Source organism: Ictidomys tridecemlineatus, chromosome 1 (genome assembly GCF_052094955.1).
Source record: "Ictidomys tridecemlineatus isolate mIctTri1 chromosome 1, mIctTri1.hap1, whole genome shotgun sequence".
Lineage (NCBI taxonomy): Eukaryota > Metazoa > Chordata > Mammalia > Rodentia > Sciuridae > Ictidomys > Ictidomys tridecemlineatus.
The window spans coordinates 192,716,166-192,788,254 of record NC_135477.1 but is presented as its reverse complement, the minus strand read 5'-3'; positions in this window follow the sequence as shown (position 1 = coordinate 192,788,254).

The window sequence follows — 72,089 nt, the reverse complement described above, 5'->3', positions numbered from 1 at the left end:
AATTCTGCATCAGTTAGTTAAGCTCTTAAATAAAGCATCTCTTTTTAGAGTACCAAAAAAAGACTAGGAAGACAAAATAAATATAAGGGTAAGATAACTAGATTTATGTGAGTAAACACAGTTTGAAGATGTGATTTTGGTACAAGGTCATAAATTCAATTAGAAATCCTTGAATAGTTTCTACAAAAGAGATAATTAGAAACACAATGAATCTGAATATTATGATAAAGAATTATTCTTGGATTTTGCAAGCACCACTCTTAATAGCCAATGAATGACACCATTCATTATCAGTGCTTTTAACTTGGCATAAAAGTGAAAAAAATAAAATAAAGATGATTCTGACTTATTTTATTAAAAATAGCTTTTATACTGATGAATCTGATGTGGAAAATCAACCATCTTTACTCATTATATCTTTTAATGAAGTAATCATATATTTTAAGAGATTATTCATTACAAACACATCAGTAAAGTGAGAAATCTTACCATGGCTTAGAAACCTACATGTGTATCCAACACATCAATTGGCATTGAGTATGAAATCACATTAGTTACACGTTCTCTTGGGTCAAAAAATTCTCAAGGGTTTTTATAAACCCAGTATAATAAAAGGAAAGTGTATGATTGAAGGGCATAGTATGTTCCTATATAAACATGCATTAATATGTATTCACTCACCTCTTCTTTAATCTAGCAATGACACCAGAAACAGATCTTTGATAACTACATTGAAACAAAATTATAGTCAACTTATAACTATGTGAAGGTAGATTTTTTTCATAATGCAATACTTAACTAAGTAATTCTGCTTTCTCCATGATACTATTCCACTACCAGCAACTATGACTAGAAGTAAAGGAGCCAAGTCTTAGAGCTAGACTTCTATTGGTCTGTGAGTAAGAGAAAGTTCTGGGGCTAGGGTTCCAGAGACACAATTGCTCTCATACACAAATATATGTTTGGCCAAATCCAGTTATGAGCAACCTGGCTCCTGTACTAAACCCTGTAGGAAACCTGTATCTGGCTGTTGGTTGGTTTCTGAGGTAAGCAGAGGAAGAAGGTGGCTAGTTCTGGTATCCACTGGGGTTTAACTGAAATAATTGAAAATCCTGTCAATCTGTTCACATAAGCAAGGACTGACTTTATGAAGCCTTTCATTTCGTTTCCCCATAATCTTATCTCAGAACATATTTCTTCAAAAAAATTTGGCTTTAAAGCATATATCTCTAGACAAGGAAGGAAAACTTGTTCACATAGACCGGGTTGTTGCAAATATATCAAGGATGAGATCCAACTACACACACACACACACACAAGCACACATGTACACACAGAGATTCTGATGAGATCACTTGTGATTCCTTCAGATCAGATCACAAAAAGAACCTTAGGAATGGACTCTTAATATTTTCTGTTTATATGATATTTATGTAAAACATATGCCAGTTAACCTGATTCATGTCTGCTGAAGACCCAAATTCATTCCTAAATATGTGATTTCTCAATTGCTAAATTGTACAACTAATAAAGGGAAAATAGAAATTTCTAGAGAAATTTGACATACTAAAAAGTGATAGCTAATTATAATGAAGACTGAAAACTAATCTTTCTACTATAAGATGTCAGGCTATATAATACTTTTATATTATTGAACTTCAGAAGAAATAATAAATGACAATAATACAAAACTGTTGTAGCCTAGGATATGATAACAACTGACCAGGCAATATGTATATAGATCAAGGACAAATACAAAGAGTTTAGTACAACACGTGGTATTTAATTACTCTAATAGTATACAAAAGGCAATTTCAGAAGCACCAACTTGGCAACCCTCAGAGGGTAGATAAAACTGTTTCATCATAGCATGTTAAGTGTACAAAGTTAAGACGGCATGCATTGTTCCTTGGGTAGTATAGATTCAAAAGTATCTGAAGGAAATTAGTGGAATTAATACTGAAAAATATTGGAATAATTTTCAAGTGTTTAAAGAGTAAAATGAAGTTCTTTAATTTTAACAGTCTACTGAGTATAATGATGATACATATTAACTCTTTGTCAGCCACAATTAAACAGACCATGTTTCTGAAATAAGAAAAAAAATCACTGCAATTTATTGATAAAGCCCTAGTTCTTTGTATCTTTGATATTTATTAGAGAAACAAGTTAATATTGGAGGCAGGTATGAGCATAGATATAAATTTTAGATACATCTCCCAGTATGCCAGATGACATGGGGAAGAACTTCAAACAACCAATTTTAAAAGTTTCAAAATGAAATGGAAGGTAGTTAAAATTAAACTTCTCTCCCAAGACCATACTTTATCATTTGGTGAGATGGTTTTATTGGGAAATATTTTAAATTTATTTGAAGTTAAAAGAAATACCAGTGTATACCATGTAAAAGGCAAGAATCAATAAAACTCAAGTCTAAAACTATTCCATAAAGAGTGAATAAAATGAAAAACATAGATTTAAGAGATGAAAGAAATTACTTTTGCAGAAGATCTGATTGAGGTATAACTCACAACGATGTTTCTACATATTAAAGTACTTTTAGTAAAACTAAGCCATATTAAAAAGAAATATTGTCAATGATAAAATTGTAAGATTTCTAATATATTTATTTAATTTTCTGATACTTATAAGAAATGGTCTCCTGTTAGGAACAATTACCAACAAACCAAAAGATAAAGATGTACATGGGGGAAACATCCCCTTTTGCTAGTTAAATTATTCTATATAAGACAATGGTCAAAAAGAATGAGTGGTCACATATGTGACTGGTCACATATCTGTTAAAGAAGATTAAATTGGGTCAGAGGTCTGTAGCACACTCCATGGGGGAAATAACCTTAAGTTTTTTGAAAAAAATCAGTTCTTAAAAGGCTTGGTAAAATTGAGACTATTCAGCAAGGTAACATGTTTTGAGGGGAATAAATAAATCTAATTGCTCTTAGTTTGGGTTGTAAAGTACATTTCTAACCATGGAGGAAGAAGGGAGGGTGACATTCATCTGTGGATTAGATTGCCGACATGAACCCATCTTTTTCCAGTAGAAGAATTTACTTGAGTTAGAAATGATTACAAATACGATTCTGGGGTTGGGTTGTATCTCACTGGTAGCGCGATTGTCTAACATGTGTGAGGCACCAGGTTTTATTCTCAGCACCATATACAAGTAAATAAAATAAAGGTCCATCAACACCTAAATTTTTTTTAAAAAAATATCTGATTCTGTTTTCAGAATACTTTTACAACATAGGTCTGTATGCTGAGACGGACTCAGGTTGGACTATATTGAACATGTAGGCATAGAAGTAGAAGCTTCCAATCCAACCAAATTTTAAATCAATGTATTAAAACAACTGTAAATTATACATCTGTTTCAACATTATTCTTGTTGCCTCAAATAAGAATCATCAATTTAAAAACTCGTTTGTGAAATTGCTTTTAGGATTTGAACCATATTCTATTGCAATTATTTCAGAATCAAGTTGCCAGATTTTTGTTCTTGGAAAATGAATTTGATTTTTTAAAAGTATACTAATTATATTTGGTGTTAAGTGTTGAGAATGAGAGTTATTAGACAATAAATATGGTCATTAGCTTTATGGGCCAATGTAGAAGGAAATCTATAAACAGATGAAATTAAATTTCTTGAGAGATTTATAAACTGCCCTTGAAGACTCAACCAAAGGAAAAACTTAAAATGCTTTTGAGCAGTAGCAAATACTTGAAAGTATTTTACTCATTTATTTATTCAGATGTATGTCGGCCTTGCATATTTATTAAACATGTGTTGTTACTTTACAGGAATCTGTAATAGGCTTACTCTCTCCTTCTCTTTGAGAATATTAAGATCTGGTACCATGTTGGTTAGACAAAAGTACTATATATTTTTTTTTTCCTCTCTTCCTTAAACAAAATGAATGTGTCTTTCTTACTCAGATGGTAATGTCCATTAGTTTGGTTGATAAAGTACAGGAGAGAATTGGCTTCAAAAAATTGTTTAACATGAAAAGTCAAGGAACAAGACTGTTAGCAGTGATTAGAAGTGATTGCATTGATTTATCCATGGGACACTACAGAGCGCTTGTATTAGAATAAAAGAATATACCTGCCACAAAATAAGAACAGTAAATATGAATAGTGAAAATCTTACTAATCATCCCAACCACATAAAATTTCCTTTTTGCCCGGATTAATTGGTTCCTTAAGTTGTGACCCAATTTTTCCTTTGGTTTTACCCTGTTTGTGTTTCTTTCTTTCTTTCTCTCTCCCTCTCCTCTGCAACCCCCACACCTCTCTCTTTCTCTCTTTATTCTTCACAAGTGGAAGACTTTCCACAGTTGGGCCATACATGGAGTTGGCTGTTAGAATGTACAACTTTGGACTTCATGGTTCCCAGCTGCTGCCCAAAGAATAAGTGGTGCCTGTGGCCATTTTTTTTTTCATTTCTAGAAAAGCCAGTCATCACTTTGAATAGAAAATAAGCCACCTTTCTGGAGGCACACGATCTACTCCCTACAAGTTTCAAAGTCACAGTCCTGTGTGCTCAAATGTAAGCTATCAATACTCTCATTTTAACCCCTGCACTTTTTGAACATAAAGAATTAGGACTCATTCAGGTTCAGACCTACCCAAGTTTCCAGAGTCAACTGATTACCACCTACGCTTCGGAAGAAGCTGAAGAACAATAGTAGGCAGATGGCAATGGATATTAGGGTTAACATGGGATTTTAAGACCTTAGGTTTGTAGTAGCACAGTTAACTTCTAATTCACAGGCACCTAGACAAAACAGCAATAAAAAAAAGGAATGCTGATTCAAGTTACTGCTATTCCAATATTGGTACATTAGTCAGAGCCACTCACACATTATAGTTTGGCATTGTTGTGTCATAGAAAAGAGCATTAATCCTTAGCTTTATTTACTTCACAACACGGAACTATGGAATGAGCACTTATCTCAGAATTAGGAGTCATTAGTGCTGAACCAGGATCTGCCACTAACTATAGAAACTTGGCCAAGGCCTTAACCTCTGGGTCTTAGGAAAGAGAGGGATGAAATTAACTCTGGTGATTCTTTCTGTTCTAAAATTCTGTGATTTTCTGATTCTAATGGCTTGCCTTTTTTTCATTTTATCATATTTCAAATTAGTTCTTCCAATACGCTTAAATTATTCTGAGTATGGAATGCCCTTGATATCAAGCAGGTGTAAACAACTTATGGAAGCTGAAGATATATCAAATATTGCAGACACTTCAGGGAAAAATAAAGAGCTGGGTTTAAATTAAGTGCAGTTCTGGATAAAACCAGCCATGCGTGTACTTTCAGATTTTTCTATGAATGTCAAGTTAAAGATGCCATCATAACTCTGATGTTCCTTGAAATCTGCCTTCACTATTCATGAAATTCTGAAATATGGTCCAGTTTAGTAAGTGGATAAGAAAATAAACATAATGGGAAATACAAAGCTTTTAAAATTGCTCTCCTTCTTTGGAATATGTAATGAGTTGAGATGTGACATAAAGACTTCTGAAGCATGAGGTATATTGTTATGAAAATGTGATTGTAATCCTTATGAAAAGATGTTTAACATGAAATACAGTGCCTTCTAATGTTGAACTTTAATAAATGTCATTTATGTGAGTGAATGACCCTGGTTAGAAGCCCAAATAGTTCTAGTTAGTGGGAGGCTAGATCAATGCTTACTGCAGTCAAGGACTTTACAGCACAAATGAAAACTTTAGAAGAGTCCAAAGGTTTTCTCAAACAAGGCAATTAAAAGTTAAAATTGATATAGGATTGACAGTCAATTCAATTTAAAAATACACATGGATCCTGCCTTTCTTAAGCAAATCAGAAGTGTAGAATTGGATGGATTCCCAGTTAGTTTCCAGTTTCTATTCCAAGCTGTTGCCTTTCCTTGTTAAAGGCTAACTTGCAGCAAAGTTGCTATTCATGCTAACAAAGCCAGTAAATATCTGCACAAGCTCCATTGGAATGAGGATAGAGTTTCCTTTGCTGCTCAACACCACCCAGTCCTACACATCGGTAATAATTTTATAACTTGTCCTCCAAAGACAAGACTGCAGTGGGGAGCTAATGTCAATCTATATATGTCTGTCCTCTCTGGTAGGAATTATGATTTGTCTTCTTATATTTTCAGTTAGTTGATACTGATAAAAAACTACAGATCATTCAGGGACTTGCATATTTGAAGTCTGAGACTTCATGTCCTGAATACAATTCGAGCCTATTATTTTTATGTTGAAATGAACCTTTTGGTTGTCCATTAGTCAATCAAGTTCCAAATTGTCTTTTCTTTAGCATGCCATTGTCACAAATATTGAATAAAAAATATCTAAGGGGAGAAAAAGAAAAAATTTAATTGATAAGTGTATTATTCCAATAATTAGTATTGTTAACTTGATATAGAAAAATATAATAAATAGTTAAAGGAGTCTCAATTATCTAAAAGGAATTTTTTGCCAGGCCTGATGGCACACACCTATCATGTCAGCTACTCTGGAGACTGAGTTAGGAGGGTCACAAGTTCAAAACCAGCCTCAGCAATCTTGGAAATTTAGTGAGACCCACAAAATAAAAAATAAAAAGGGCTCAGAGTGTAATTCAATGGTAATTTGCCCCAAGATTCAATCTCAGGTTCAATACTCAGGGGAAGGGGAAAATATACAAATAAATAAATGTTTTTTTAATTTTTTTATTTTCTGAGCCTTGCTTGTAAAAACTTTCTGATCTTAGCTCTACTAGACTTTCTATATGTGTTTCATATTCTGAGTTCTTATGTAAATATAAGATTACAAATATATAAAATTTAAGAGCAAGTATTTATAGACATTTTCAGTTCTTTTAAAAATATTTTTATTATAGATGGACACAATATCTTTATTTTATTTACTTATTTTTATGTGGCGCTGAAGGTCAAACCCAGTGCCTCACATATCTGAGGTAAGCACTCTACCACTGAGCTACAATCCTAGCCCAAGTTTCAGTTCTTTAACTTGACATTTCATGCAAGCATTCTTTTATAAATCCTTGTGGCGGTCAAGGGGGTAGGTTGAGAAGAAGGAAATGAATGAACATTTACCAAATATCTATGTGCAAGTATTATTATGTCATTGCATTTTGCAGTTCTTTGAGAAATGGGTTTGGTTTCCATTTTTCAGATCAGCATACTTAAGCTTGGAGAGGTTATGGACCCTTTCCAAACCACACAGTCAGTAAATAGATGTGAAGTAACTCTGATGCCAAGACATTATTGGGTGTATCATCTTTCCTCCTTATTGTCTGATGCCAAGACATTGTTGGGTGTATCATGTTTCCTCCTTAGTCCTTAGAGTTCTGATTTCTCTGACAATACTGAACAAATTTTGGGAGACTACAAAACACGAAAGACTGCTTGAATGTGTATCGTCATTGATTAACTAATGTTTCCATCAAAGCAGAGAAAAAAAATCATGAAAGTGGTAGTGAGGTATACATGACCTCTACATTGCACACATCTCCACAACTGCTGTCCAGGACCCCAGTGATATCATTACCCTACAGACTCCAAAGTGACTAAAGTCATGGGTGACATTATTCGATAGTGGCAAACATCTTCCCATTTTAATCTATAGGTTACCAAAGCAGAGGCAACAAGACTGTTTACTCTAGAGTTAATAACATTATACCAAGAAAAACAAAACCACTTCTGCTTAAGAAGAGTACCATTCTCTCCTCTCAGCATGGCTGACTCTCCACAGGCTCAGTGTTACTTATGGCTCAGTATAATGATAGCTTCTAAGATTTCCAGAACTCCCATCCACACTCTTTCAACACAATTCTGTGATGGCACAGGTTTGCATAACTTGCTTGATGCCTTCACCACACAGACACCAAATTGAAATGCAAACATCCACCCTTCCATCTTACTGATCCTCCCTGGCTTCCGGTTACATCCTCTAATTCTGGTTCAAAGTATCCAGGCTAATACAATAACACCTAGTGATCAGTGAGCAATGTAAACCATTAAGGATCCAGTGTGTATGTAGTCATGCTTCACTATGCCAAGCTTCGGTGCTCTTGTTTTAACTAATTTTTTATTTGCTCTAATCAACTATCCATGACAGCAGAATGTTCTTCAATTCTGCTGTCATGTATAGTTGATTAGATAAATGGAACATAATTTTTCACTTCTCTGATTGTACATGAAGTAGGGTCACACCATTAGTGCAATCATACCTGTACCTAGGGTATTGATGTCTGTCTCATTCCTACCTCATCTTTCCTACCCCCTTTCTCCCTTGGTTCTCTTTTTATTGCCTTCCATGGTCAAGAAATAGTTTGTCTATTTCATATTGCAAAAAACCATACAAATAATGAGTCATTTGGTCTTCAGTTGAGGAAGTAAAACCAGGCAAGTTATTTTAAGGAGGAAGAAGTTTAGGGAATCCATTGTTTAGAAAACTGCTGGAAAAGCTGCAGAATGAGGGTGCCAATTAAATCCTCAGGAATAATACTCAAAACAATATAGTACTGCTTGGAGAGTTTACAAACCTTACCAGAAAGATTGCTTCCCCTGAGGCCTGCAGCTAAGAACTAGATTTCAGGAACCAGAATTGAGAAATTACCACCAAAGGCTACAATTGCCACAACTGCTACTTGACACCTGAGAAGTTAAAGAAGCAACACTGGGACTGTCCTACAGAAAACACCACACCTGTAAAGTCTTTTGCCATGAAAGCAGATATCACCTCTAAACATGTTTCTTTTTAGTGATTACCTCATAGACATAGAGTAGCATTAGAGAACCTTAAGGTTATTATCTATTCAAAGACAAATGTTTTAAGTTCTATGTTTTTGGTTAATCTATAGTCAAATACTAACTATAAATAATTGTTATCAGATATTAGTAAAAAGATTTACAGAGTATTTGTTAAGATTTTTGCTTTATTATTTATGTCCAGGCTCCTAATGATTAATTTATATTATGCTAACTGATTATAAGCTACCAAGGAAACGTATTTATTCTTCAGAAAACAGGGACACTTGTGCATTATCAGTGTATTCTGGAATTGTTCTACTCTACTTATAGAATGAGACATTTTAAATGTGTGTAAGAGTCTTTGTTCATTTTATTCACAACTTTATTATTAAAAAGTATGAATGTGACACCAACAAAATTTAGTTCATAATTATATTTCTCACATGAAAAAGCAATTGACAAAAATGCTTTCAGAACATAATTTAAATTTGGAGCAAGAAAAGGAATCTTAATTAAAAGTGAGGAGTTGAATATATTATTTGAAGCACTACAGAAAATCAATTATGGTTTGAAAGAAGCAAGATGCTTTCAGCACTGAGTGGCACAATATCTGTGATCAGAGTTCAACACTGGCAGCTTTTTAAGGCCCCATCATCATTTCCATGCCTCAGAGTTCATTAAAGAATCAATGCTATGAGTCTTCTGGCAGATTGAAATGCATTAAAAATACACATACAATTTGGAAAATTTGTATTTAAGCCAATATATTGACTTAACATCATCTTGGAAAAAAGGCATCAGGTTCTCTGGTACAAACATAAAAGTATAATTTTAGTTATGCCATAACTTGAGTTTTATCCTCTTTATGAATATGGCTATATTCATAAAAACTTATCTTCCAGATTCATTGGTTATGAAAAATGTCGTTGTTAATTTAAAGTGTCATTAATGCACTTAATAACCTGTTAAATTTAAAGAGATTAAAAATTTATAAACTTTCATATATTGGGACTTATTCTAATTCAGTCCTGCTAACATTGAGAGGTACTGTGTACATATGACTGGGTGGGTGCTATGGAATGATTATCACACAGGTCCTGTTCTCTGGGGATTATCCTTATCACAAGTTCAACTGTAGGTAAGGAACATATTATATTTTCATTTTATGGATGATTAAATGGAATATATACAGCAAACTAAGGTAAAATAACTACCCTATATTGTAGTTAAGGGTAATAGCCAGCCTCAAAGCTTTGGGGGACGATTAATTATTAAGACAATCTGAGTTAATTTATCTTTGCTTAACAATAATGACTAGACTTTGGACTCCATGAAGATGTAGACCAATAAAGACAGAATGGTTAAACTTTTAATTGAGCAATATGATTCCAGTTTTGGAAACTACTCAGCTCTGCTCTTATATATTCATGCTCCATATTTCTTATTATTTGGAGAAGAATAAAAAGGAAAGAAATAAAATATCAAAGCAGATCCCCAAAGACTAAAGGTTTTCTTGGATTATCCTGTAATGGTAAATTTGTTGCAATTTTCTAGTTAGAGGAACACATTTTTTTTTTACTCTAAAACAAATTTGAGCCCCCAGAATCTTTGAAGAAAACTCTTATACTGGGAACAATAGATTCAGAACTTCTTAGAAGAAATCTGGAAGTTAATGGTACCTAAAGTAATTAGGAAATATTATGTTGGATTATTACCTTTGTGCAAAGACACCTAGAGCCATATCAAGAACATAGCATATACAAGCACTTTGTAGGTGATATTATATACACCTTACAGATTAGAGACTGAAGCTTAATTCAAGTTCACATATAGGTGGTAAATATTAGAACATAGACATTTTAATCCAGATTGGGTCAACCTACAAATACAAGTTTTTATTTTTATTTATTTATCACATGTCATTTTATCTTTCTATCTATTCCTCTTTATTGTATCCATCACAAAATATATGTTTAACATCCTTAATGTGTTTTTATTTTTCAAAATAATAAGAATGGTAAAAGTCATATTACCTGAGCCACAGCAGCCATGCTGACAGCCTCAGGTAAAAGGCCAGCCTTTTAAGTCAACTTTGGAAATCAAGTGGTATGGAAAAGATGGTAGGAGCTAGAAGGACATGCCAGTTGAGACCTGTTAAATTGATCCTTGCTGCTGATAGTAAGAGCATGAGAAAAATGGGAGTGGAGTGTCTATGTTCCAAGGATTGGATGGTAAGTAAGTCAAGAAAACTGGAGAAGGTAAAGAATATAAAGAATCTTGAACCTGGTTAGAAGAGTTTGAACTTAATTCTTTTTTTACATTTGGTTGCATATTATTGCCCTTTTAGAATGAGACTGGTCATACAATATCACAGAGCAAGGTGCTTGGATTTAAAATCAGATGTACCATTTTCTCATGAGGTAGACGATTTAGCCTCTCTGTGACTCAGTTTCATCATTTATCAAATGGGAATGAGATAGTACCTACCTCACAGGATGAGGATTTAAAGATTTAAGACCCACAAAAAAAGTGCCTCATAGAAAATAAATATTCGATAAATCTGGCTATTTTCATAAAAGTCCTTATATGGGATGGTAAGGAAACAATTCTGTATGAAAGGAATAAATATATAATAGCCGTTGGTGCCAGTATTTACAAATTCAATGAGTTAAGTCCACATACTTGGACAGGGGCCAGCCACATTGCCTTATTGCTGGTTAATCTTCTGCACTTTGTGTGTCAACTATGGTAGGTAGAGGCAAGTTTAGGATTCAGAATCACTCCTGGACAAATGAAAGTACATTATAAACGTATTGTCATGAAACCATCTCTGGAGTATGGCTTCTCAAACTTTTGAGATAGATAATTCTTTGTTGTAGGGCTGCCCTGCGTATTGTAGGACATTTATGTTGTGGGATATCCCTACCTTATACCCTTGGATTCTTATTACTCTCTGATTTGTGACAACAACAACAACAGAAAAATGTTTTCAGATATTTCCAAATGTCCCTTGAAAGAAAGAAAATCTCCAGCTGAAAACCAACGCAGTAGAGAAGTGTGTCAAAGAAACAATTTTAAGAAGGAAGGTTAAGTAGTTAAAGCTTGGGCAGGAAATGTCAAGCACTGAAAAAACAAAAAACCTTAACAATGGAACTCTAACCACCCAGTTACAGCGATGGGAGTGCCCTAGAAAGAGCATGCTCACAGTGAGAGCATGAGAAAAATGGGAGCGGGGTGTCTATGTTCCAGGGATTGGATGGTAAGTAAGTCAAGAAAACTGGAGAAGGCAAAGAATATAGAGGATCTTGAACCTAGTAGTTAAAGTCTTGGGACATCAATGAAGCCGTTGGTGTCCCATGATCAACACCAGCTCCATAGTGAAAGTATCCTGCCTCACTGGAGTCCATTAAACTTGGTTCCTGTAGCTTCTCAGGTTCTAACTGTACTCCACCACAACTTCAACTCCATAAGGTGTATTTTCTCATGGACTTCTGCCTGATTATATATACTTCTTGTATATTTATTAGGGAGACTTGGGGTATTCTAGTAAGAATAATTTTTTCAAAATACAAATTTGGGTTAATATAGATTTTTTTTTTTTTGGTATTCATGTGTGTCATCAATTTTTTGTCTCTTCAGGCACTGACAGAAATTCTCCTCCAGGCTTGTAAAGTTAGGGAATAGATTTTAGAATCTGTGAATCAACTGAGAAGCTTTCATCTGTAATTCTACCCAGTTTGGACATTTTTAAGTATTGGGTGGATACTTATTCAGTGGATGGACAGATTGAAGATATATGTGTGAAATGTATTGTGGGGGGGCAGGTGAGAGGGGGATGTGTCTATGTGTGTGAGAGAGAGAGAAAAAAATGATAGAATGATGTCTATCTAATTGAGTATAGTAATGTATAGTAGAGTTCCAGTGGAGGCAGGATGTCAGCAGCAAGTGAGATATTGTGTGGTTGCTATATGGATTGGTACAACTTGCAGTAAGGATAGCATGTAGGCTGGAAATTGCAGCATACAACAAGGCCTCATGTGAGGCCTTATGTGAGGCCTCTGTCAATTATGGTCCTGCCTCCTGCCTCCACCTCACTCTGCATGTACTTGAAAGAAGAAGGAGAGATTTGGGGTGGAAGCAAAATATCTATACATAGGTACAGACTCTAGAACAGGTAAGAGGAGCACATGAAGCTGAGAATACATGGAAGGGTAAAGAATATATTCATAATTAATTCTTCTAATTATTATCCTCAGAATGAGGCACTGAGAACAATCTTAAAAGCTTAGTCTGTAACATTTTTTTTAAACCATGCTGCTATGGTTTTCCTTTCCTGCTAGCCCTATTGGGCCATCATATCTTACTTCTACTCTGCAGAATAAAATGTTCCATGAACTTCATTCAGCATCAGCCAAATAAGTCAGATCTCTTCCCCTGAGAATCCTGCATTTGTCCTACAAGTGTATGAAACATCACAGATAATTACAATCTAAAATATTTTTCTAACGAAAAGTATGACAGGTGGTTAATCCTTGACTAGCATAATACAGTTCATCTAACAGCCAATTCTTTGGGGTAAAGGTAGTTTTTATTTACAGGAGAAATGAGATTAGCAGCAGGACAGCTACTATTAAACAATGTAATTAGTGCTGATGTAATTAATCTGGACATTTAGTCAATGAAAATGTCCTGGGCTGCTTTCTCCATTGGAACAGTCTCCATTCAGATGTCCATGCATACTTATTAAGGATATGGCTGCAAATGAAAATACACATACATTGCTGCGGATTATAGAACTTTACTTTTTCTTTTATTTATTTCAAATTTTAAAGTAGGTTGTTAATCCACCTTGATCTGGATTTTTGTCATAATCTATCTACTTTGACGTTTTGTCTTGTTTTTCCTTCTAGCTCTCATATATTCTGTCCTCTATCGCAGTTTTAAGTACATACCCTGAGGCAGGCTTGAAACAGCCATCCTAAGTAAAAATCCTACCTTCACTGAAGGGTTATTACAAAATGGTCACTTCATTACAGCTATGGAAAAAAAGAAGTCCTTGGTGAATAAAGTGTGCATTCAGCAACCACCATGCAATATATCACCAAGTTGTAAAATTTTGTCCAAGTTTATTGACCTTCCTTTTCAACCCTTAGAGCTAAGCTTACAGAAAATCAATTAACCATTTGAAAAATGCAAAATAACACAAGACTTTAATTAATGGGTTTAATTGGAAGATTAAGAGACAGAGTGAACATGTTTCCAGATATTCTCTGCTTTGGTTCAAAATGAAGCCTCCATCTTGTATTAACTGCCTTTTCCAAGGCTTTTGTAAGATATAGCACACATATATTTCACTTTTTGCTAATAATTAAAATTTATCCCACCAGACAGAAAAGCTATCCAGATTTAATTAAATATATATTTTTTGCTGTAAGGATATATTTTTTTGTTTGTTTGGCTTGGACTTAGTTTCTTGGAAATAATCAAATATTAACAATAGCAAAACTCAGAGTAGAGTTCACAAACATCATGTTTTCCTATATTTTTTGCACCTTTCCTTGTAGTTGGGCTAGCACCATATGACAAGTTCTGGACAATGGATGTGGCAAAGGCCGATATGATTTGGTGCTATGATTTGTATGTGATCTGTTTCCCCTCTATCGGTCCTCCTGTGCTAGAAGCTTGGTTCTAGTTCAGAATGTTGAGCTGGTAGTACCTTTAAGAGGTGGAGCCTAGTATATGGTAATTAGGTAATGGGGGTTCCATCCTCATGAATGAATTAATGCTCTCTTACCCATCTTCCTGGAGTGGATCAGATCTACTGTCACTAGATTATTTCTCTTAAGATCTGTTTAAAATTTAATCACCCAATGCACTTGGCCCTTCTACATGTGGTCATTTTCCTTTCCACTCTATGCCATGTCATGACAAAAGGGGCCCCCACTAGAGCTTGCACCATGTTGTTTGTACCTTGCAGATACCAGAATCGTAAGTCAAATCAACTTCTTTTACTTGTAAAATGCCCAGCCTTAGGTATTTTGTTATGGCAACAAAAAATGGATTTAGATAGTTGATTACTTTCCTCCATTTTTCTTCCCTCCTGCAGTGAACATAATGGCCACATATTCCAGTTGATGTACTCACCACAAAAAAGGGGGTCTACCCTGGTCCATGTTGAACTTAACTAGATCAGACTAAAACTTTGCTATGTTGAGCAAAACATTAATATTTGGAAATTCATTTATTATATCATCCCCTTATAATAGCATTATTCTGACCAATGCAAACTAAGAGTCCTTCATATGAAAGTGAATCCTTGAACAAAATGTATTCACTTCTTTATTTAGTTTTGAAAATAAGATATGCAATTATCAATCTTTATTTTCCTTTGCTATCTGTGTGTATGTCAATGTAAACAGATTGACTCCACACAAAGAAAATGTTAATGCATTGTTTTTCAGTGCAAAACACATAATTCTAACTTGGCATGCTAGTAATTTATTTTATTTAAAATAATGAAGAAATAAAACTTTTTAATAAAATTCATGTTATTTAATTTTCTACAATAGAAGAGATTTTCAAACATGATTAATGGGAAAATAGAGTAGGAAATAAATATTCTATAGTTTCCTGTGAATTTTTTTATCTTGTTTGCACCTTGAACTGTATGACTTTCATCACTTAGATAAACCTATGACTTGAAATGTTGGCTCATTATGGATGACACAAAAGTGTCACATTGTCCTTTATTTTGTAGTTGATAATAAATCTTGAAAGTAAGATAATCATTTCAATTAGGTTCCAAGCAGAGACTAGAAAGCATAGTTATCAACATGTACAGAACATAATCAGATTAAGTTGTCATATTTTGGTTACATTAATGTTGTTAAATTGACATAATAGTCATTATAAGCGGATGCTCTTTCCTGAAATCAGTTATTGCCTAAAAGATTTTAGCAATTACAGTTGTATTCATTAGCCCACCTGTATCTATACTTTTTTCCAACTCATTAATATTATTCTCACTTTCCATTGCCTAAAGTCATGAAGCCAAGTAAAGTTATAAAATAAAATTTCACCTTCTTGCCTTGTTAGAAGAAGTGCCACATTATTCATCCACCACACAAATTGTGTTGACCTTCCTCATGAAAATTAATGCCCTCCAAGTTTCTACTTTGAGAGGATTCTTTGTGTTTAATAGTGATTGCTCTCAACTTGGAGTTGGGGGGGAGTGTTCCCTTAGTCTTATGCTTTGGCACATACTCATCCATAATACTCACCCTGAAGTATTGACTCTGCTATAGATCATTTCTCCTTTCATAGCTCCTTGGTGCTCAAAGATGTGTATATCTCTGATTATTCTTTTGTCACCTAAGGAGAAAATGGTGTAGTGAGGTATCAACTGATAGGAAAACAAAAAAAGTTAAAGGGGGGGGGGCAGAAAAAAAAACACTTTGATATTGTGATAGCCAGTTTAATGTTAGAAGACAGTGTAAATATTTGTATGTCCTGGGATTGAAGGCTGATTTTATAACTTGAGCAAAATCATTTCAACTTCAGTGACCTTAGTTTGCTCATCTTTACTACAATAAGCTTATAGTGTGCTCATCTTTACTACAAGCTCCAGGGTGCTGGATTGGAAAAGGATAATTATTTGGAATGGGAAGAGGTAGAGCAAATAGAATGATGGGTTTTATGTTGAAAAAATAGATCAACTTTCCATGGATGATGTTTCAAACAGAACAAACCTTAGTTCTAAGGGACTCTTTTTTGTTGTTTTGTTCTGTATACTAGTCATTTATGCATATACTTATAGAGAAATTGATTTTAAATAGATAGATAATATATAGTTAGAGTGAAAGAATAAAAAATAAAGACAGTTTAGATTTTTTTACTTCATTATTCTTATGTTCAAAATAAGGATACTAATTTTATTTACCATCTTCCTAGCAGTGTTCAGACTAATTAGTACTCATGCAAAAGGAATTTGAAAAGGAAAAATATCATTTAACTGCTGAAGAGTACTTTTTCTGCTTTGGTTTTAAAATGCCTCACTCTTCATTATTTTTTGTAAATTTCCTGTGATGTATGTCACAGAATTTATAAACACTGTGAAATAACTGATGGTATGTGACAAATAACAATCTGGATAAAGTATTACTTTCACCACTCAAGATTGATTAGGTTGCATGGAAAAGCATTACCTGGAATTTCCTATAGGAACATTTTAATATGGGTATGCAACTGAATTAACAAAGATGGCCTTCTTATGTATAATGATAAAGTGTTCTATAAATCAGACCTAAATTAAAAGTAAATACATACCTAGCAAGATGTCCTTTCTTAATTATTCTTCTGTGACTTAAAAGATGAATATTTTATTTGGGCACTAGGTTAAGTATGGAATTACATAGGGTCTTCTTCTAATGCTGCAGGCAAAGTCACTTTAGAGTGCATCAAAGAGCTATGGGAAAGTTTAGACTTGCTTTCATAAAATTAAGACTTTGCAGCATGCCACAGTAAAGAAAATAATATTAAAGAAATAATGCTTACCAAGTGAGAAACGACAATTTTACTGGCTGACTTACGATGATAACCTTTGCCAAATGGTGAAAACCTACATCTCCTATGGTTGGCTAGTACATTATTGCTTGATTTAACTCTCTTTTTTATTGTTCAAAGGACAAAGTAAAGCAGTTACAACAATATTTTGTATTATAAATATTTTCTTTTAAGATTATCTGTAGATCCAAAATTATTTTCTCCAAGTAAAAGTTCTAATGAGTAATATTATTGGGTCTACTATATTAAGAATATATAATACCTCTACTTGATAAACAAATGAGTACATGTGAAGAAATACACTAAAGTAATAATAACACCAGGAATATAGCATTATAATTTCAAAAGTAATTGAAAAACAATCATGGAAGTAATTGCTACCTTAAATTCATTTCTTAGAGTACTGACTTTTATATTTCTAAATGGTATATATTTTCAGAGTTGAAATGTATTATTTCCAAAATGATTATGTAAAATAATCAATAACTATGTCTCTATGAAAAGATTTCAGGGTTTCAAAACATTAATAGTGTGCATTTTCTATTTAAAATTTTAAATACACTACTTTTCTTCAGAGAAATATCATGAGTCAACACACTTAATGATAGAGCTCTTTCCTACTTTTTTGTTTGTAAGAACCAATAAAAATAATAATAAATGTATTCATTTTCTCCTTAGCACACTTATAACTATCGTATCAAAATATGTCATTGAAGAAAATGATGCTGTCACCTGCAAATAATAAACACATGCAAACAGAACTCTTTAAATATTAATTTTGTATATGTGTATATAAATTCTTAAAAGTTTAGAAAATGTTTAAAATAATCTATAAATGCATATGAGGCACTGAGATAGCAAATATTTTAGAAATTTCCAATTAGTAATTACTGATTTAGTAACTTCTAATACTGAATGAAGTAATCAAATCCTCATTCAGAAAGATTACCTTCATAATATTTTGGATACTAATATGCTCTTAAAATATAAAAATTAAAAGATAAGGTATTTTCTAGAGAATCAAGTTGTCCTCCGGGGAATTTACCTCACCAGAGAGTTGGGTTTTTGGCCAGAAGAAAGGGGAAGAAAATAACATGAAGTTGAAGTGGATAAAAGAAAGACATGACCTTAGAAAGCAGGGTCACTGACAGGAGTGAATTGTAGTGATGATGGAGAAAGTGGGATGACTTTAAAGAATAACTAGGGATCAAAAATGAGCTGAGAGAGTGAGAATGGGGCGATACAGAGTGGTCTAAAGTATATTAAGTATATTTGGGTCATATTTATTTCCTATTCCTATTAGTGGCTTAAACAGCACAGATTTACTATCTTACACTTCTAGGGAACAGAAGTCCAAACTAGCTTTCACTAGGCTAAAATCATGGTGCTGGCAGGACTGCCCTCTTCCCGCAGGCTTCAGGGGAGAATCTACTGCCTTTCCTTTTTCAGGTTCTAGAGGCACCTTTGTTCCATCTTCAAATCCAAAAATGTAACATCTTCAAATCTTTCTCTGACTTGGACCCTTCTGTTTCTCTCTTATTAGGACTCATATGGTTGTATTTGTACCCATTCAAATAATCCAGAATAATATCCCTACCTTAAAATTCTGGACTTCCTCAAATATATCTACAAGTCCCTTTTGCCAATAAAGTGACATAGTCACAGTTTCTGGAGACTAAGATATGAACATCTTTGGTCAAGGAACATAGTCTTCAGGCTACCCAAGTGGGTAAGTTGAAGTTTTCACCAAAGTTAGACATCAAGATCAAAAACACAAAGTAGAGGAATATATTAAGAATAATAGTTTCAATTCTCATTCTTTCTTGTATTGCAAGTGGCTATGTTAGCTGAAAGTTTAGCTGAATTCTCCATAGTTATCTGCAGGTTATCTTCTTTCCTCAAAAACAAGTTGGTCCAGGGGTAAGAGCTATCTTAGGAAGACAGCAGACTCTATTTCCTCAAAAGCTCTTTTTCTGTATTTGATTTAATCCTCATCATCATCATCATTATTATTACTGCCATCATCATTGTTATCCCTTCCTATAATTTTAATTATTTTTCTCTTTGTGATGTCATTATCAAACAGTAAAGGCAACTCAATAACTCCAAAATCAAGAACTTAGAGAAAAATCTAGTTGGAACTTCTATGGATTTATTCACCTAGAAACTGTTCATTGTGGGCTTACCATGTGCCAAGCACAATTCTAGGCACTGGGGGTACAGTTAGCAAAGCAAATGAAGCTCCTGTCCTCATGAAATTTATGTTTTTGTGAATCAAGACAGATAATAAAATAAACAAGGAAACAAATAATTTGGCAACTGAGAATCAGTGTTATGAAGAAATATAAAGCAAATTGAAGGAATAGTTTTGCTGAGTGTGTATGTGTGTATGCTCCCTATTTAAAATAGGATTATCAGTGAAGGCATTACATAAGAGTAGAGACTCGGGAAAAAAAAAAAGAGGAAAAAACCAAACAGGATAATATCTGAAGGGAGAACACTCTAAGCAGAGGAGAAAGAAGCTCTTTAGCACAGCTGTATGGTAAATATGAAGGACAGTAGGAGAGCAAGACTTAGATGAATATGCAGGACTTAATTTAATAGATGGCAAGAGGAGTGGTACAAGATGATGTCAGAGTATGATGAGGGAGAGAGACAGCAGACAGCGTACAGGCTCTGGTAAAGACACTGGCTTTATGTTAAGTGGCATGAATTATTTTGAGCACAGAAACAACGGCTTCTGACTGACTTTTTAAGGGAATGATTCTGGTTGTGTACAGAGAATACAGAAAAGGAGCAGGAGTAGAAGCACTTATATTAGGAGGCTTTGTTGCAAGCAAAGAGGATGATAGATTAGATCAAGGGAAAAACAGCAGAAGTGGGGAGAAATTTCAGATAATTTCGAAGCATAGCCTGATGAACTGGTTGTTGAATGTAAGAAAAAAATGAGTTAAGATGATACCAGTATCTGTTCAAATAAAGTCCCTTTCTAATGAAATGCAAAGTCTACATGTGAAATAAGTTTAGGGCAGGAAATGTAATGAGTCACTTAAAGACCTATAAAATCTGAGAAGAATATTGAATATGTCAGTAGAGAGATCAAGTAGGCAGTAGATGTGGATCTGTATAGTTCAGCAGAGAGCAGGGGCTAGAGAGATGGGTTTTGTAGACATCAACATTGAGGTAATATGTGAAGCCATGAAATTTATGGTATTACTGGAGTGTGGAGAAGGGAGAAAGGTCCCAGGACTGATCCCTGAGCATTTTTAATGTTAGATGTCACAATGCAAAGAAAATCAAGGAGAAAATAAGTAAAGTGTTTTAAAAAGGAAGTAATGATCATTGGAGATTAATCGTGGTGATAAGTTAAAAAAAAAAGAGATGAGGACTGATAAACAACTATTAGAGAACAAGATTTAAAACCCTGTCACACTAAGACTATTGTTTTTGCACAGAATGCAAGAATATTTAGGATAGTTTGTTGGTGGCTAATAAAGATTAGGGGTGTGAAGCTTTTATCACCCTGTACTCCCAACCTAGCTTTGGTACCTTGCTGGAAAACAATCATTGCAAAATGCAAAGTGAACATTCTATGTCAAACCTAGAAAATTTCCTTCATCTTAAACAACCTGCATGGAGGATATTAGCCTCCTCACCCCTAAGAATATTACAAGAATGTTATTAGAGCATTTTCTTAATACTTAGAAACGTATAATCTCTGTAAGAACATGTATTAACCCCCTAGCAGGAATTTCTATCTTTTATTTCTGACTCTTCATTTCATACTGGACTTATTCCCTAACTCTAAAGTACTGTTGAAAAATATAATGCAAGTCACAAATATATATATTTTTAATTGTTTTACTGAACACATTTTAAAAACCTAAGTTTGACTACTATGGTTGATAATAACATTAGCATGGAGTTAATGTCTGCAGAAAGCAAGACATGGTGCCCCAAATTTATAAGCATATAGATGAAAAGTCCATGGTCTTGATTCCATGCCAAAGTCAAAATGGAATTCTCTTTTCTGGAAATTGTAAAAAAAAAAAAAAAAAAAAAAGTTACTCATTAAAATATAATTTTAAGAAGTATTCTTTATTTTTTTTTAAAGAGAGAGTGAGAGAGGAGAGAGAGAGAGAGAATTTTTAATATTTATTTTTTAGTTCTCGGCGGACACAACATCTTTGTTGGTATGTGGTGCTGAGGATCGAACCCAGGCCGCACGCATGCCAGGCGAGTGCGCTACCTCTAGAGCCACATCCCCAGCCCCCAAGAAGTATTCTTTTCTAAATTCAGACTCTGTATCCACCTAAGCTGCTTGAACCCTTTTCGTGTTGACATCGCATTCTACTTATTTCTGGAAACTAGAAGAAATTTTTAAAAAACGTTTTTCAGTTCTAAAGAATTAGAATATTTGTCTTGAGAAGTGTTTTTTTTTAAGAGAGAGGGAAAGAGAGAAAGAGAGAGAGAGAGAATTTTTAATATTTATTTTTCAGTTTTCGGCAGACACAACATCTTTGTTTGTATGTGGTGTTGAGGATCGAACCTGGGCCCACGCATGTCAGGCGAGCATGCTACCATTTGAGCCACATCCCCAGCCCCTTGAGAAGTGTTTTTGATGAGAAATAAATGCTCCAATTTGTCCCACATGAAATTGCAGATTCTGAATTTACAGAAACTATATCATGCAGAAATCCCAAGCCAAGACAGATTCTAAACAGAGTTACCTGTATAAACAAATATAAGTATATTTATAATTTACTTCCATGATCCAGAAAGTATGGACTCCCACAGAAAAGAACAACAACAAAAATTTTTAGAGTCAAAAGTGATAAAGTATACCAGGGTAAAATTTGTCTCCGAAAAGCGTCAGACACAGGAAAATGGATTAATAATAATAAAAACTTCAGATTAACAGGATAAAAAGATATTCTAAAATTATAATGGTTTATTAAGAAAAGAAGATGTGAAATAAAATCATAATGGAAAAAATAGAATACCATGCTATAAGAAGCAGCAGATTGGAATCAATCAAATAAGAACTTGAGGAAATCACAACTAAAACCATGGAAATGAAGATTTCAAGGAAGAGGTTTTTAAGTGCCATCAGAAGAATGAAATAATAAGCTACAAGTTTCATTTGAGTAAATCATCCAGAATGCAGCAGAGAAAGATAAAGAAATGAAAAATAGGAAAGATAAGTTAAGACACAGTGGAGGGAAGGATTAAAATTCTATCATAGTCGATTAGGAATTCTAGAAGGAAACACTAGAAGGAACAATGGAAGGCAGGCAGCACTCTTGGAGATAATGCCTAATAAGAAGAATAAAAGATATAATTATTTTTTGTGTCCAACAAGGCCTGAGTAGAATACATAAAGGTAAGTCTGAACTAATATGCATAATAGAAAAACTTTAGAAGACCCAAGCAAAAATTTTTTTAAGTCTACAGAAACTTAAAAATTGCTTACCAAGAGTCAACAGTTAGACTAACAGCATATTTGTTAACAATAACAAAAACAGAAGAAAATAATGAAATAAAATAATGAAGGCCCTGAAACAAAATAGCTTTCTTTAAAGGTACCCACAAAATGGGGTCTTAATTAGAATATGATATATTCTATGCTTGTATAATTTTATTGAAATGGATTCTATGAAGAACCCCTAAAAAATAATATACACAAGTAACCTCTGATTGAAGAATTAGATCAAAGTAAAGACATTTTAAACTCCCAAAGACTGAAAGAATTTACATCTCAAAGAGAAATCCTCTGAAATAACTAGTAACAATGGACTTAAATATTTAAGATTGAACCAGGAAGGAAATTGAACTCAGAACAAAGATGCATTTCAAGATGTGTGGAGATGCAGGAAAGAATGATGGACTAAGAATCAGTGAAATATAAATAGGAATGACTGTAAAAAAATAGCAACAAGCTAATTTGGGGATGTTTAAATATAAAATACTAGACATTCATAAAAAATGAAGAGATGTCATCAGTGCTAAATTGTTCCTTTGCTTAGAATTTGATTTCCTTCTTATTTCACTCCACTCTCCTGACTTGGACAGCTTCAGTATGGGTGACCTTGAGGGACAAGTACATGGACTCTATTCCAGAAGGTGATTGTGATTTGGTATAAAACCATCATTTGGATATTAGCATCATTAACTTGGATATGTAAATTTCTTTGCATTTTGGCTTATCATTCTACTCTATTTGTATAATAATAATTTAGCTGATATTTATTGTTTATTCTATGGCAAGTAATCTGCAAGCATTTTACCAACTAATCTAATCCTATATGATTGGTGTAATCAAGACCCATTTTACAGATTGAGAAACTAAGATTAGATTTTCTAATCTTCCTGCGATGATACAGTAGCACTAGAAGTGTCAGGATTTAAGGTATAGCTCCAAAGTATGTTCTCTTGATTATCAAGCTAAATTGCTTCTCATGATAGTAGGCTACATGGGAGTAAATCTGGACACCTCCACGTGTGAGCTGTGTGACCCCTGGCAAAATAGGAAATCTGGGTGCGAAATACTAAGAAAGGATGATAAAGTGTTTTGATTTTTTTAACTAAAATTTAAAAAATTTTTAAACAGTTTAGAATTATAAGACATCAAAGATATTAAAAATGAGTTTCCATTTATCCCACATCCTGTTCACCCAACTTTTGGTGTGGTACTATGTTAACCATCTCCTACTCACCCTGTTGGTGCAGTAGGACTTCTTGCCCTAAGATTATGGGGGTGGTCAACCCACAACACTTGCCATTGTGTAATGAGATTGACAGGAGTATATCAGTCACATATGTTCACAGCCTAGAGGTGGGGTACACTGTTTGCCATGAAGGACAATACAGAAATTGCTCTTAGAAATACAATGGACAGAAGGGCTATAGGAAGCAGGCTTTGTAGGATAAAGTAGATGGGATGCCCCTGGTTCCATCCCAGTAAGTGACTTGTTTGTTGGGATATTTCTATGGACTGCCAAGGAACTGAAACTTGCTGTTCTGGGATAAGAAGGCATGAGACCTGGTCTGGTTGATTAGGAGGTTTGTTTGACTGGAGACCTTGTCTATTAGGAGAGGAGAAATGTATAGATAGGCCATTTGGAGACCTCTGGATTTTATCATCTCTCAAAGAAGCACATAGTTTAGAGCCTTAATTGTAGGCCCTGTACTGCAGGTAAATATGAAATTAATGAAACAATATTAATTTATTATTATTAATTAAAACTCATACTTTAATCAACTCTTCTTGGTTTGCACTTCATGTCTTTTCTCCCTTCCAGCATCTCATTCAAGGCAACACATTAAATTTAGTCACTTTGTTTCCTTGCACTCCTATGGGCTGTGATGAGTTCTCAAACATTCCTTGATTCTGACCTTAAGAGTTTTGAGAAATATTGTAAAAATGTCCCTCAGTTGGACTTTCTATGATTTTTTTTTTCATAATTAGACTGGATTTGGGGTTTTGGGGAGGGAAACTGCAGAGATAAAATGTCATTCTCATCACATTATGTTACAGGTACTAACAACATAGTCAACTAAAAAGGCTGACATTGACCTTGAACAAGGGATTAGGGTAGATTTTCAGATTTCTTTACAGTAAATTTATTTTTAATCCTCCTTTATTCATACAAAAATATTCACAAGGAAGTCCGAATGTACCATCCACATTTAAAGACTGAGAAATTATGTACCATCTCCTTGAGAGCAGAGTATCTAACTAAACTATTTGGAATTTTTCTGTATGAGAGATTTGTCTAACCCCCCCCCCAGATTATTTATTTATTTATGTTAGTGTGGACTCAAGAATACTAATTTTCTTTTACTTTAAGGTATAACATGATAGTAGGTCTTTTATCTCATTATTCAAATTATTTCAGCTTTGTTCACTAAAAGCTCTTTCATTGACTCCTGGGAGGAGTTTTTTAAACCCTTCCTTAAATTCTAGAAAAGCACGATGTTCTAGGCTCATCTTTTTCCTGTCTCAGTCATAGAATCAGTCATTTCTCCAAAGGGCCCTCATTTTGTTTATTGTAGAATGGTATTAGAAATAAAAACCTGAACACTAGATATAATCATTGCTATTGGGTGTCATTGCTTCTAAGACTTCTCAGACTACAAAGCAAAAAAAAATATATATATATATATATATATATATTTTATATATATATATATATACACACACACACACACACACATACACACACAGATGTGTATATATACTAATCTATGTGTATATATACTAATCTATGTATATATGTATATATGTATATCTATAAATATTTCTGTGTATAACCATCTAAATCTATTTTAATCTAAGTGTGAGCTCATACTGATGTATCCAAATCTGATCCATTTCTGTATAGATCATTGCTGCTTTCTTCTCTTGCTTGTCTCTGAGCACCCACTCGAACACTGAGAAATCTGGCTCCCATCATTCACTATCCATTTGTTTAATTGTCCAGTTTCTGTTTATGTGTATGGTGATCTCAGAGTTGCTAACCTCTATTCCATGAATAAGACTGTTACCAACTGGAATGCAGGGCTTATAATCTTCCTTTGCCTTTAGTCTTTCAAATTGCCCTTATTTTACATCAGTTAGATCAACCCTTCCTCATCTCACTCTGTCTCTTCAGTAATGTCATTTCATACATTTGCAATTGTTAAATAATTTCATCATGCTCTATAATCAATCATGTCATCCCTTTATCTCCTTAGTGTTTTTTATTTGCATACATTAAGATTCATTTTTCAGATGTAAATTCTATGAGTTTTTACAAATGCTTATGTATGAGTTTTGAAAATGCATGTTGTCATATGTTATTGTTACAATATCACAGAATAGTTTCCCTATCTTAAAAATTACTGTTTCATCTATTCAAACTCTTCCCAGCTTTTCTTAAAACCCAGAAACCTACTGATCTGTATATAAATCTCTAGAATTTTGTCTTTTTCATGTTACATAAACAGAAACTGTGTGCAATATGCAGATTTCAGATAAGATTCTTTCACTTAGAAATGTGGGCTGGGGCTGAGGCTGGGGTTCAGTGGCAGAGTACTTACTTGCCTAGCATGTGTGAGGCACTGGGTTCAATCCTTAGCACCGCATACAAAAATAAGCAAATAAAGGAATGCTGTCTATCTACAACTACAAAAAAATAAATAAATAAAAAAGAAATGTGGATTAAAGATTTATTCATATCTTTTATGTGTCTTCATAGTTCATTTATTTTTATCACTGAATTATACTCCATTTTATGCTTGCACCACAGTTTATCTATTTACCTATTGAAAACTTTATTGGATGCTCCAGCTTTAAGCAGTTGTGAATAAGGCTGCAATAAATATTTGTATGCAGACTCTTGTGTAGAGGTAAGTTTTAAGTCAGTTGGTTAACTTCCTGGAACTACAGTTGCCCTTTGTAAGACCATTTAGTTTTGTAAGAACCTGCCATAGTGATTGCATTATTTTGTATCCAAGAAGTTTTAAATGAGGATTCCTGTTGTTCCACATTTTGCCATCAACTGTTATAATCACTTTTATTAATATTAGCCAGGCTAATAGAGGTTCATGATATGTCTTTATTATCATTAGTAATCTACAAATGATTTTGAACACATTTTTATGTGCTTGCAAAATTGCCACTTGGAAATCTTCTTTGGTACCTGTTCAGATTTTTTGCCTATTTTTTATTTGTTTGCATGCTTTCTCATAGTTGAGTTTTAAAAGACTTTTCATATTTTGATAAATATTTATGAGACATATGTTTTGTTAATATTTTCTCCTCATCTTCTGTAGTTTTCACTTTTATTGTCTTAACAGTGTTTTTAAGAGACTAGAAGTTTTGAATTTTAATAAATAATATTTTTCATAGTTGTGCTTTTGGAATTATAGCTAATATTGATTATCAAACAAAAATTCACATGGATTTGCTTTCATTTTTCTATAAAATTTTTGGTTTTGAACTTCATATTTAGGTACATTTTAAATTTGTGTGTGTGTGTGTGTGTGTGTGTGTGTGTAAGGTCTTCATGTTTTTCTTTTCCAATTGTTACTGCACCATTCATTGAAAGAAAGATTTTTCTTTCTCTGTTGAATTTCCTTTTTGCCTTGTTAAAAATCAATAGACTGCATTTATTTGAGTTTATTTCTGGACTCTTTCTTCTGTTCCATTGATCCAAGTATGTACTCTTTAGACAATACCACACTGCCCTAATTACTGTAGCTTTATAGTAAGTCTTGACATTGACTACCATGAATCCTCTTCAGTATATGTTGGCTATTATGGTCTTTTGCCTTTCCAAATAAGTTTTAAAACATCTTTTTAATATCAACAAAATAGTTTTTGATTGTGGTCGCTTTTTTTTTTTTTCAGTTTTCGGTGGACACAACATCTTTATTTTTTTATTTTTATGTGGTGCTGAGGATCAAACCCAGTGCCCTGCACATGCCATGTGAGCGCATTACCGCTTGAGCCACATCCCAGCCCGATTGTGGTTTCTTTTTACTTATAAATCCAGTTGGAAAGAATTAGCAACTTAAAAATATTGAGTCTTCTAATCCATGAAAAGAAAAATCTCTCCATTTATTTAGATCTTTGATTTATTTTATCAGTGTTTTATAGTTTTACATAGAGACCTTTATATATTTTGTTATTTTATGTTACTATGTATTTTATATTTTATGCTACTCTAATTTTTTTTTAATTTCAAATTCAAATCTGTCATTGCTAGCAAACAGGAAAGCAATGGACTCTTTAGTGTTGACTTTGTATCCTGCAGCCTTGCTGTTCTTGGTTAATTCTTCTAGTTTTTTTTTTTTTTGAAGATAATTGTTTGTTTTTTCTACACAGATAATATCATATGTTAATGAAAAGGATTTTATTTTTTCCCTTTCCAATATTCATGCCTTTTCATTCTTTTTCTTCTCCTGTTACTAGATAGAACTTCCAGTATTATATTAGAGTGATTAAAGAGAACATCCTTCTCTGCCTGTCTTAGACAGTAGGTATCTGGTCTTTCACAAAAAGATAGAGTGTGAGGCAAGTGTTTTCTACAAACTATATCAAGTTTAGGAAATTCTCTATTTTTGGTTTGGTATAGGTTTTGCATCAGTATTGGATTTTTTCAAGTACTTTTCCTGCATACTTGCTATATCATAGTTTTTTCTTTTCCATAGTCTATTGATATGATGTATTTCATTAATTGATTATTTAATATTGAACTAGCATTGACCAACAGAAATTATTTCCAAATAACTGTGGTTTATAACCTATTTTATACATTGTTAGATGTAATTTCCTAGAATTGGTTGATGATATTTACATCTATGTTCATGAATGCTATTGATCTATAGTTTTCTTTTATTGTAATGCCATTGTATGGTTTTAGAATTATAGTGATGCTTGGCCCAGATAAAGAGTTAGGAAGTATTGTTTTGGGCCTGGTATTTTCATTTTTAGAAAGTTATTATTGACTAATTCCTTAAATAGACATGGATCTATCCAAGTTGCCCTTTACTCTGTTTGAATTTTGATAGTTTATGTCTTTCATTAGCCTTGAATTGTTTACATTTTTCTTTTATTATCATATGAATGTTTCTATCATCAATACTGAGGTCAATTCTTTGGAGTACATCATAAGTGATTTGTATATTTTTATTTCTTGATTAATTTGGTGAGAGATTTATTCATTTAATTCATCTATCAAAGAACTAATTTTCAGTTTTATTGATTTTTTTCTTATTTTCCCATGTTTAATTTCACTTGTATATGCTCTTTTATTATTTCTTTCCTTTTCCTTGCCTTATGTCTTTACTTTCCTAAGGTGAAAATTTTGATTATTCATTTTAAACCTTCTTTCTTTTCAAGTGTATGAATTTATTACACAATATGGCCTATCTTGATGAATGTTCCACGTGAGCTTGAGAAGAATATTTCTTCTAGTTTCATTTGGAAGGGAATATTCTAAAAATGTCAATTAAGTCAAATTGATTGATGATGCTATTCAGGTCAACTACATCCTTACTGATTTTCTGCCTGCTTGATCTCTCAATTATTGGCAGAGGGATTTTGCAGTCGCTAAATCTAACAGCGAGCTGTTTGTTGCTCCTTTTAGTTATATTGGTTTTACCTTATATACTTTGATGCTCTTTGGTTAAGTGCATACACATTTAGCATTGCTATATTTTCTTGATGAATTAATCCCAGTATCATTAGATAATGCCTTACATATTACTAAAAAATTTCCATGTTTTGAAGTCAGCTTTGTACAAAATTTCTGTAGCTATTCCAGCTTTCAATAAATGTTAACCACTTGTAATTAGACTATAAGTACTTTGAGAGGGTAGAAAATGTGTTTGCTTATGTTAATTAATAATTGATATTTTTAAGTCACACAGTATCTAAAATACTATTAAGCATAGGAATACATAATAGTAAAAGCTTTTTGATAGGGTAATAAGGATTACTAAATTTTATAAATAGGGAGAAGAATAAGATTTTGATAAAAATTTCTAAATTCCCATGAGATATACATATTTTCCAATGTGCTAAAAATGACTTGTTAATGTTTACATTAGCAAATTTAGAAAAGACTACTTTAAATGGTAAAATGTGTCTTCCTAGGTGACATGATATTTTTAACTGTTGCACAATTAATAAAGTAAATAAAACTAAAAATAATGACACTTCTTACTTAATTAATTGAGATTGGATTAAATATGCTTTACCAGTGTAGGAGGTCTGAATAATACTATATTTCTGTTCATTGACTAATAAGTGTGAATCTTTTGGAGTCCAACTAAATTTCAAAAGATCAGATGTAAGAACTGAAAATTGTCCACAGTGGAAGGAAAATTGTTCTAATAAACCTTTCTCACTCTAGTTTTAAATTATCCCCAAAGAGCTTTATTATTTAAACCTTCCTAGTTCAACCGAGAATGAAACAGTCAATAGATTTTTTTCTAGAGTGCACATGAAAGTACATTCTCACTTGTTCTTACAATAAAATTCTAATGAATTAAGGGGAAAGATATTAGAATAACATGTACAGAATTCATTTCAAATTTAGAAATAGTAGGTGCTAACCTGATCATGCAAATTGTTTTATTCTTTGAGGAAGACAGTATGTTCCCCAAATGAAGGAGGGGATTCTGTTCAAGACTTGATGTGAGCATTCCCTAACTACACATGAGCTTACTGCAAGCCAAATGCAAGAACTTACTTCAGATGCACAGCTGAGATATGCAAAAGTAGAGAAAGAGAAACTGCTGATCCAGGCTAATGATGACTGGACAAAGGTGACCATTTTAATGGGGTGAGATTGAGAAATGCTGTGTAATCTGTGATTTCAAGTACACACATACAACAGGAAGGGCACGAAAGATACATGTTTCGTTATTCAGGAGCTTGAGTATCCCTTCTTTTTATGCCATTATTTCTGGTGCTTTTCTCCACAGACCTCATTTCCAGGGGAAATGGGAAGAAAGACAACTGGAAAAGAAAGGGAGGAAACAAAACTTATCTAGTTAAGAAAATTTACTTCTATCATAGGTTTTATGTTCAAGGGAACACCTAAGAAGAAAAACCTCCAATAGCAAACTCTCTAGAATCCATCATAGCAAATCTATAATTGCAACTTAAGATGAAGGCTCAGGCTCCCTTGCACAGCCAGCAGGAAATGCTATCCATCAATCTATCTTCCCATCAGCCTGACTAATGACATTGTAAAGAGGCTCCTCTGTGATATTTGTTCATCATTTGCTTTCAACAAAAATAGACATACAAGTTGTAAATACAGAAGGAGCAATATCCAGTAAAGGCAAAAGAAATAAATTTCAGTAAAACAATGATTACACCTACAAGGACATACAAAATTGTGTCTTGCCTCTGAAAATAGAAGGTAAAATCATGAGAAACCTAATTGTGTGCTTTGAAAATGGAATGGGAAATGTGCTTCTGCACAGATGATGTGTTAATATTGTCACAGAATCAAAATGCTCCTGAGCATATTGTATCCTGGGGAGGCTTATGAGTATCAGAACAGCTGGAAACTCCTAGTTTAATTAGAATTATTAAGAGCAACAGTGTCCATTCAGTATTTGAGTTTTTTATGCCTAAACCTGCTTTGGGGAAAATGTTCAATACATAGGCCAGACTTGCTTAAAAAGAAAAACATGTAAATATGGACACAGAAATACAGTCTACCACCTCTTTACTTTAGTTAATTTTAATGATAAATAATTCCCCAAATAAACATATGACCCAGCTCTGGCAAACTCAGAACTTTGTGAATTTAATTTATAAAGAAATGACCCAAAACCACACATTCTTCCTCATTGCTGCAGATATACAATACCACTATTTGCAAAATGTACTAGAACCCAGATTTTTGAAATAATATCTGTATATATAGTAGATTATGATTATCTATACACTTTTAGTGAGCAAATATTGCCTGGATTATACATATTACATAATAATATGCAAATTATTCTATTTATCTTTTAAGAGGAGTAATTATTATAAAATCTACCTCAAATCTTCAATACTGTTTTAAAGTCCTCAGAAATTCAGAGCATTATTCCAAATGATAAGAAGTAAGTTGGCAGGAGGTAGTTTATGCTATGGATAACAAATTTAGTATTTAATTTTCACAATTAGAATATACAAGAAAGTATTATTGTATTTTTTTTCTAAAAACAATCTGACATTTCAGAAACAACCAAACTAAACACCTTTTAAAAACAATGAAATCATTCATTAAATGTATATTTCAGAAAATGTTGGATAAGAATCTAGTCAATTTTTCCCTAGTAGAGAAGAAAATCACTTCCTGAAGACAGAGTCTTTGTTTTATTGCTTTTATTTTCAATTTAGGGAGGTTTATTTTAGCAGGTAATAGGAATTCATGCACTTTTTAAATCAGTGATCAGATATGTTTTGCCAATTAAGTCTGATTGCTCCTTTTTACATTCCCCCATACAGACTGAAAATTATATGCTATTTAGAAGTATAGATTTTTAAGTATTATGTTAATGTTGGAATACTCAAGTAAATATAAGCCGATCATGCTATACACTCAGTTGTGACAAATTTGAGTTGAGACACTTTTTGTCTTGTTTTCTTAAGGAATGTAGGCAGATAAAATATTTTCAGAAATCAAAAGAGTGGTACTTGCTATTCATATGGCTCAAAAAAGGTACCCTGGATATATTTCTTCTTATAAAGACTACATATATAAAACATGAGTAACCACACTTAAGAAATTCAGTATTTATAACTAGAAATAGGTTAAGATACTAACAATTCTACATGCAGTACTTTTTCCTGGGTACCTTCACTCAGGGAATATTGTATATTTTAAGTGTTTGTCATGCATTTTCTCATTTACTCTCATAACCTACCCCTGCCCCATTTTATAGGTAAGGAACATAGACCCTAGAAGATTAAATCATGTGGCCAAAGTCATAATGCTAATAAAAAGCAAAGTCAATATTTGATCCCAGATAGTGTGGCTTCAGAGTTGACATTTTAATTATTGAGCTGTATTACATCCAATGTATCACACCCAGCAGTAGGGTTGCCAAATTTAGCAAATATAAATACAGGACTTTCAGTTAAGGTTGCCAGATAAAATGTAGGACTAAACTTGCATGGAAAACACTTACACAGACATTATTGGTTATTCATCTGGAATGCAGACTTAACTGGTTGTCCTGTATTTTATTTGACAAGTATACCCTAAAAAGACATTTAAATAAATAACAGTTTTCCCTACTCTGTGTACCACTGGTAAAGAGATATTGCTATACCTATTGCGGGGACACACAACTAAATCAGTCAGGGTCACTCCAAGTGAATTCGAGCTGACTAAATAAAGACACAGACACAGAAAACACCTTTTTCTTTGGTTCAGTGACCACTCCTCAGCCACAGATCCCACAAGGGGGGCAAGGCAGGCAAAAAAGAGGAGGAGCATGCCTGGAAACTGGGTTTTATCAATGGGGGCAGTAATCCATGAAACATTCTATAAAAAAAAAGGGGGGAAAGTAGGATTACAACAAACAAGTGGGAGTAATCCAACCCTATTGGTTGATGCCCACTCCCTGAGCTGCACCTTTCCTATCTGGGGAGGTAAAGTTCACCTGTATTGCAATGGGTGCAATACCAGTCCAGTACCTCTTTACTCAGGACTTAAAGGTTTGTACATAGTGCCTGTCCAGGGTGGCTCCTGACCACCTACCATAAAATTATGTGTATTTTAATATTTTAATTACTTTTCCTTTTTTTGTATGATATTTCATAGATGCTAACAGTTATTGTTTAGATTAATATAGCACTTTTATTCCCAATTTTTTTTGTAGATTTGCCTCTACTTTAGAAAAAGATAGTATAAAGAAAAGTGTTTATTGGAGAATAGGTCCTCCTTCCTCCATGTAGCCTGAGGTCTTTTAACCTTAACCTCACCTCCTTGTAAACATACTGACAGATCTTACTGGTTGCAAGATAAAAGAGGGTTCTCTGGGTCCTCCATATCCTGTTAACAAGTTATGTCAACTCTCTCTGGATTGCTTATTTTACACAAACTGACATATTTTGATTTATTAAACACACACACACCAAAAAATATTGTTTTGAGGATGTCTTTCTCAAGAAGACATTTCTAAGGTCTGAAATAGAGACCCTAAAACTAACGGGTATCTTTAAGCTAACTTCTGTGTTATGTAGTTAACACTTCTCCCTCCAAACCCAAAATGCATCGCAGTGTTGGAAAGAGATTTAGGAATCTGTGCCTGACTGATTTCTGGTCTGCTAGACACTGACATAGTGTTACATGTGACTCTGTTCACTGTTAGTAAACCTGTTTCTTGTGAGTCTGATTGACAGTTCAACCCTGTGTGACAGTGTAGATGCACAATCACATGTTTTCTGCATTAGGAAGAATAAACTAGTTTCTTTTCATATCTCCCTATAGACAGACAAATTTAGGAACTATTCTTTAATCTTCTATATCCTTTGCCTACGGAAGAAGATTATATAATATACAACTAGGAGTGAAATGTAGTTTCCATCATTGTTCAGTCCTTTTTGGACTATTCTGGTCAACAACTACATAGAGATTTATTCATAGGCTTCTCATTTCATAAGGAAATGATAGCATCCTAGTAGGTGAATCCAAGTCATTTCAATTTGAAATAGTATGCATGACTATGATTCTATGTTTTATGATCACTATAAGAAGGCATATTTATCAAGCAAAATAAGACATAAGAAATTTGCTGAAATCTCAACAAATACCTAGCAAATGGGATGGAATAATTATCTTCAGGCTATTTTAGTAGGGATTAAATAAAATAATTTGAAACACCTGCTTAGTAAAGTATCTGTCACTTAGTAAAAATTCATTAAGTGGTATGTAAATCTCACTTTTTAAAAAATCACAGTCTTCTTATGAGGAGTTAATAATCTAGTTGATTATGAAACTATTTTAAAAACTTACCAGGTAGTATAAGATACACATCAAATGAGGAATTTAGAAGACCATGACCTACTAACTCATTGAGGGATTATATGGACTGTGGGTTGGTTTTGAGAAATGGCGCTAACCTACATGAGTTAGAGCCCTGTAACTACCACTAAAACTACCCCTTTCAAGATACACTCTCTTGGGCAGATTATAATATCCCAATTTCTCAGTGTCCTCATTTACAAAATGGGGATACTGATAGTTATTCACAAGAGAAATTTGCTTTAAGGAATTATATAGGCAGAATGTCCAACACAGAGTAAACACTGGTTACTATCAGCTATTATTATCATTGGAACTATTTTTTCTTATATGTGGTAATTTTTTTGGTTTATTAACCTTCTGTTTTAGGAAGGATAGGTAATAATTTCAAATGAATCACTTTTTGTGAATTGTCTAATAAGTTAAGTGAGAACCTATTGTAAAAGAATGGGGTTAAGTTTCACTTTCTTGATTCACTTAAAAGTCAATCAATTAAGAGTATCAGAAAAGACTTTTTTTTTTTTTTGCTTTAAACTGCACAGAGATAAGAAGAACTGGAGAAATCACTGAATTAGAGAAATGGTGAACCAGAGATGGGGACTAAATATTGTAAAGGCTGAATTTGCAAAGAAAATAAGTGAATATTAGGCTGTTGTGAACCATTATTTCTCCTAATTTCTCAGAAGGCACTAACTTTATCACCACCTCTGTTAGCTTTCCAGCACCATAAGAAATACCTGAGATAATCAATTCATCAATAGGACAGTTTCATTTTGGCTCACAGTCTAGAAGTTTCTAGTCTAGGATCATTGGTCCTATTGATTCTGGGTCTATGGTCAGGTAGCACAACGTGGTGGGAGAATGTGGTGGATCAAAACCATTCACTCATGATGGGGAGACCAAAAGAAGAAGTGACAGGAGTTCCATTATCCTCTTCAAGGGCCTGTCTCCAATGACCTAAGGAGCTCCAACAAGGTCCCATACCCCAAGCCTTCCAATAGTGCCACCCTGGGAATCCAGCCTTTACTACAGGGACCTTGGGGGACACTTAAGAACAAACCATAACACCACCTGTCTTAAAGAGTTACATTATAATATCTAAGAGATAGAGAAATAAAATTAGTAAGAAGGCTACCATGAAGTAAGCAGAAAGAGAAAATAAATTGGCTTTGTAGATCTTGCTTTCTTGTCTAGGTAACTCATAGTTGCTTAAGAGAATGACCACTTTGAAATATAACAGTTGCTTAATATAAAAGAATAGCTTCTAAAAAACTATGTTTCAAATAAGAAAACTCTGTAGTGCTGTGCTATGAAGATCATTTAAAAGTTCAAAAGTCCTACTATCCACTAGCAACTAATTATCTGAAAAGGAAATTAAGAATACAATCCCCTTTACAATGAAATAGTAAAATACTTAGGAGTAAATTTAATTAATGTGGTGACAGACTTATACACCAAAGACTATAAAACGCTGATAAATGAAATGGAAGAAAGCACGAATAAATGAAAAGGTATCCATACTTGTGAATATGAAGATGAATATGAATATGTTTTAACATTATTAAAACATCCTTACCACCCAAAGTAATCTACAGATGCACAATGGCATTTTTCAGAAATTTTTAAAAAATCAATGCTAAAATTTATGAAGGGACATAAAAAGCTAAAAATAGCCAAAACAATCTTGAGAAAACAAAAAAAAATGGAGGTATCATATTTGCTGATATTAAGAATACATTACAAAGCTACAGTAATTAAAACAGTATGGTACTGACATAGAAAGAGAAATAACGACCAATAGATCTTAATAGGGAGCCCTTAAATAAATTCACACACATGGACAGTAAGCTGATCTTTGACAGGAAGAATACCCTGGAATACCCAAGGGCAAATGATAGTTTCCTCAACAGTTGGCTGCAGGGCAACTGGATATCACAGAATGAATGTGGATCTTTATCTTGTACTATATATAAAAATCAACTCAAAATGGATTAAAGGCTCAAGAAAAAAAACTGTAAAACTCCTAGAAGAAAATAGGGAAAGAGCTTTCATGATATTGAATGATTTCTAGAATACAACACCAAAAATATAGGTAACAAAGGCAAAATTAGACAAGTGATAAGATATCATTTGATAAGATTTTTACACCAAAGAAAGCAATTAGTAAGGTGAAAAGCCAGGAGAAAATATTTGCAAGTTCTATATCCAAAAAGGAATGAATAATATCCAAAACATACGAGGAATTCCTACAAGCAAGAGAAAAAAATTAAACATATTTTAAAAATGGACAATAAATAATAAGAAAATATAAAAATGGCCAACAGGGATATAAAAAGTACTTGATATCCTTAAATATTAATGAAATGCAAAGCAAAGCCATAATAAAAAGTTACCTCGTACTTGTTTGGATGGCCATTACCTATAAAATGAAATATAACAAGTTTTGGCAAAGATGTGAAAAATAATACAGTATTATTGGAAATGCAAAACAGTAAAGCTCTTACAGAAAACAGTAAGGAGTTTCCTCACAAAAATTAATACCCTTATTTTCCAGCTCTCCCAGTTATAGCCATTTAAACAAGGAATTGAAATTGGCATCTCAAAGAGATTGTTATACTCTCATGTTGACTGAAACACTATTCACTATAGCAAAGATGTGTAAACCTAAATATCCATTAACAGATGAAGAAAATATTATATATAAATGGAATATTATTCAGCATTTAAACACACGGGAATCTTGCCACATGTAATAATATGAATGAAACTTGAGAACACTGCGCAAAGTGAGATAAGTCAGAAACAGAAAAACCAATATTGCATGATTCCCCTTAAATGAGACACCTAAGTGGCAAACTCATAAAGACAGAGAGAATAGTGGTGTTGTCAAGGGCTAGAGGGAGAGAGGAGTGGAGAGCTGCTGTTCAAGGAATATAAAGTTTCAGCGATTCAAGCTGATCAAGTTCAAAGGTCTGCTGTACAACATTGTACTTATAATCAACAGTAACGTATTGTGCACTTAAGAGGGTAGATCTCATGGTAAATGCTCTTATGACAATTTAAAAAATTCAAGTCCTACAATTCTATTGCCATTGTGATTTCTATCTCTACTAAGCACAGTGTAGACAGATTCAGGTAAACCAGAGGGTTTGTCCAAATGATGAAAGGTCGTCAAGGAAGTCCATGGACATATGAGAAACTACACACTTTATTAACTCTCTGTAGGTGGCGCTTGGAATGTATAATCCTGCCTACTTTCTAGGCCTCGGTTTCTTCATCTGTATGACAAGGATGAGGAATAAGATTGTCTACAAAAGCTACTCTTTGATTCCATGAAGTCCCAGCTGAATTAAAATGTCATGACCTAAAGGAAATGATCTCCAGGCAAGTATACCCAGGAGAACATTCAGACAAGAGTTATTTTAGAAGGTCGGGGCTGCTGACAAGGCCACAGTCAGGTCGAATCACTGCAGAAAACTAATATCCTACATGGGTAGCAATGCTCAACACAGAGAAGTTGATTTTTATCAGTCACAGTTTAAAAAAGATGTTTTCAACTACTCTGAAAGGAACAGTTTCTGACATTCTGGTTGACTCAAAAAAAAAAAAGGCAAAATGCTGAGTTTGTAGATAAAATAATCTCTTTTCCTAAATGAACAACTAAGTAAAAAAAGAACTTAAAAATCTCTGGGCTAACAAAATGAAGAGACAGGCTGAGATATTCATAGTGATTTTACCCTCATTTATAATAGCCCATCTTTTCACATGAAAATTGTCATTCTTCCGGATGCTGTACCTAGGACCAGCAAGGAGAACATAGTTAACTGCCTCCAAGAAGTATGTTCTAACAATCTTCATAAAATCACAGATACTTTTTTAAACTTGAAAAATCTCATTTGACTTAATTTTTAAGTGAATTCCTTTATCATGCCCTTTGTAGCCCCATCTTATTGGAATATATTGAATTAATTTTATTCTTTTTTTTAAAGAGAGAGAGAGAGACAGAGAGAGAGAATTTTAATACTTATTTTTAGTTTTCGGAGGACACAACATCTTTTTTTGTATATGGTGCTGAGGTTCGAACCCAGCGCCACACACATGCCAGGTGAGCGCGCTACCACTTGAGCCACATCCCCAGCCATTAATTTTATTCTCTATCATGTATTTTATAATAATGTAGGCTGTTATAATTGTTATTTACATATACTAAATATAACAGTAATATTAATTAATGATATACTAATAAAATGTTTTAATACATTTTAAAATACATAAATACAAAATTGACACATAAATATCTTATATTAGTATATTAATTTCAAAGAGAACTAAACAGTCACCATGGAAAAGAAGATTCTGAAGCACTGAAATTTTTTTATGTCCTTAATCTATTTTCTTAATTAGTCTACCCATCAAAGGTCTCCCAGTCTATATGATTTTTCTCTGTCATTAGCAGAAATAAGCTGTTATTTCAGAATCAAAAAATATGCTGATGATTTGAGAGATTGGATGAAATTTTGATGCTTAAGAAGAAAGATGAAAAAAGAAAGAAGTCAGTAATTATGATACTTTGTTACAGATTGGGAAGTAAATTCATCCTAACTTTCAGGAAGTTGGTTTCCATTTTTATAACTGCCACTTGTGTGTCATACAATTACATTTTTTTACTCTGGGTCCCTGGAGCCCAGAAGTGGTCAAGGAAATAGTTCAAAGGCATCTCTGTGTGCTGCACTGTATCGCTGCATCGCCCTGTAGGATGTAGTTGATCAGTATGCATGATCTCATTGACTCAGTGCCTCCATTTCTGAAACTCTACAAGTAAATAATAGTAATTAGGGCTGGGGCTGTAGTTTAGTGGAAAAGCTGCTGGCCTAGCATGTATGAGGTAGTGGGTTCGATCCTTAGCACTGCACAGAAATAAATAATATAAGGGCATTTTGTCCATCTGCAATTACCAAATAAATAAATAAATAAATAAAGATTATAATGTTAACTAGGCAAAAGACTGTTTGTATGAACTTTTTCATTTGAACACACACACACACACACACACACACACACACACTTATTATCTCAGGCAAACATTTAACCATGAATTAGTGAATGGATTAAAATACAACCATTAAGATCATAGATAGAAGATGATATAGTAACATAAAAAGTAAAAATGATATGTTAAATTGTTAAAAACATGAGATAAAAGTCTATTGCTGCATGATTAAAATGATGTCCAAATTTCTTGTGAAAAAATATAAGAAAAAAAAATCTCCCAAACTCAAACCATAATGTGTAGATAACGGGATTAAGATTGAAATATTTTCCTATGTGCCAGAAAAGTTCTTTTAAAGAATTTGAGTTAGATAAAAATAGAATTTTTAAAAAAGAGAGTGAAATTATATAATAATTCAAAATGAATTCCCCCAACTAAAACATGGAATACCAAAGAATTATCAAATAAATAAAATCAAGACTTTTAGGCTGGGCTACCCCTCCTCCTTTCTTACCCAGCCTCCTTACAGACTCATGAAGTCTGAGTTATGGGATACATAATGGCCTCCATGGAACATAGTACAAACAAATAAAACCTAAATGCCCTGTCTTAGAAAATCACCATGTTCTGTTAATTTTTAAAATCCCCCAAACCCTGATTATTTAAATATTAGTGACAGAGCCAGGAGCAAACTAACTCTCTTGAGCTCTTTTGTTCTTTCATCTCTGTATCTATTTCACTATAAACTAGTGCACAAGCTTGGGGAAAAAAACGTGGAGGAATAAATAAAACATAGAGTGTCTTGCAACAAGCCAAGATATTAAGGCTTATCTTACATTGTTTTCCTGAAATCAGTAAAGACACTTCTTCTCAAGTATGGAGTTTTGCTTCAGATTTGCTACTTCATGTACTATTCTTTCCTTTTGATCCATTCACTTTTAGGCCAGTATCTGTTCTAGTTCTCTGTCTGCATTGATAGGACTTAGAACCGCCCGAGGGTCAAATTTAAATAAGCAAATAAAGACACATTGCATGCAGAAATATATTAAAGGTTATACATAATCAATAATGAAGAAATTATATTTTTCCTGGAACTGAAGACTTAAATCAATTTCTTCAATATGAATCTTGTACAGGTAAATTGTGTTTTCTCTTTTGAGTTAAATTCATAATTAGTGTTTAGAGATCATGACGAGACTTTTAACTTTCAGGTGAGTTTAATTTAATTATGTATTCATAATTTTCACTTATTTTTTTCTAACAAGGTTATGATTTTTAAGCCATATATCTTTGCCACTTAGTTAATGAATTGAATAATGACTACTGCCTCCTCAATCGGGTTTTATTAATCAATGCCAGTAAATTATACAAAACCTGTTAGATGAAAGAAACAACTTCATTCTTAAAATCTTTTCTTTTATAATTTTACTAATTTTAGCTTAGTTTCTTTATTTTAAAACTAAATTTATTTTCTGAAGCCTTATAGCAAAGCATGTATATATGTGAAAAAGATAGAAAGAGGGAGAGAGGGAGGAATTGACCTTAGAGAGTTGCCTGGTTTAAATTATCTATGAGTGAGCAGGTGTTAGAGACAGTAATTGGAATTGCTATGATTATCTGCTCCTTTCAACCACATCTAAGTAAAACAAAATCATACTAAATAGCTTATTGGCAGTAGAGCTCAGACTTCTTCCATTTGAGATAAGATTTTAACTAAGCAGCCAAAATGAGTTGGATCTGGAGATCTGAAAACCAAGTTTGCTGGTTGTAGATCATATTTTAAATTTGGTTGTTTTATAATAATCCTCCATCATTTCTTTAAAAATCATGTTGCCAGTGGAGACGTTTGGTTACTTCCAAGGTTTGTTTTCTGATTGGGAACTGGAAGTAGAATGAAAAGATATTCTTTTTAATGAAAGTATTTAGCAAGAAGAATTGGGCCTACCAACTGGAAAAAAAAAAAAACTTAGTTCTAAAGACCAAACTAAGATATAATTTGGGTTTTAAAAGGCACTCACAAGAGTCACTTATTCTTGTTATATTTGAAAACTGGAAAATCCAGCTGGCATTATGGGAGTCACTTAAAATACCAGTAGGTTAAGAGGCAGATCCATAAAAAACACTTAGTTATGAAAATTCCCTCAGTCACTGGGTAGTCCAACCTCCCTTGCTTATCTGTGAAATGTATAGTTTCAGTGATTGGCTTACAGGTACATGATTCAATAAAAGCCCAAGATGTTTTTCTACATTAGCAAACACTTCCCTGTTTCTTTTAACCACAAGAGATGCCTTCCTTCTCCATAATGTGGTGTGAGAATGTAAGGCTTAGAACAGGAAAAGGAGGGCCTAGATGGACTGCATGTGGCAGAGATTGGGAGTCCACCATTTAGAACCCAAGCATCACATTTATACCATCTCACAGAGAGAATGAGAGGAACTATCTGAGCTTCTCAATAGTTTGTCTGAAGCTAAAAGCTACTTTTTATTTGCCATAGATCTATGTATGCAAAACTAAGTTCACAAAAGTACTTTCTTTTCAATATGTAATTAGATTAAACAAATCCCAAAACTATGATCTAAAATGGTGCACGAAACCTTCTGATGATCCTCAGCACTTGAGTTTGATCATTAAATGCCCTGTCCTGAGTTTCTTTTGGTTAGGAGAGTTTTGAAAAGGATACAGATCTCATTGATCATTCCAGGTCTTCCCTCTTTAAAGCAAACTGAAGATTTCAGTTGAAAATATAGGATAACAGGGAGTAAATATCCCCAAAGTACTTAGGTTCCTTATCCAATCAGATGGAAGTAGAAGAAACACAAACTTTGGAGTTTGGCAAACCTGGGTTCAAATTCTAGCTCCAATCCACTAATTATGCAATCCTGTGCAAGTTATTTTACCCCTCTTAGGTTTACCCTCTCATGTGAAATACTGATAACAGCATTTACCTTGCAGGGGTTTTGACAGGATTAAAGGATGGCAAGTTTAAGTAAAGTGCTTATTGCATGAATTAACTCAGAAGGAGTCAAAACTCAAGCTCCATCACTAATATTACAACATTTCATTTCTGTTTCATATGTTTTTCTGGATACAATTCTTATATATAAATTTTACGTCCCAACATCACTAGAAAACAAACTCTAGTAGCATTCGTTTCTTATGGAGTTGAAAATGTTTACAATTATTGTAACCAAGGGAAGATTTGGGGAAGTTCTGTTGACTCCCTTCCATTCTCATTTTGAGCCTACAGGGAGTAAAATGGTATTATTATTTTTCATGAATGAACAAATTTGTTGTTCCAATGAATACACTCTATATTTAATAAACAGAGATGGTAAACAAGTATGTGACTTTCGTTGCCAGGAAATTCCAATGCAAACTAGTAAAGGTTTGTGCACTGCCATCACCCCTCCACCCTCCCTTCCTACAGCTGTGTCAAGCCCTTCTGATTCAGCATTGCTCTGCCTCCTTGGAGTGAGCACCTGCCTTCTGAATTATTCAAAACACAGGGCTCCTGGGTGCTCCTTCTGGCAGACTAGAGTTGTAAGGGTCATCCATATCTACTCGCCATCCTTTTTCTTATGAAGTTCTCTGTATTTATCATATCAGTAAATATTTATTTTATACGATAAAAATTTAATAAATATTTATTTTCTATTTTCTGTTCTGGCCATGTTACACATTGGAATTAGCCACACTGGTTTATAATAATTAATTACATGGATATTTATGTTAGATAGCTATTGAAATTACATAATAATTTTCTTCACAGAATCTTCAAATAGCTACAGAATGAGGGACTCTGAGTAGGAAGGGCAAAGGAAATGCATAGGAAAGCAGGCTTCAAAGAAAAGAACATCACTGTGAACTGCTGGGGAAACAGCAGTGGCTCTATTCCCCTACCAAGTAAGCATAGCAACAGTTTAATTGGGTGGCTTAGTTGGAGAGCAGGTTCTAAAAGGAGCGGGAGACTTAGAGACATTGCCTTAATCAATGGCTCACAAAATCTAATTTTTGCAAGTAATGTATGTAGGTAAGACTTTTTGGTACTAGTGTAACTTTTGAGTCGTAAACACAGATGAAGACAGAATGTCAACTTCAGATTCATATTTGAAAACAAAGAGCAAGTCACAAACATGTCAAAAGGAATAACACATTTTTTAGGAGTACCAGCTGTGGAGCCAGGCTGAGTATTTGAATCCAGACTTTCTCATATACCAGCCATGTGATCTTGAGTAAGTTACTTAGCCTTTCCATGCCTCAGTTCTCTCTTCTATAAAGAGGGAGAGATAATTGGGTTGACTTTATAGCTTTCTTATACAGATTGAGTTTGTTAAGAACATTTCAAACAGTTCAAACCCTATTATTATTTTAGAGGGCTAAGTTGTTATTATTTTAAGGGACTAAGATGATTAAAACTCTGATTTTATGTTTCTATTTTAAATATAGATAAATTTGTCAGGTTGAATTATTATGACTTTTATATTAGAAATGTTTCAGTAATTGAGGCAAACTATATCCCAGACTAAGAAGCACAATTTAGGGCCTAGGGTGTAGCTCAGTTGTAGAGTGCATGCTAAGCATGTACAAAGCCCTAGGTCCTATTCCCAGCACTAATAATAATAAATATAAATTTCAATTCAACCAAAAACATTCTTTAAAATATTTGGAGAATAAAATATGTAGCTTTTTTTTTAAAGTTAGAGACCTGAAAGCTTTACTTGATAATAGTCTAACAATATGGTTCATTTGGTCCAGCAGTAAAAGAAGCAGAAAATACACAGCTAGCAAAAACACAACTTACCCATTTAGCTTTGTGCCTTCAACATTAGATAGTATGTTGTTTGTTTCATTCTTAGAGGGGTGTCATCAAATAACTTTTTATCTACCTTGATATAAGAAACAATAATCATTGGACTGAAGGAACAGATCAGAAATGGTTATTTCCTTCAACACCTAAAAATCTTTAAAAATATATCATCAATGGGTACTTTCTTCAGAACTTAGAAAATAGAAGATAATATGAAAAGGATTTTAGTGGGTTTTTTTTTTTTGCCAGTAACATTGTTTTCTAGACTGAATTTGCCTTTCTAACCCTGTCATGTCCCCAGAGATAAAAATTTTAGAATAGGCAAAGAAGATATTCAGAGATTCTAAAGTCCTTTACAGAATCAAGAAGCACTGATAGGAATTAGATTCCAGGGGGAGAATTGGACAAGAGAGGGATTTTTTTCAATATAAAAACTATGTTTACTAATAATACAATGCCAAATACAATAAAAAACAAAATTGTTTAAGTGCATTGTGTTAGGCAAAGATGAAAGAACATAAGTTCATTAGATTAGAAAGGGGGAATGAAAGGAAGGGTTTGTATTAGGACACTGTAGAATGAATTGGATATAACTTTCCTATGTTCATATATGAATACACAACAAGTATAACTCCACATCATGTACAACCACAAGTATGGGAAGTTATACTCCATGTATATCCAACATGTCAAAATATATTCTACTGTCATGTATCACTAAAAAGAACAAATAAAAATATTTAAAGTACATTGTATCAGTATATACTGTAGGAAAAGTTAATAGTCCTCCCACTTCAGATGTTGCAGCATGCTGGGTATTGTCTCTGGGACCCCTTCCTGGACTGCCAGGGCAGGTGGGTGCCCCACTTGCACTTTCTCTAGCATGTCCTTGGCTTCACAGATGTTCAGTTTCCTCACCAAAGAAATATAGATGCTCTACATAATAGGAGGAAGTCTTATTATTTTCCTACTTGAGAAAATATAAGTTTCTTCCTTAAATTTTCTTTTTTTGCAATGTGTAGATTATTTTCTCTATATGCTAATTTTTAGTATCGACTTATATGTTTAGGGTTTGTTTGAATGGTTGTAGGCACTAGTTTACTACGTACTACATGTATGTATACAATATACACATATTATTTATATGCAAACATACATAGCACGTTATAATTTTTACTATAAAATAAAATGTGGCTGAAGCAGGAATTATCTTCAACTGTTTCTAGTTTATAAAATCTCAATACACTTCATTATGAGGTAGTCTCACTTATTAAGTGGTCACTGTCTAGCAAGGTGCATGATAATGAGATAAAAGGGGCTCAGTGCATTTTATTCCCCTTTTGAAACATACACTATTATACATTTGCACCAACAGGGTTTCTTTTTGGAGAATCATTTTCTTGTTTCAATATTCCTTTTATTATTAAATTAAACACCTCATGTCATTGCAACTGTCTGGGCCAGATATAGTAGAGTGTGCTGTGTAAAGTTCTAAAAAGGCACATTTATAATAACCAGGCCTCCCTTTTATATTGATTCAAATTATGTCTAGTTCTGAAGTAAAATAAAATCTATAAGAAAAATCATTTTATGCTATGAAAGTTTCTTCTTCTAAAAAAATATTTCAATTACTATCCTTTCTCATTTATTAATATACAATGAAATAGTTGGATTGCATTTTTCAGGGTACTAAGTTTTTAAAATGTTATGCTGTACATAGGACAAAATCACTCTCTAGGTCTTTTGCCAGAGCTTTGAATGTGAACAGGAAGTGTAGTGCCAGACTATATTGCGGAGGAGGCGACATTTTAAAGCAATCACAGGACATATTGCAGATCCACACTAAAGTCAGACCAGGAACAACATCTGGCTGGACATAAGAAATCATAAAACTAATGTATTTCCTATGTTATAAGCAATTAGGCCCAATTAGCACCTGACTTACATTGTTTTGTTTTACCATCCCCTGACTGCCTTACCTGTAATCATTTCTCCAGTGATTCTTTTGGAGGTCCTAATAATTTTACAGATAGGCATATTATCTGATATACTTATCTTCTGGGGGGAAAAAAAGAACATTTGCAATGTGGGAGGTCCTGAATTTAGAAAAAGAGAGAGAGGCAGGAGCCTTTTATAGAAAGATGCCAAATGGAGAAGAGCTCAGCGCTGGAAAGGGGTTATCCATAAGAATTAAATAGTTGGCAGTGCTGTGGAAACTCAGAGTGTGTGTAAACTTGAAGAAAGACAGCTTATCCTGAGTCCCCTCTCTATAATAAGATACATCTTAAGCTAGCAGAGGAGAACCTTGAATGGAAATATAAAAATTTTATGTAAAACTCTGATGTGAAGTGAAAAATGCCCAGGATATCATATGAGTTTTGGACGACAGGAAGAGATTAACCACTGGCAATCTCAAATGGAAACTGTAGGTGTAGCATAACCCCATAAAACTATAAGACATTCTGAAACATCTGAGTCATCATTCCTTATTTTCACTTAAATATTTTTATGCTGTGTTTAAGGAGGAAGATGAAGTGTCTAGCAAATTAGAAATAGCCCAACTTCATTTGGTTCCTGGAACATCATCTTTGTGTAGTGAACATTGATTGTAAAATCAGTTTTAAAGAAAATTAAAATGACTGGTGATCTCTACCCTAGGAGACCGTCTATAGAACTGTTATTTTTAAAGCAAAATCAATATCTTACACCATTAGTGATACTAAGGAAAGACAGAAGAGAAAATCAGTGTTGTTGCAAAGATTGATTTTTTTTTCTCTTTATGTACTTTCCTATTGATCTAAGAATTCGCAACTTAAACTGCTGGGGTTATAATTTAAATATTACTAAAAAAGTATTTGGAAAGAAAATTTCATGTTATTATGTCATTTTCTCTTTATTGTTTTATTTTATACACTCTAAAGCCATTCAATTCTGTTTCATACATGTGCACTCGCGCATGCACACACACACACACACACACACACAAACATTTCCATCATCATTGCAGAAACTACACATTTTGGAATAACCATTGATTTACACTTTGAAATAGGGAGGAAGTCTAACAAGGATATCATCTTTGTGAGTAAGTTTTTATTATTCTCTTGGGCTGCACATTTGCCACATGTGTATTTAGATAGACTCCAGATGTCAAATGGGGATATCAAAAAGAAAATTGGATTTTACAATAGATCAGGTTTGGGGCAGGTGCAAATATTTTAGTTTAGAAAAGAAGTTCAGGAAGTAGTGAGGAGATTGGTATTAGAAAGAAGGATGTTTCAGATATTAACTGTCACACATCTCCAGATGTTCTACAAACTGAAGAAATTACAAAGGCAGAAGTTAACATCTAGACTAACAGATGGCTTCTTCTACTTGCAGCACTTGCTGATTAACCATTTTGAATAAATATTTTACTTTAGTAAGTCCAATTGCAAGTTTTCCAAAAGCATTCTGCCAGCTATTTTAATGGGATATTCCAGAATGCAACTAAGGGACCTTGCTACTCATACCTGTATTTAATATTTAATTCCTTGGATCATCGTTTATGACACACTTTTGACAGTAAAGCAGAATCTTCAAACATTAAGATGCTTTGGAAACCATGAAAGGAAACTTTGCATTTAAGTAGTACTCACTTCCAGATCCCTTTACAGGCCTGAATGTGAAAACATTTTCTAGATAGATGTAGGATTTTCTAGAAGCAATTTCTTGAGTCTTTTCTTTATGGTTACCTGCAAACTTTAAAAAATGACAAATGAATATCACCAGATTTCAAACATTGGTTTCAACTGCTTCTTTAATGAAAAGAAAATAGGAGTATTTATTTTATGGACAGCTGAATTGGCCAGTTACTTGTAAAACAATTCAGAGTAGGCTTGTTTGAACAAATGAATAAATGAAATAGTTATTCTTAGTGACAGAACAACATAGACACATCCAAATAGGCAGTGAAGAAAAGTGGTGCTTACCAAGGAAACCTATTCACTATAGCAAAATATTCCTCATTATGTGATTTGATGACCACCTGCATCAGTCAGCTGGGGAACTGACACAAAATACATAGTCAATGTTTCGACCCTCATACTTTGTTCCACACTCTCTGCTCATGTAAGACCAGAAATCTGAAATTTTTACCAGCTTACCTGGTATGTGTTACACTATTTAGCTTTTCATAACTAAAGGGACAATACAATATATTCAAGAGAAAAATAAATTAGAAGGGAGTTTGGAGCCAGATTTTAAAAATGTAAATGCCAGGCTAAGAGGTTTAGACTTTATTCAGTGAGGAATGGAGAACCGTTGAATAACTTTTAACAAGAATAGCACACAATTAAAGCACACTTGGGGAAGTTTAACATTGCAGAACTGGATAATGTTAGGGCTTTAGGACAGAGAAAAAGTCTGGCAAAATATGAGGCTATGAGGTCCCGAATTGGATAAGGGCTCTGGGAACAGACAGAAAATGATACATTGTATTTTAAAAGAATTCACAGGTGATTTCCTGAATATAAGCAATTGCAAAGAAGATAGACAAGATCACAAGTAACCATGAGGTTCTGAACCTACCTAATTAACATCATGAGTTAGAAGAAAGACTCAAATCAGGGAAAATTATTAGTTGGGTGATGTGCATGAATATGTGGTTAGAATATAATTAAACAGTGGACAACAGAGTCAAAAGCTAACATCTAGATAGGGGATCCAAGATGGTGGGCCAAAAGGAGGCGCATTCTGTGTCACTCAGTGACCTGAGTCTCAACTAGTGGGAATACTGCTGTGCTGAGAGTGATGGAGGCCCCCCGCTCTCACACAGGAATCACAGCCGCAGGGCCATGAGGGCCTGGGCCTCAGTGTTAGAAAAGGACTCCCTACTCCCAACTATTAGCCTATGCAGGTCTCACAGGTGACTTAGCAGGATCACTGGCAGGGGCACTGGCACAGAATTCCCATAAGCCACTTCCACAAAGGACACTCAGCCACTACCCATGCTCAGGAACTATGGCTGCCATTCTGATGTGGACCCCATTCTACCAATGTGGGGCTCCCAGGTCGCCATAGCTCTATACTTGCGGTAGCCTACCTGTACCTGGGGACAAACAGGCTCTGGAGAAAGCCCACAGCCACAACCCTTCATGCCACAGAGCTCATCTCTGAATGCATCGCACAAGGCTATCACCTGGCTCCCCTCACCCAACCTGACACTCCATCACCAAAAGCAACAGCCTCCACCTTGGGTCACCTCCATCACTATCTTTAGGGCGACTAACAGTTTGGAACACCAGATAGCCAGGTACCATAGTTTGCTAATTCTCCCCCATCCCCAGCAGCCACTAAATCAGCAGAGTGACTGCCCAATTCAAAACAGTCCCCGCAACTGGTGTGCAGCCACCAGAGTGCAACACACAAGACCCCCAAGACCCCCAGAGAGGAAAGTTCCCGATTAGGAAGTAGAAAGGGAGACAGTGAAGGAGATACACTTAGAGACTAAGTTAGAGGGCAGGAACTGTGAGGTTTAGAGGCGAGATAAGGAGATAAGACCTGGCACCCACACCACAGGAGCAGACCTCAAAAGGAGATCCTTGAGGTGCTGTCTCCCAACAGGTCCAGCAGGTGCCTTAACCTACCTCCAGTTTCCCTGCATCCAAGACCAACCCTCACACCCTGGAAACCCCCACCATCCTGAGGGGAGAGATATACCAACTAAGAATAGACAACCACACCTATTGGATGAGAAGGGAAGCAGGAAAGAAACTGATCTCCAACCAAAACAATCCTTGATTCTTCCTTCTAGATTTTTGTCTTTCTTTCTTCTCCCTCTCTATTCTCCTGCCCTCACATCCCAACATATGTGAAACCAAGTACTTTTCATGAATTAGAATACTGAGGACTGAGAGAGAGAGCTGAAGAGTATATAACAGTTGTGTTGTATTTTTCATCTTCTATTTTTTTTCTTTTTTCTTTCTATCTTTTACTATTTTAACATTTTTAAAAATTTTTTCTTAATGTATATTTGTGATTGTCTTATGTACTCTACTGTCTTCCCTCTTATTTGTCTACTCCAAATTACTACCTCTCTATTCTCCTGCTACTAACCTTCTCCTTTAGATTTCTCTTTTATACTTCCTGAGATATAACTCTATATCCTCATTTCATACCCCCTCAGCATGTATCTTCCTATAACACACCACCAGTTCTTTGTCCACCATCAGACACTGTAAACCGTTTTACAAACCTATATTGTAGATAATAATTGAATTCACCATTTCTGTATATTGTGACCAAACTACGAATGTCTTAATAACAACCATTTCTTTTTAGGTGGTATTTTGTTTATATTGGGATCTGTTAACATTGTCCTTCCCCTCAAATGTGAGGTATTGGAACCCTAAAGGGGCACTATAAGACTATAGGGTAAAAATGGTAATGCCTCAGATCCACAGAGCTAGATAAGAAGACACATGAGGAACATGAAAAGACAAGGGAAGAAAGTGCTCCAAACAAATCAAGATACCACATTATTAGAATCCATGGCCAGCACAGCAGATGAAATGATGGAGAAGGAGTTCAGGATGTACATAATTAAGATGTTCTCTGAATTAAAGGATGATATAAGAGAGCAAATACAAGCAGCAAAAGATCATTTCAACAAAGAGCTACATAAGCAAATACAGGAAGGAAAAGACTATTCAATAGGGAGATAGAAGTTCTAAAGAAAAATCAAATAGAAATCCTTGAAATGAAAGAAACAATAAACCAAATTAAAAGTTCAATTGAAAGCATCACCAACAGATTAGAGCACTTGGGAGATAGGACCTCAGATAATGAAGACAAAATATGTAATCTTTAAAAGAATGTAGACCACACAGTAAAAATGGCAAGAAACCATGAGCAGAGCATTCAAGAAATATGAGATAGCATAAAAAGGCCAAATTTAAGAGTTATTGGGATAGAGGATGGCATAGAGTCCCAAACCAAAGAAATGAACAACATGTTCAATGAAATAATATTAAAAAGTTTTCCAAACATGAAGAGCAAATTAGAAAATCATATTCAAGAGGCTTCCAGGATGCCAAATTTACAAAATCACAACAGATCCACACCAAAGCACATTATAATGAAAATGCCTAGCATATAGAATAAGAAGAGAATATTAAAAGCCATAAGGGAAAGGAATCAGATTACATATAGGGGGAAACCAATTAGGTTATGTGCAAATTTTTCAACCCAGACCCTAAAAGCTAAGAGATCCTGGAACAACATATATCAAGCTCTGAAAGAAAATGGATCCCAACCAAGAATTTTGGATCCAGGAAAATTAAGCTTTAGATTTGATGATGAAATAAAAACTTTCCATGATAAACAAAAGTTAAAAAGAATTTACAACTAGAAAACCTGCACTAAAGAACATGCTTGGCAAACTATTCTATGAAGAGGAAATGAAAAACAATGATGAAGATCAACAGAGGGAGGTATTACACTAAAGGAAAAGCTAATCAAAGACAAAACCAAGTCAAGTTAAATAACAAAATTAAACAAAAATGGCTGGGAATACAAATAATATCTCAATAATTACTCTGAATGTTAATGGCCTAAACTTTCTCATCAAAAGACATAAGCTAGCTGATTGGACAAAATAAATAAATAAATAAATAAGACCCAACAATGTGCTGTCTCCAAGAAACTTATCTCATAGGAAAAGACATCCACAGACTGAAGGTGAAAGTTTGGGAAAAATCATACCACTCACATGGACTATGGAAGCAAGCAGGGGTTTCCATCCTCATATCAAATAGAGTAGACTTTAAGCTAAAGTTAATCAAAAGGAACAAAGAAGGACATTTCATACTGATCAAAAGAACCATACACCAACAAGACATAGCAGTTATAAATATATATGTCCCAAACAGTGGAGTATCTATGTTTATCAAACAAATTCTTCTCAAGTTCAAGAGTCAAACTCACCACAAAACAATATTTCTGGATGACTTTAACAGACCTCTTTCATCACTGGATAGACTTCCAAACAAAAGCTGAAGAAAAAAACTATAGAACTCAATAATATGATCAATATCTTAGACATAACTGACATATATAGAATATTTCATCATTCAAAAAGAATACACTTTCTTCTCAGCAGCACATGGATCCTTCTCTAAAACAGACCATATATTATGCCACAAAGCAACTCCTAACAAATACAAAAAAGTATAGATACTACCCTGCATTCTATCAGGTCATAGTAGAATGAAATTAGAAATCAATGATAAAATAAGAAATAAAATCCACTACAAAACCTGGAGACTAAATAATATGCTACAGAAAGAACAATGAACAATGGGTTGAACAATGAACAATGTTGCGAAACAATGGGTTGCAAAAGACATCAAGGAAGAGTTTTAAAAATTTTTAGAGATAAATGAGAACATTGATACAATGTATGAAAATCTCTGGGACACTATAAAGGCAGTACTAAGAGAAAAGTACATTGCACAGAATTCATACTTTAAAAGAAGAAAAAGTTTGGGCTGGGGTTGTGGCTCTGTAGTAGAGCACTTGACTAGCATGTGTGAGGCCCTGGGTTCAATCCTCAGCACCACATAAAAATAAATAAATAAATAAAGGTATTGTGTCCAGTTACAACTAAAAATTTAAAAAGAAAGAAGAAAAAGTCAACAAATAAAAGACCTAACATTACATCTAAAAGGCTAGAAAAAGAAGACCAAATCAACACCAAAAGCAGAAGATACGAAATCATTAAAATCAAAACTGAAATCAATGAAATTGCAAAAAAGAAACATTTGAAAAAATTAACAAAACAAAAAGTTGGTTCTTTGAAAAAATAAATAAAAGTCACAAACCCTTAGCCATGCTAACAAAGAGAAGGAGAGAGAAAATTCACATCACTAACATACATGATAAAAAGGAAATATCACAACAGACACTACAGAAATACAGAAGATAATTAGAAATTATTTTGAAAACTTGTACTCTAATAAAATAGAGAATATCAGAGGCATTGATAGATTTCTAGAGGCATATGAGTTGCCCAAATTGAATAAGGATGATATGCACAATTTAAACAGGTAAATTTCAAGCAAGGAAATAGAAGATGCCATCAGAAACCTGCCAACCAAAACCAGCCCAGGACCAGATAGATACACAACTGAGTTCCACAGGACCTATAAAGAAGAACTAATACCTATACTCTACAAATTATTTAATAAAATAGAAAAAGAGGGAGCATTTACAAACTCATTCTATGAGGCCAATATCACCCTGATTTCAAGCCAGGCAAGACACATCAAAGAAAGAAAACTTCAGAAGAATATTGTTAATGAACATAGATGAAAAAAATTCTCAATAAATTTCTGGCAAATCGAATACAAAAACATATCAAAAAGACATGCACCATGATCAAGTGTGGTTCATCCCAGGGATGTAAGGTTGGTTCAACATACAAAAATCAATAAAATGTAATTCATCATATCAATAGCCTTAAAGATAAGAATAATATGATCATCTCAATTGATGCAGAAAAAGTAATTTGACCAAATACAGCACCCATACATGTTCAAAACACTAGAAAAACTAGGGATAACAGGAATAAATCCCAATATCAGCTATCTATGCAAAGCTGCAGGCCACCATCATTCTAAATTGAGAAAAAATGAAAGCATTCCCTCTAAAATCTGCAACAAGACCAGAATGCTCTCTTTCACCACTTCTATTTAACATAGTTCTTGAAACACTGGCCAGAGCAAGTAGACAGACAAAAGAAATTAAAGAGACATGGATAGGAAAAGAAGAAGTTAAATTAGCACTATTTGCCAATGATATGATTCTATACCTAAATGATCCAAAAAAATTCACCAGAAAACTTTTAGAACTAGTAAATGAATTCAGCAAAGTATTAGAATTCAAAATCAACACCCATAAATCAAAGGCATTTCTCTATATCAGTGACAAATACTCTGAAAGGAAATCTACCCCATTAACAATAGCATAAAAAAATAATTTGGAATCAGCTTAATAAAAGAGGTAAAAAAAAAAACTCTACAATGAAAACTACAGAATGCTAAAGAAAGAATTAAAGAATACCTTAGAAGTTGGAAAGATCTCCCATCTTCTTGGATAGGCAGAATTAATATTATCAAAATGACCATACTACCAAAAGCACTATACAGATTTAATGCAATTCCAATCAACTTACCAATGACATTCCTCATATAAATAGAAAAAAAAAGCAGTCATGAAATTCATCTGGAAAAATAATAAACCCATAACAGCTTAAGCAATTCTTAGCAAGAAGAGTGAAGTAGGTGGCATCACTATACCAGACCTCAAACTATTCTACAGAACAATAGTAACCAAAAAAAGCATAGTATTGGCACCAAAATAGACTGGTATACCACGGGTATAGATAGAGGACAAAGAGACTAACTAAGGCATATAATTGCATTTATCTCATATTAGACAAAGGTGCCCAAAACATACATTGGAGAAATGATAGCCTCTTCAACAAATCGTGCTGGGAGAACAGGAAATCCATATGCAACGAAATGAAATTAAACCCTATCTGTCACCATGCACAAAACTCAACTCAAAATGGATCAAAGACCTAGGAATTAAACCAGAGACACTGATGGAGACTTGGGCCTATTAGAAGAAAAAGTTGGCCCAAGTCTCTATCATGTCAGATTAGGCCCCAGTTTCATTAATAAGACTCCAATAGCACAAGAATTAAAATGAAGAGTCAATAAATGGGATGGATTCAAACCAGAAAGCTTCTTAGCAAAAGAAATAATCAGTGAGGTGAATAGAGAGCCTACTGCTTGGGGGAATATTATTACCACTTGCACACCAGGTAGATATACAACCAATTAACAAATACATGAAAAAAAAAAGTTCATCCTCTCTAGCAAGTAAAGAAATGCAAATCAAAACTACTCTAAGATTTCATCTCAACTCAGTTCAGAATGGCAGCAATTAAGAATACAAACTATAATAAGTGTTAGCGAGGATGTGGGGAAAAGCACACTCATACATTGCTGGTGGCACTGCAAATTGGTACAGCCAATAGAGAAAGTAGTATGGAGATTCCTTGGAAAGCTAGAAATGAAACCACCATTTGACCCAGCTATCCCACTCCTCCGTCTACATCCAAATGGCTTAAAAACAGCATACTACAGGGACACAGCCATACCCATGTGTATAGCAGCACAATTCACAATAGTTAAACTGTGGAACCAACTGAGATGCCCTTCAGGAGATGAATGGATAAAAAAATGTGGTACATATACACACTGGAATATCACTCATCATTAAAAGAGAATGAAATAATGGCATCTGCAGGTAAATGGATGGAGTTGGAGAATATAGTGCTAAGTAAAGTTATCCAATCCCCAAAAACCAAATGCTGAATGTTTTCTCTGATATATGGAGGCTGATTCATAGTGGGGTTGGGAGGGGGAGCATGAGAAGATTAGAGGAACTCTAGATAGAGCAAAGGGGTGGAGGGAAAGAGAGGGGGCATGGGTGTAAAAAAAGATATTCGAATGAGATGGATGTCATTACCCTAAGTACATGTATGAAGACATGAATGGTGTTTATGTACTTTATATACAATCACAGATATAAAAAATTGTACTCTATATGTATAATATGAATTGTAATGCATTCCACTGTCATATGTAACAAATTAGAATAAAAAATAAATTAAAAAAAAAGAAAAAAGCTAACATCCAGATAGGAGAGAAAAAGACTGGGTTGCTAGCTCCTTACACTGAAAATAAATGATATTACTAATTTTACACTGTAATTGCATTATATTCACATGGATTTATTTGTAGCTATTTCCTGTTTCTGAAATTTTAATTAGGAAATTTTTTTCCCACTTCACTCCTAAAAATTCCTTGCTATTTACCCAGCTATTTTTCCTTTATCTGAATTTAGTAAACTTCATTTAGAATTCATATAAGCAAATCACTGTTTATGACAGAACCAGTTCTTGTCTTTCCTGATAAAGACTCTTCTGTTTGGTATTATTTCATTGTATATTAGTGTATTGAAATTTCAGGCGGAGAAGAAGAGAGAAGGAGAGATTTACAGCAGGGAGGGAAGAGGATGGGAGTCTCCTACTCAGAGCACTTCCAGGGAAAGTTTAACCACTGGGGCATCTCCCAACCAAAATTGCCAACAGGGAACAAGCTTGCCTTAATCCTCAAATGTGCTCAATCACTGTCTGGGGGAAGCCCATAAGGTGGCAAGAGTAAATATCACCAAGATGTCAGAGCATAATAGCTAGCTTCCAATGTCCTAAAAGGTACATTTTCCTGGCTGCCACCAGATAGAACCTCTCTGTTTATTTCTGGATAATTGTATTTCACATAATCTCTGCAACAAAGAAATTCAGTAAGTTTAAATTAGCTATTTTTTCTATTTTTGATTCTAATGTAAAAATAATGTCATCATTTTAAGTTTATCTTCTGCATAATATTATTTTATGAGTCCCTAAAAGGAAATGCAACACTTACCGTTTCTTATGGTTTAGGTATGTGAGGCAATGCAAGAAAGTTCAGAGGTGAAATGATTGATCATGACAGCCTTAACCTAATTAGTGGATTAATCCACTCAATTGTATTAATTGGGTGGTAAGTGTAGGCCTTTAGGGTCTCGCTGGAGGAGTTGGGTCATAGGTTGTGTGCCTTTGTGGCTTATATTTTGTCCAGGTGAGGAGCTCTGTCTCTGCTTCCTAGTGGTCATGCCCTGAGCTGCTTTCTTCCACCATGCTCTTCCTCCATGATGTTTTCTATCTCACCTCGGGCCTACAGCATTGTAGCTAGCTACCTATGGACTGAGACCCCTAAAACCATGAGCTGTAAGTACACTTTTCCTCCTCTTAAATTGTTCTTGTCAGGTCTTTTGGTCACAACATCCTATCAAAGGTTATTCTAAAACAATATCTTATCAAATAATATTTTTAACTATCTAAAAGATGCTACTATTTAGAGTCAAACCCATTATTTCCTACCAACCACTGTAACAGTTTAGTGAGGTAAGGCAATTACAAAAAAACATCAACTACACTTAAAATCAAATATAAAAAAATCACCTGAAAATGACTTTCTTAATAAAATTCTCTATTTGAAAAATTTAAGTTGCTTCTGAGAAGATAATATAATTATTACCCCCCAAATTTAAAAAAAAAGAAGTTTTAACAAAACGCTTAATTCAATAATGAGATGGCCATTAAAATAAATAAGACTTTTAAAGATGATTTAAAAAAACATTTTATTTGAATAATACTTGGAACTATACAAATTTCATGAAATGTTCAAAAATTAAAAATCCAACAAATGTGAAAGATGAATAAACTTACTATATGTACTACATGTATCCTGTACACAAATCTGCATTCCTGCATATTTTCTACAACCACTTTTTAAATTCATATTTCCAAACCTGTTTTTACAATTCTATGATAAAAACACAATTTGTCCAACAAATGTATTTAAAAAATAGCTACAGAACAAATTGTTTTTAGCCATCCTCTGGTTCTAATAATGTCAATGCTGCTATTCAGAAAATTCTCTTTTCCAGTATTCTGGCCATGAAAGCCATTAAACTGCTTCTACTTGAAAAAATGGGGCTCTCATCAGTTCTCTCTAATCACATGCTGTGAAGTGCAATTGTCTTTAAATTTTCATTGAGAAAGAGACAAAAAAAAGCAAAAATAAAGGTACATTGGAATGATTTTGCATACTGCTATTTCTAATAAACATATATAATATATAAATATAAAATGAAGTGACATTTTCAAAATACATAAGCAACATATATGTTTAATTTTAGGGAAGTGCGGTAGAAGAGAATGAATCAAATATCATAAGTATTTGGTTTGGTGCCTAAATGGTCTGGCTTTAGATAAGTATTTTTGTCTCATTGAAATGTTAGCTAGAATTATATTATCTTCATTGTTTCATTTCAATTTAACTTTTGGTAAATCGTGGTCTCTCACTTTTTAAAATTATTTTTCAGAAAATATCTAAGTAGGGTTTATTTGCATGTCATCATTGGTGGCAAATTTATATATTTTTTGGATAAATGCAATTTTAGGAAATGGCCAAAAGTCATTTAGAACTATGACTGGTTGACAAGTTGGGTTAATGAGTGAATAAGTGTTACTATTATTTGATGTTAAAAATTATATGAGTTTTTTTATTAATATATTCATTTTAATTTGGTATATATGACAACAGAATGCATTTGATTCATTGTACACAATGGCAGCACAACTTTTCATTCCTCTGGTTGTACACCATGTAGCATCACACCATATATACAGTCATACATGTACCTAGGGTAATGATGACCATCTCATTCCACCATCTTTCCTGCCCCCGTGAACCCTCCCCACCATTCTGTCCCTTTTGCCTGATCAAAGTTCCTCCATTTTTCCCATGCCCCCAATTTAGACCAGCATCTACTTATCAGAGAGAACATTCAACCTTTGGTTTTGGGGGATTGGCTTACTTTGCTTAGCATATAGTCTCCTACTTTATCCATTTACCTGCAAACACCATAATTTTATTCTCTTGTAATGATGAGTAATATTCCAAGAATATGTTTGAAATCTATAGTCAAGAGTGTTGCTCTATTTGAAAAATGTTTACTTTTCAAGCATTCTTCCAGTTATGACTCGGGCTGGATAAACCTTAGTTATCTGCTTGATTTCTCTTTATCTTCTTCATTATTTTGAACCCTTATTATCACCTTCAAATTAAACTTAAAGAGTATGTTGGATTTCTCTTCCACAGTGAATCCTATAGCTTTGTAATTTCATGTAATTATTATGTTTGTTTTTTAAAAACATTTCCCTGTACAATAAAATCAATGGGAAATCCCGGAAAGTCACTGTTATTGTTCTCAAATCTTTTAATATCTCTTGTGGATAATGGAAAATAATTACTGTGTTTTATAAAAACATTGTCTAGATGACATTCAGAAAAGTTTTAGGTATCAAAAATATGAGATTTACAGCTAATTGAATGGATCTTTTGGTTCAGGCCTCTTCTTATTCTGAGAGAAGTCATTTTATCATCTACCAATTGTGCAAGGGAATTACAGAGAGGTAATATTGCAAAACTACTGCAATATGTGATGTAGAAAATAGAAAAAATGAGTAAAAACCCCATATATTCTCTTGAAATTAATATTTACAACAACATATAGAAAATCCCTAAGCATGAGCTATTTTGACAATATGTAGGACAAATTGATAAACACTGGTGTATTTACCTTGTGTCAGATCCTGTGTAAAGTATAGAGAGTGAGAGAAAGATACCCCAAAACAGACCCTTCCCAACATGTTCACTGGTATTGAGTTATCTACCTCAGTAACTCAATTAATTACATTAGAGCAAGTGATAAATGCTATGAAAGAAGGAAAACATGCAATAGGTTTAAATTTAATTGGGAACAGTTATTACTGCTGCAGCCAAGAGGTTCTCAAGGGAGAAGGAAGATTTGGTATAGTGCCTTGAAAGGTTGATAAGCCTGCCACAGTCTAGCTGGGCACAAAATCACGAGCCACTCACATCTTGTAGATTCAAACAGCAATCCTTTATTCTCGAACTGTCACCGGCACTCTACACACAGGTTCTGGGCAAAACCCACGATTCCACTGGGCTCTGCATCCCAAATACTCTCTGAATCCCATGAGAACTCAACGGGAACTCAAGGAGGAGTTGGGCCTGAGGCAGCAGGATACGCCCTATTCCCAGCAGGGTACTCCTTAAACTTGGAACCGCCCTGAACCCAAGGAGCGGGATACTCCCTAATCCCAGCAGGATACACCCTAAACCTGGATCCACCCTGGTCCTTGAGCAAGGTCACCTTACTCAAGCATACATGCAATGTCACTGCAAATGACCTGGGTCCAAAGGCAAGCCCATTTCCACAATGGAGAGTCCTTCCTCTAAGCAACATGGAGTAGGCTGACAAAGAAATTGCCATGCGTCATTCCTACTTGGCAATGGCTCTCAGCATAAGCCCAAGTTGTATTAAAATGATTCTTGTCACACAAATTCTCATGTATGCAGGGATGTAGGAAAGTTGAGTTTTATGAAATATGTATTTTCTCAAATTTTTAAATTTGGAAAGTAGACTACTGATGGTAGCTCCTGATGGTGCTTATGAATAAATAGTAGGTCCCAACTCACTTTTCTCCTGTATACCTCACATGCTAGAACTGTTCTTGGTGGGAGGAGAACACTGGCTCCCATAATAATTCCCCTTCCTTAATCTAAGTGATGAACTGCTCATCCTCCACTCTTCAGCCCCAAAGTTCCCATCTCCCAGGAAGTCTGTCTTTCCCTGGTGGACTGACAACTGGATCCTTCACAACCCTTCTGCACCCTGGTCCTCACTCCGTCCCACAGACCGTGGTGTGTGGCTGGTGTGGCATCTGCTTCTGCCCACCATGAGCCCCTGGGCAGCACCACTGTACCTGATCTGACACCGAAGTTCCAGGGCTTTTCTCAGTTCATGGGACTTGGAAGGCATTTGGTGAATGCTGAGTTAAAGGAGGAAGAAGAGAAGCAAGGACCTGACACATGACAAAGGTGGTTCAGAACAACCAGCAGGGGCTAGAGAACTGTAGCCTGTGGACTTTTCAAGTGACTACTGTACAGAATCCATTGAGGACAGCTTAGTATACAGATGAGAGAGGCCTCCTACACCTTAGTCAAAATGGAACCAGGGGCTGGGGTTGTGGCTCAGTGATGGAGCGCTCGCCTAGCACGTGGGAGGCACTGGGTTTGATCCTCAGCACCACATAAAATAAATAAATAAAATAAAGGTATTGAGTCCATCTACAATTAAAAAAAATTTAAATGTAATCAAATCTTTATAAGGTTTTTTCCTTTTTTCTCTTTTGAGGAAGGTTTGTATCTTTAATCAAACACACACACACACACACACACACAGTTAAATCTGATCCATTTGCTCTCCACATTCTTCCCCCATAGCTGTGACTCCAACTCTGTGCCCCATGCACTACCACCCCGGCCCCATGTTGCCACCTGGTGCCCAAATGCAAGAAAAATACCTGGGAGATGAAAATGATTTTTGTTTTTAGGGTAATAAATATCATAATCTTGAGGATATACTGAAAGTTTAAAACATCATATATCTTGACATAAATATATGGTCACAAGCAAGATTGAAGATACAAACTTTACTCAAATCACAGACTTGTTTCCAGTGACATCTTAATAAAAACAAATATGAATGTTTTCAATCTTGTCAGCTCCACGGTCTTCTCCCATGGGTTCCACATTTAAAAACCTTTTCAACTAAATAAAATATGTTTTACTAAATAAAAAATCTAATAAATAAAATATTTTGTCATTTGCATATGAAAAGTCAAAATTTCCCTCTTGAGAAACTACTGAGCCTCTGCTAGTCAGAAATGCCATTCATGCAGCTCTTCCATGTGCCCCACCAAGACCAAAGGACTGCTCTGTGACCCCTCTCCAAAGATTCACAGAATCAATATCAATCCAACCAAAAGAGCTTGAAGTTTCTCTTTCCTGTGGATAGGAGAGTAAGCACACATTTTTATTAGGGTATTTTTAATAGAAAAAATAAATCAAGATCCCTATCACTGCCCTCAGGAAGTTGGGGCATCTGAGCCTAGGAGCCAGCAGATAAGGAAAAGATATGAGCAGTGAGTGAAGCAAGACTTGAGTCAATGGTTCCTGACAAAAGGTCTCACATGTCTGCACTGAGCTCAGATCACCCTGCACCGGATTTTAAATGTCCCATCAGTTGACAACATATACTGATGACAATTCTATTGTCATAGAACCAAGACCCAAAAGATGCACAACTGAAGAATAATGAGAACTTTGTACTTGAATTGAGGCATTATAAAATCATCAACTGACTTTCAATAATAGGAAGCAAAAAATCACACCTCAGAGATTCCTACTAAACAGAACAACAGGGTTTTCAAGTTCCACCAGAAAATTGGAAAAATTATGTACAACATAGTGAGCTCTTCACTTGTTTTCTTCTGAGCATACAGTCATATTATTTTTCTTTATGAAATGAACAGTCAGCAGAGGGCAGGAGGTTCATTTAAATGCCCTCACTTAGCTATGTAAGTAAGAACTCTCATTTTTAAAAATAAAATTTTACTGGTAAATAAATTTCTATAGTCTGGATAAACAAAAGCATGAATATTAAATAATTTTCAAGAAAAAAAAATTATGAGCCATTGAAAATACCTGACTTTATGTTATCTTTCAGAGTAAATCTAAAACAGCATATTGATTTTCAAATGGATTAGCTAAATAAAAGCAATTAAAAAAAACAGAAAAAATTATACTCAAGTTTTCTGCCCTAATATTGTCCAATTGCAGAAATAAGTATCAGCACTCTGTGACATCACCCTTTTCTGATCTACGTTGTACTCTGAGTGCTAATGTTTCTTTAGGTTCCTATTTTATGTCACTTTCTGGCTCCAAAGTCAACAGAGAGCTCTAGGATTTATTTTCTCTCTCAAGATATCTAGGTTAATAGAAAAATAATCATATCGGTGACGTTTGGAGAAGTCTAACAATGAACTTGGAGGTCACACAGCAAGTAAATCTTTGTGTAGCCTTGATGCTTGGGAAGAAACACATTTTTCTCAATCTAAATATCTTGATGCTTAGCTTGGAGCAAAATCCATTTATCTTTCCCAGTCTTTCATCCTCTGTTCTTTTTCCCTTTTCTCTCACCACAGATTTTGGATTGAGCAGAAGTATTTGGTCACTTGCTCTTTGACCTCAGAGCCTTCTGAGACTATATATTCATTTGGAGAATGACTCCCTTTAGTTATATAAAGTGTCCTCAGACTAAATTGTTTCCAGATGTTTACAAATATTTCAAAGAAATATTCACATAGCTTTTATGGCTGAGTAATAAAAGACTCCATAGTGTCTGTTCAATTATAAAATAAGATCCAAGTACTTATTACAAAATAACTTTCATTTGACAAAGATTAGCTACATGCCAGGCACAATACTGATCACAGTAAAGGTATTATCTCATTTAATGCCCACAATAACACACTCCAAGGGAGCCAACAAGGCTCATTTTAGAGAAAAGGGAAGGGAGGCTCAGAGAATATCTCTGCAGAACAAAAAAAGCCCAGGGAAAGGATGTTTCCCAAACCCACATCCTGCTTCCCCCACAGAGCCAGCTCATCCACTGTTGGCGTAAGACAGGAAAGAAAGGAGAGGGTTTGCAAAAGTCTTTGGGCACCCTGAGTTCCACAGAGACGGCCTCTAGGAGGCTGGGGAAGGAGATTTGCGAGCAAGAGTCCTGTGGGTTTCTCTGAAGCCTAAGGGTCTTTCTCATATGGGTTTAAAGTGTTTATATTCTCACTCACTGTACTCTGACTTGAGAAAGAAGAAAAGAAAAAAAGAAGGAGGGAAGGGGGGAGAAAGGAAGGCAGGCTTGGTGACCTTCAAAAAAAGCTGTTATTTTTATAGAAATTGTGCTTCTTCTTTAACCTTGGGGTTACTCTGAAAAAAAGGCAACTCAGAGTAAGAAGACCTAGACCTGCATTTGGGGATGGAAAAGTGTCTAGTGAATTCTCCTCTATTCCAAATAATGGAGAGAAGCAAAGCATAACCATGAATAGACACCTTGGAAGGCTAGTTAAACCTCCCCAGACAACACAGGGTCAAAAATCTTTGTGTATTGAACCTTAGAAAACACTATATAGTTTCTCCATTTTTATAAACCTGAGTTAACATTTATCACCAGTTTTGCCTGGGTATAGTTTGCAAGTGGACTCTCAGGGTGTAGACTGATCATGAAGAAACTACAGAGAGTTAGACATGTCAACTGTGGATTGTTAAAAGAATCCATGAAGTGGGAAATGTAGATGCAATTAAGAGGGGACTCTGTTTGTTCTGGAAAGGTCTCTCCTTGAATCACTGCACAAGTGCTGGGCTGCCTGTCTCCTACCCTTGTGAAATGTCATCCATTCATGCCACCTCTTCCTCTGTTCTCATGAAATACTATCCCCCCTAAGGCTAGAATTTGAATCTGTGTCAGGAATCTTGGCCTTGGCAAGTCACATTTTCTTAGTCCCAGTCCCCAAGGCACTACAGAGCTCTCAGACTTTTGACCTTGCTGAAAACCACCAGATTTCTTGAACAGGAATTCTCTTCCCCACTTGTCCTCCTTCCCTCCTTCTCCCTCATCTCCAGGGCTGCCATAGCTCCTTTTAAAGAAAAACAGGGTCATAACGCAGAGCTTCCCGCCTTTGCCCCTTTAGGAGTCTGGTCTTCTGGGGAGACATTTTTCCCAAGATGCCATTCTTCACTCACCAAATTATATTTTGAAAAAAATATCTGGGACACAAATATAAACTTATTTTATTTTTGCCCTTAACTAAAGATATGCCAGGCCTTTTCTTTTTTCTTAAATGTAGTGCTGCTTCAAATCATTTTAAGTGAGTTGAAAGCTGGTGAAAGGTACCTGGTAGGCAGCCTTGGAGGCAGAGGGTATAGAGTCTTAGCTGTGACAGAGGGAAGCTAGGACAGCTACTGACAAGGCCCCAGCTTCAGCCCAAGGAGGGCTCTCATGGGACTGAACAGGTATATGTCATGTTGAATTTGCTACGCTGGTGTATGCCTTGTTCTTAACTCACACTATTCCCACTTGTTACAAAAAAAGTAAAAGGGAAAGCGGAAGTACCAGGATTGAAATGAAGAAAGCTACATTGTATGCATTTAAGAGTTTGCCCAAGTGAACCCCACCAATAGGTAAAAAATATAATGCACTAATAAATAAATTTTTAAAAATCTACTAAACTCAAGTCCCATTCAAACACTGCCTCCTCCAGAAGCCTTTCCTTCTGCATCCCTGCAAGATGTGAAAAACATGCCCTCTGAGTCCACAGCAGTTTGTTACCCTTATATTACACTAGAACTTTATAGAAATGTTCATTAGACCTCAAACTATACACAACCTTTTCCTTAATAGTCTTCCCCCTTGAGACCCTAAGATTATTATTTTAAAAAAAGAAAGAAAGAAATCAAGCAGGAATTATCATTTAGGCAGTCATGGAGCAAAGGGTGGCTCCCATAGGCAGAACCAGGCAGCACTGAAATATAGATTTTCCAACTCCATATACACTAAGTTCTTTTAGTCTCCTTCTATAAAGATGAATACTTTTCAAATTTCCAAGATTGGGTGAGAGCACTTCAATTCTCACATGCATGGTCTTACAGATGGCCCACACAGCCCCTGGATTCCAATGTCTTGCTGAGACAGTTGAGATTGACCACTTGGCTGCTACTCCAAACTTGAATGGCACTCTGAAAGGACTTCCAAGTCAGATTCCATGCTAACTGGCTTCTCAGCCTGACCAGCCTCCTGTGTCCTGCATTAGGAGGGGAGTAGGCCTGGTGGGTCCAGCCACAGTGGAAACTCATCCTGACCCACTTTCCTCTGTTCCTATTTTCATTGATGAAGACATCAGTGAGAGCTCAGAGGAAGAGAGGAAGGAGCCTCAAATAACCTCAGATAAGCCCTAACCTAAGCCTATATTTCAGCATTAGGAAAAATATTGATTAAATTTTCTGTGCTGAGGAGTCAATAAACTGATAGTCTCTAAATTGTCATTCTGAAGTCGGATGACTATTATCTCATTCCAAGGTTCAGTTTAGATGAAGTCCTGCTTTTCCTTCCAACTACTGAACTTCTCTTAATCCATTGCATAATTTGAGGTTTATGCTGACTACAACTTGTCATTTGCCAAATTATTTTTTAAATCTTGGAAAGTGCTGGAAGATTCAGAACATTGAGAAACACGAGGCAGTAAGGAAGTTCTTAACTCTTTCACAGCTCCAAGCTGCAGAATGCTTAAGACATCTGAGTCTCAAAGGCTTCTTGAAAAGCTGAACAAATAGTTTCTTCTGATAATTTCCAACTAGTGGCTTCTTACAGGTTGGAGTTTCCCAGTCTGGAACTATTTCAGGGACATAGAAAGTTCCATCTGTAAGCAACTCCAAGGAGGGATGTGACCGAGCAGAGGGAGACCAATCTAGATACAGGCACAGAGTGAAGAGGCTGGGATATCTGCTGTGCCAACTTTGAGCTGGGTCCAGGCGAGGGCTTGTGGTGTGTGATGGTGAAGGAGGAGGAGCAGGTTCAAGGATCTGGGGGGCAGGTGGGGACACGTGAGCTAGGCATTAGGTTCATCTCCCCAACCACATGACTGACTGCTTTGGCAACAGGTGTCTCACACATTTCTTCAAGTTCCTCCAGAGTGCTGCACCCATAAACACAGTATCTGTTAGCAGAATAGCCAGTGGTAGGCAAAATTTTCTGATTTTGACCCATCAAAATCAGATTGACTTTGACTATGATTTCAATTTCACTGTTTGGAGAAAAGACTTAATTTCTGACCTTTGGCTCCATTAACACACACACCTGAAAGTAGAGGGGCTCTGGCCTAGGAAACACAGGTAACTTCCTAAGATATTTTCCTTATACTACTTCACACATCTGAACTGCCATCTTTAGGAAGGTATGTTCCCATGTTTTCATAAATTACAAAGAGGTTGCTTTTGCAGAATTTAAAACAGAATGCTTCTTCTAAGAAAACCCTAGGCAGTACCTGAATTGTATACAACCACTCTGCCTCCTCTGGCCAATACTCCCATGGAGAAGCTTAGAAGTTTGAAAGAAAGTCTGGTTTCTATGTTTTGAGAGAAACAGAAAAGATGAGGTTGGGAGAATAAGTGGCCTGAGCGAGTCCCCTGAGCCAGGCTGCACGTCCTGGTGACAATGGCCCCTCTTCTCTCCTTCATCTCCAAGCTCAGCTGGCTCCCTTTAGTCTCCTGAGCCCCTGAGTAATGCCTCCTTGGGGCACCCCCCACTCTGATCAGAACATTGTCTTTACGGCTGGTTCAGGAGACCACCCTCTCTCCTGGTTTTTGTAAAAACCTCTGCTGCCTCTCCTGCTCTTCTACCATCCACACTCCAACAGCAGGCAGGTGGTTCTTTGAAAAACCAAAGCACACTACACACTCCACAATTCAGATGTTGCCAGTGGTGCCCCATGCTGTCGCACTTAGAACTAGTCCTAGGTCCTCCACCTTCAAGCCCCTGCCACCACCCTCTTGCACACTCTCCCTCGTCTTCTCTCCAACTCCCATTCCTTGCTCCGCTCCGGCCACCTTCACCTCATGTCTGCTCCCTGGAGGGCTGTTCCTGCCCTGTGGCTTCTGCACCTGTGCAACATTCCCAGGCACAGATTTCAACCCAGGCCTCCCATTTGTTATAGCAGCAAGTCTCAGAAAACAGGGCACGCACGGGGGTAGGGGGTAGGGTCTGTGTTCATCATTCATCCAAATGATGATAGTTCAAGACAGGTCTTCCCACTTAGCTACTGTTCTGTGCCTATCTTCCTCACAGGGAACCCTAAGAAGAGGGTGAGCCTTGCACACATGTCCCCTCCCGAGGTCCTTGATCCAACCTGCTCCTCCTCTTTTTCCCATCACTTACCTCAAGGGCTGGATGTGTGACTCAGTGTTCTAACTTTGCCTAGTGTGCATGAGGCCTTGGCTTCAATCCCCAGCACAGGGGAACATGGTCAAACTAAAAATCAGCAAGGCCCCAAAGCCTCACTGGCATTCTTAAAGGAATCATGGGATCATGCCACATGACAGTGCACACACTTAACTCAGATACTGGTGGCCGAGGCAAGGGAGTATTGTGAAGTCTGCCCAGAGATTTAATGTATCCACTTTTAAATTTTGCCCCATATGGGTCCTATACCAATAGAGGAAAGAACCATCCCTCTCTTCCTCATCACTGAGCCACAAAGCCACATCTTCCAGGATGCAGACACTCCAGGTGCTTCCATCAACACTACAGGTGACAATCATACCCTCATTAGTCACCTAGAGGCTGCCTAAGAACCTCATCACCACTTAGAACACTGTGTCTGGATGAATAGATTTCTAGTTCTTAAAAGCCAAATTAGAAGTGGTGATTTGAATCTTTCAAACAAAATTCAATTTATAACTTTAAAAGACTCATTCCTACGGCAAAAAAAAAAAAAAAAAAAAACTGTCACTTTTTCTTCAGTGTCTTAAAATCCAACATTAGAGCTGACGCAAATAGGACCTTGGTAGACCCACACACAGCTGGTGTAATCAGTATTCCAGGGACATGTCCAGAAGATATGCTGGTATTCCTATCCATAGGGTTATGGAGCTCACAGGGGCTTGGTAGCATGTTCCAGTCATACTTTGGAAAAAGCCACCCTCAAGATTTGGCGGTGTGACTCAGTGTTAGGGCACTTGGCTAGTGTGCATGAGGCCCTGCCTTGAATCCCCAGCATGGGGAAAAATGGTCAAAATCAACTTCTCACTTTCAGGAAAACCCTCAGTCAGGGGCTCACCCCTGTTTATCATCCAGTGTTGTCTTCCAACAAACTCCTTCATTTACGTTCACTCAGCCCTATAGTGAGACCCTGTGTCAAAATAAAACAGGGCTGTGCTGAATATGGTGACACATTACTTTAATCCCAGCAACTTGAGAGGCTGAGGCAGGAGCCTCATGAGTTCAAAGCCAGCCTCAGAAAAATTGAAGCCTTAATCAACTCAGGTAGACCCTTTCTCTAAATAAAATACATAACACAGCTGAGGATGTAGCTCAGTGGTCAAGTACCCCTGAATTCAATCGGAAGTATAAAATAAAGTTAAAAAAAATGGGGCTAGAAGTTTAACTTTGTGCTTAAGTGTCCCTTGGTCTAATCCCTGCTTAAATTAAAAAAAAAGTAGTTGTGAGACTTTGCAAATGTTCTTTTACACTGAGTATCTATGTTAATTTTATCTATTATCTAAAGAAAAATGATACTGAGTGCCATCATGTCAGCAATTCTTTAGTCTTGTGTCTATTCAGAAAGTACACAATGTGCTTTTACTCCCACTCTAGCCAAATGTTGAATGTGTTTCCCAAACTTTGGATCTAATCTCTTCTTATTTTTTATGGATTATGTAATAATTTGGTTATGAAAGAATATTAGTCAGGTACTTAGATGGGAAGCATTTTGAAGCCTTTTACTTTTGCTTTTAGAACACTGTCTTCTCCATGAGAACAAGCCCAAATTAATTTATTTGATTATGACCTCTTGGTCATCCTAGGGAGGAGTATATTAGGGTGCTTTTGTTGGCAGCCAGATTACCCTCTAAAGCTCAGTAAACTTATCTACCATCAGCTTATCACATGCAGCACAGATCACAGATGAACCTAGCATAAACTGATGACCAGTTGAAACATGAACTAATAAGATTTAGAGAGCGTTGTTATATAGTGACAGATAACTAATCCACTCACTATAGCCTGGATGCCATAACTCAATCACCTGTTTTACTGAAGTCACGTGGAAAACAGCAGTCATCTTAAAGTTAGTTATTTATTTTTTTCTTCCTTTAAATTTAATATTTACTCACGTGATGGGATTCATTGGTGTATAGAAAAAAATGTGTAGACATATATGCCTTTGATTTATGCTGATATTCTCATAGTACACCATACCAAAGAAAAAACCAGACATCACAACCCTGCCATTAGGCACAAGGTAAAATTTTGCAATAAATTCTCTATTAATGTGTTCATATCTAAATTCTAAGCTACTGACAGATCTGAAGACCTGACACCCTTCACCTTCTGAGACAAAAATTCTTTTTGTTTACAGTGTGATATCTGAAATGGGAATGCGTCTGTACCCAGAATCTAGTTGAGAAACAGTTTCCATATTTGTACACTTCTTTGTTGAAGATGTTTGTTCTCCCAAAGTGCACTGTCTTCCCTGTTGTTTTGCCCTGATGAGAAAAATTTCCAGGAAGTGTACTCCATCACCTAGGACATAAAATGAGTGGTTCAGGCATTTCACCTTACTGAGGTCAAAAAATTCATAGCTCTCAATCATGGACTTTAGATTTGGTGAACAGAGATGTGCCTGAGATTTCAATTAGAGAAGAAATTTTTAAATTTATTTCAAAAATACATATATTCATTAGTAAATTCATATTGTCAAGCCATAATAATATTCTGGATATAGTGCTTTAAGTTGTTATAATTTATTTAAGCTGTTGTTGTTGTTTTTTAATTTAGAGATAGGTTGCTTAGCACCTTGTTTTTTCTGAGGCTGGATTGAAACTTGTGATCCTCTTAATTCAGTCTTGAGCCACTGGGATTTCAAGTTTGCATCACCATATCTGATTTTTTTCCATTTTTAATTGAATACCAGAAACTTTGAAATTATATTTTGAGTCACTATTTTGTTGAGAAGCATGGAGACATTGCTGTCTCAGTGAATTGTTTATGAGTTTAAACTTAAACTATTTTCTTTTAAGAATAAAAAACAGAAAATTTAAATAAAATTTTTAAAGGAATTGCGATATAATTTCTGTTTATATATAGGTATAAATACACACACATATTCACAAGTGGATTTTACCTTATATACAGTGATAAATGTAAATGTATTTTTGTTTGGGGTAGATCCAATTATTTGGAGTAAACTCTACCTTAAAAAAACTCCATCCTGAGAAACTTAATACAGTTCACAAAACTAAAAAATAATAAGTATATGAATAAATAAATTAATTAATTAATGGCTGTGGAGCATTCATGGCTATGGAGCATGCTCATAATACCAGTTACTTAAAGTCTTTGTAGAAGAACATTGAAGTGGTTATAGAGCTCTGTAGTGAAGGTGTATTAATCTGATATACATCATTATCTTAATCTTTTTGTTTGTTTATTTGTTTTTAAACCCATGGCCTTATGCATGTAAGATGAGGAGCCTACTGACTTAGCTATTTCCCCAGCACTGACCTTAGTATTCTAACAACAAATATGGTGCTCCATTCTTGCCATCAGCCAAGAACCTGGCATTCTAATGTTATTTGGTTCTGGGTTTGATGCATTTTTTTTCTGTTACCCAAACAGCAGGCCCACTAGGCTCAGTTGAGAGGCAGTGCCTGAAGCCTTGTCCAATAAGGTTCTTAGGTGAGAACTCTCCAATCCACACACAGCCAGTGATCAGAGGACGAGCTTCTACAATCTTCTGTTCCCTTTGTGCCTGGAGCCTGCCATTGTTTGAATATTTTTCTATGCTTTTTCTCCTAGATCAGGAGCCCCAGATTTTTATGACAACAAGTGCCAAAAAAAAAAAAACATTAGGAAAAGCATTCAGAACTCTGAAAGCAAGGAAAATGGTAAGTGTGTCTATCTTGAGATTGGGCAGAGAGGCTGTTTGAAGCTGGCAGAACTAGCAATGGCAGGAACTGGAAGGGTGACTTGGGACTCCTCATGATCCTCTCCAGACACTGGTGG